This window comes from Oryza brachyantha, chromosome 6, assembly GCF_000231095.2.
Source record: "Oryza brachyantha chromosome 6, ObraRS2, whole genome shotgun sequence".
In the NCBI taxonomy this organism is placed as follows: domain Eukaryota; kingdom Viridiplantae; phylum Streptophyta; class Magnoliopsida; order Poales; family Poaceae; genus Oryza; species Oryza brachyantha.
This window is the reverse complement of record NC_023168.2, coordinates 3,321,862-3,392,546: the sequence shown is the minus strand read 5'-3', so window position 1 is coordinate 3,392,546 and position 70,685 is coordinate 3,321,862. Positions and strand designations below refer to the sequence as shown.

Below are 70,685 nucleotides of genomic sequence, written 5' to 3'. Positions count from 1 at the left end.
ATGACAGCAGCAGCGGGGCTCTCACCGTCTCCCAGGCACCCGGAACGAGGTAACCGGGCTTGCCGAGGTGGAGGCATGCACGACAACGCGCGGTGGCCCGCAGCGGAGGAGGCTGAAGGCGGCCTGGCGGTGCGCGGTTGAGGGGGTCAGAGCCCGGAGGCGGCATGGCTGCGGATGGCTGCTGAGACGACCTGAGGCACGTAACGCCCGGCAGCGCGCAGCGGAGGAGGCCGGAGGCGCCCGGCGGCTTGTAGGGGCTAGGTGACGTGCACGGCGGCAGCGGTGGCGATGCGTCGGCCAGCAACCGAGGAGCACATGCAGCGGTGGTGGCCGGAGGCAGATGGGGGCGAGGGTGTGCTTGGCCAGTGACAAATTTACACGACGACGACAACGCTCGGGGGACAAGCGAGGACGAATCGATGGTGACGGTGTGTGGACGAGGGATGCCGGAACGCGACAGCGGTCTGTGGCCGCTCTTCGCCGGTTTCAATGGTGATGACGTGTGAACGCGGGACGCCGGGACGTTGTGGGTGGCTAGTATTGACTGGGGGAGTGCAGGTAATTGTGTAGTGCTGGGTGGAACTCATTGGCAAAAGCCATGGTCGGCCTTAACCGACCTAACGACGACAATGCCTTAGGCGTCGTTTTTAGGTTCCTTTCCCCAGTCTATTCGTTAGGGGAAAACATTGTTCTCTTTGGATGAGCAGTGGCAGCGTTCACGTCGCGTCCTCCTTGGGTCATCGTTTTTGGAGAAACTTACCTGTGCACTGTCAGTCTTATGCCTCCCTTGCATTGTTTGGGTACCCTAGGTTGTTCGGTGAGGCTCTCACTACCCTAGCCCCTCCCTATCTCTAGCGAACGGCCAGCTCTCTTGTTTGGTTGTTGTTAGGTGAAGTCAGAGTTGTCTTGTTGTTTCGGGTGCGATGACGATAACGCATTGCAGTTTTTTTTAAAGTGTGCTGGTGCTTCCTACGTTTAGGCTTTGGTGCTTGGTAATTTGGGTTGAGGTCCACTGTCGGACGTTGTTATTGGTTTGGTTTGTCTTGGCAACTTCTTTGTCCTTGATGACACGATAGCCATGCAATCGGAGCTGCTGTGTCGCTTAGCGGCAAGCTCGACAACGATGACATGGGTATTACAAAATCAGAACCTTGATGTCACCTGCAACAAAACTAAACCACATTGTCTCGCTTTGGGCTCCACTTCCATCTTTAGTTGGTGGTGTAGAGTTGTGGTGTTGCTCGTGTGTTGTGAGGTGTTCCGGCCATGTGTTTTTTCTCCTATGATCAGCAACGTATTTTATACCACTGAAATGATCCAATTGCATGAGTGTGCAGGAGCGAATTGACGACTTGTTATTTTCTTGGGACTTAACGGTGACAACTTCGTTGTACATCTTCCATTGTAATTACTGAGAATATAAGGAAAGCATGACCCTATGGTTAGTGGTCTCTTTTTATTCCTAAAAAAATGCTTGAAGAAATTTGTAGCAAAACTGAATAGTCATCTATCAAACTTCCAAAAAAAAAAATCAACACTATAGCGCACAAACATGTTTTACTTATTCATCATTCTTCATATACAACAGATACAAATCATCTCCTTTAGATCAGACAGATTCCACCGGATATTACAGATTTTCTAAATTAGAAATTATCTTACCAATTACAGAGTTTACATATGTTAGAAATTATCTTTTCAATTAGGAACAAGTCATGCACTTTCTATATTTTAGAGACTATACATAACACAAATATATAAACTTTTTGATCATAAAGTTTCTACAAATATACACTGTGTATCTTTAGAATCAAAGTTTAATCATAATTTTTGAATCACACCGTTAGGACACCGCTAATGATACCAAGACAATAAAGTTCATGTTTAACACCATGCCACATTTGCGCTAATCATAAGATTGATCACGTCTCTAGACCAGTATTTTTGGACACTAAAGTAGTCAAATAACATATAATAATATCAAAGATAAATATTTGGTTAATAGAAATGAGTATTTGTTGTTCTAGAAATATTTTGTTAGCATCATGTTTTTATATGAAATAAGTAATTTCTTGATATGTCGAATGATGCGTCACTGTAGAACATTTTTCAAATCATTTAAAGATATGTGCATCTCCTAATAATAATGAAATGGAAACATAACTAATGAGAAATAACATTACTAATTTCACTTTGTTAAAAATTGCCATATGTGCTAGGTATTATATGATCATTTCATATTTGATTTAAATATATATTATGTAATATAGGAAGACATAAGATTTTTTTAAATCATAATAAATTCAGACTTTGAATTATATGTTATTTGAGAGTTGCACCTTTATTTTTTTTCCTTTGATATATACAAACATCAACAAAAATTCATTTATTATAAGATGACGGAAAGTTATATGTGATGCAAATCATGTCTGTATAGAGTAGTTTTCATTACATTTAGATTTATAGAGTTTAAATTTTATGTTAATATTACATAATGTGAATAAATTATTTAATTAACATTACCCTTGCAATGTGTGACCTGTGATTCTAAAGTACCAATTAGTTGTTGCAATGTTTCTGAAATTAGCATATAAACTTGGCCTTGCAAGTTCTGTAATTGCCGTCCAAACTTGAAAGCTTATAATTTATTATAATGTGATTTAACATACAGTTAATTATGCAAAGTTATATTGGTCACTGTTAACCGGTGGTTTACCGCTATTTTGTCTGAATCTATTTAAGTAATCAAATTAACAAATATTTGATAGATAAACAACTTTGAATGTTTGGTTTATATATGATTACATTTAAAAGAATTTATAATATCTTATTTACATTATTAGGTTGAGCCATAGCGTTGGCATGGGTATAGTACCAATAAAAAGTATATAACAAATTTGACTTTCAAGCTATCTTTCATGTTATATAAAAGAAGTAAAAAAAAAGGTATTACTCGTCTTATATATTCATGTTTCACACCTATTGATCCACATCTACGACATCATATGTGCAATATAGTTTAGGGAGTTGGTGGTGGCGCGGTGCTATAGAAACAATAATACCACTGTATCATTGTGCCATTGTAGGCTTTGGAGGCCTCAGGAGATGTAAGGAGCTCTGTTGCAACCATGTTTAGGATTGCCTCCATGATTGTCCTGTAAATGGTGGAATAACCGTGCTTCTCTGTGGATGCATCTCCAGTAACAAAATATGCAAGGTTATTTTCTCATTTTAAATCTTAGAACCAATATGTAAAACCCATTACAAATGAATTTACAGATATACTTGAGATTCATTGTTGGCTGTGTTGCACCCTGTCTAGAGGCCGGAGTAGTAAATTACTGCATGCATTGCTCTATTTCACCGCATGTCTCTTTTACAAACTAGTAATATACGTAATACCTATCTTCTTATGAAGCAGAAATTCATTTAGTGCTAATGACAATGATGTTGTGGCGTCACTGCTTTAAGAGGAGGTGTAGAATCAGGTTCATCTTTATGTGTGGATACATATACAGAGCAGGATGCAGATACAGCTAAACAAGCCTGCGGCCCAAAACAACAAGGAGATGGAAGGAGTGAAAGGGTGATCATACGAGAAGGACAAGAAAAAGAAATCAACGCACATCGATGAATGGCAAACGTAATCTCTAACGTTCCCTTTAAGTTAATCTCGTCCATGATAATATGTATTGTTTAACCCTTAAAATTATCGTGTGGCTTAATGTACTCGTTAGCTTACCCTTAAAACAACATATAGACATGTTATATCATCGTCCCTTGCAAAGTCAACATTTAAATGTCTATTTTGCTCTTAGATATACCACAGAAAAATAGAAGAAAAAACAACACCAGCTGCTACCCCTAATTCAAGGTTTACAGGAAATTCAATGAAGTGAACAAGCAAAAAATGAACCGGTATTGTGCAATACCTATACCTTGCAAGCAATGCAAATTTCAGAGCTAAAAATAGGAGGTATCTGGGAATTCATCAATTCAACTGTGCATTTGAGCTAGCAATGAAATGTTCATTGTGACTACATTCAACAGCAGTTTCATCCTCAGACTCCCTATTTGCTTCCATGAATCATTATATAACGATGTTGCGGTATTCAATTAATAAAAAGAGAATTAAAAATGTGTTAGTGGCAGTTTATAGGTTGCAAAAAAAAGCGAGGCCTGTGGCAGGATCATCAAGACAGTTAACAACACCACATGTTATTTTCAGGGCAATATGTCGTTCTTCAGGATGCAGATCGATACAGATACAGTGCATGTCTTTGCAAGCTCGTAGAGCGAAATTTCAGTTTATGTGCAAACTGCACGTGCATTTCATGGGATTTTTTTTAAAAAAAACTTTTTTTCATAAATAATTTTATTACTAGAACTCGAAGAAAAATATTTTTTACCGTATGAACATTTTAACCACGTCACCACCACACTAGAGTAGCAAGATAACGCTGCCACGCAAGTAGCGGTGGCGCCAACCAGCTTACATGGTAACTTTTTTTTTGTCATACCAATATTGGTGGCGTGGCCAAAAGGTTAATATGGTGAAAGTATTTTCTTTCGAAATTTAAAATAAAATTATTTATTAAAAGTGCTTAGAAAATAAAAAAATCACCCTTTTATGCACCATTGAATTTGAGTTACACAATGGTTGGTCGAATTCTTGCATCAAATTGACAGGGAACAATGTGCAGCACATGCACATTCTGTCAGAGACCAATATGCACATTCAGCACATGCACATGCACCCTTTTATGCACTTGCGTTGCGTCAGTTCTATTCCTTATAAATTGGGAGCAGTACTGCTGCCGCCTGAATGTCTGGTTCTAAGTTTCTGACTCTCAATTTGATACTTACTCTCGGCAAATTTCAGTCACACAACTCCTCAATTTGATACTTACTCTCGGCAATGGTCACATAGTAAAATTCACATATGAAATGGATCATGGCTTATTTACCTATATATGCATAGGACTTGATAGTTAGTTTTATATAAAAAAGTTACATGGTTTAAATTATGAGATTTTTTTAAGTCCCACATATTGTACTGGTACCTAGCGGTACCAAATTTGGGTCGTACACGTGTTCAGATCGGACAGACATGAGAGGGGTGGTACCGATCGGTACCGGTGTTTTGTGGAGGTGGCACCGCAACTTATCTGCCTCTTATAGGGGTAAATTTATCTTTTCACATTGGGATGGATCAATTGATCCTCTCGTCTAATCTCGTAGGCTCGCAGGCTCATCTTCTCCCCTTTTCTCTCCACTACCGGCGGAGCTGGCCATGGCACTGGCAGTGGCGGCTGTGGAGGAGGAAACCGTGGCAGGGCAGCGGCTGTGGAGGAGGAAGTCCCAGCAGCGGAGGAGGTGGTCGCGGCATGGCGATGGCAGAAGAGGAAGGCAGGGTCGTGGCTGGAGGCGACGGAGGTGTATGAGGTAGAAACGGGAGGGAGGAGTAGGCCGCGGGCTGTACTGGTCAGCAGCGGCGAGGAGTTGACTGCTGAGTAGGTCAATTAATGCTAGGCTAATTACCATCATACCCTTGCTAATTCTCCTATAATCTAACGGTTAGAGTTGAGGTTAGAGTTGAGTTAGTCCTGTCGATACTGGTACCGAGCTGTACCAGCCGGAGGACCGAAGTATAGATCTAGACTAACAAAAGTACTCCCTCCATTTTAGATTATAAGATGTTTTGGTTTTCTTATATATTTGTGCGTCCACTCTATATCATTAGTATCCATATGAATTTATGGAAAGTCAAAACATATTATAATGCAAAACAAAATAAATATAATAAAATGTAAAATAACCAAAAATCTAATACAATATAACACATCAACATTTTACGAGCCATTTAACTTAGGCCAGGTTTCTTTTCACTTAAGATTATTATAATCTAGATTATTGAGTTAGATTACTATAAACTAGATTGTTATAATCTGTAGTAGAATAAGTTGTGAGTTGTTTCTCCTAGATTATTAGATCTAGATTATTGGGTTTGCAAGTCTAAAGAGAGAGTGGGGTGGCATGGCGGGTAATTTTTCACCCAATAATATGGAAAAGCTCACCTAAATGAGCTTATCAGATTATAATAAGCTGGACTCCAGATTATAATAAGCTACTCCAATAAGTTATATGTTTCTTTTAGCTTACTTCTAATAATCTGGATTATAATAATTCCAAGGCGAAAGAAACGGAGCCTTAGGTTCACCAAAATCTTCTTATATATTTTTTAATATTAATAGTACCTAAAGAAATATTCAATTATTATGATAGGACATGTCTGGCCAGATTGCGCGTCTAGCGGGGTTTACGTTACGGTCGCACGCCAGACCGTAATTATCACGGCGTTGGACCGTTTCTCACCGGGATAATCGCCGTTTCTGCTTCGTAGTAAAACATGTTTGTAAAAACCCACTAAAAACTTCCAATAAATTATGTTTTCATGTACACCACACGTGATATGATGGTTAGAGTTACGTTAATACGTGACTTCATAAGCTAATTTTTTTGAGAGTAAGAAATCCTTAGCAGTTTTATCCATCTTGCTACAATCCATGTGCTTTTCGAGATGATATAACAAGCTACATACGTATTTGAAAATTTGCAGCCAAAAAGAGTCCATCTTGCAATTCTTTCAGAAATTCAGTGAATGGTATACAATTCACTACAGGTCTGACTTGTGGCAATGGCGATGTGATCCTTGCGCCCCCATGGCAGTAGTTGGACACACAAAATCAAACTTAGCGGTCTCATCTTGTCGCTTCTGTTTATGCTTGTAAGTCAAAATTCAAATTTTTAACCTTAAATTCGAAGTTAATTTTAGGTTTTTTCACTAAATTATATTTTCGAACCTTGGTTTTTAGATCACTTAAAATATGTATATAGAAGTTTTATTTCACAAATTATTTTTTGTTTATAGATATGCCCCTAGTTCCATCGCTCTCTTCCTTATAAATTGGGGAGAAGTGACAGCGCCTCATGCCTGCTTTAAGATTTTCGGAGAAAACCGAGTGACTTTTGATACCCAGAAGTGCATGAGATACTTGCCAAAGTCATGCCTCTATCACAAGTGGTAGAAGTAGGAGGTATCGGAGAATGCAGAAGCACATAAGAAATCCTGCCAACTCCATACTGCATAAATATAGTTGGCTAATGGGCAATTCCCAGTCACTTAATACTTTTCACCTCTCTTTTTTATGTTATAATCCATGATGATGATAGATAACCAATGTGCTAGGGACAAGTTATATCAGATGTTATGTTTCTTCTTGTTATATATGAACATGAGTGGTAATATAAACTTTATTATACTCAGCAGATAACAAGATGGAAGAGTAGAGTAAATCAGAGCACACTCCTAAGAAATTGAGCAGATTGATTGAAAGGGTGTGAATTAAGATTAACAATTTCTGAATACCGAAAACAGAAGAAAGACGTGCTGTAAGAACATGGCATTAGCTTGTACTGGTGCTTTGTCATACTTTTGCTTGAAAGGTCCTTCTGTGACGGTGTTTTTCAGAGTTTCCTATGTCATCTTGTATGTTCTCTCTGGGATTTACTGTAATTCTCTTCTTCTTAAATGAATTGCAGTGGTCATGCTCTTGTCATTGTTATAAAAAAAAGTCATAGTGGTCATGCTCTTGTCATTGTTATAAAAAAAAGTCATACAATAGATGGTATTTTTCTTAAGCTAGTCATTACAATTTGTTATATGCTGCTTAGCTCCCTGCAAAAAAAAAATGCTGCTTAGCTTTCTGAGATTTCGGAAGCGTAACGCTACTCATATAGTATCATTTATGCGTGCCTGTGTTGATTCTGCTTGTACACAACATCGAAAGCTAAAGCTAGATACCCAATAGTTTCAGCATTGTAGGGAAGATTAAAGAAATTAAGAGGCACCTACGGCACGCAGATGAGTGTTCCAATATCATGAATCATGATAGCTGTTTACTGTCGCACGTTGTTCAGAAAGACAGACAGAAGTTGTTTAGATGGGACTAAAGTTTTTAGCCTCATATCACATCGGATGTTTGGACACTAATTTGAAGTATTAAACATAGATTAATAAAAAAACTAATTTCATAAATGAGTGGTAATCCACGAGACAAATTTTTTAAGCCTAATTAATCCATAATTAGAACATGTTTACTATAGCATCACATAGGCTAATCGTGGATTAATTAGGCTCAATAGATTCATCTCACGAATTAGCCCAAGATTATAAATGGGTTTTATTAATAGTCAACGTTTACTATTTATAATAAATGTCCAAACATTCGATGGGACAAGGGACAAAAATAAGTCCCTTGTCCCAAACACCACCTAAGATGTAAGCACGTGCTAACAAAATTTCTGTCAAAAAGAAACAAAGACTACAGCACATATAGATATAGGGACCACCACAAGCGTTTTCTCACTATGCTAGTTGCTGTATCAACATAATCCTTCATCTAAGTTAATTTGGCAGCGCAGTTCCTGACAGAGAACTTGGTGACCTGAACCCCCCCCCCACACACACACAACAGCTCTACAACCAGACTAATTTTACCATACTTAAGAAAATATCAAGAGCTATCATATTTTCTAGTGTAAATTTGATGCATCAGTTACTTTATATTTTAAGATACTAAAATTTTAAGTGTAAATTTTAGTATACATAAAGTATTTTCTCAAAAATAGTAAATTGCCCCTGCAACAAATTTATTAGGGAAAAATCACCAAACAATGTCACACTCCACTATCAATTATGGGAGCAATGAGCAAGGCTCATATGGTTGTTGTACCGGATCAGACCAAGCACACTGCACACTTACGTTGCTCTTCTCTTCTTATATAAAGGAGAGAAGGGATACCACTCTTCAATTTTCAGACAAGCTAATTGACTTGACACACCCCTTTTCAATGCCATAGAAATAGGAGTATTTAACCATTGCATTGTTGGACACTACACTAGTGATGGGAGGCATGGAAGAAGAAAGTGACACCGAACCTTCTTGCCAACGTTATGACCCTTATAGTTTGAGTTAGAGTCATCTTTAAAATGGTGTCGTATCTTCTAGTGTTTCTAGATGAGGGCTTACACAATATCTCCCTACTGGGATTGATAGTAATGCAACGAGATTAAATCACACCAATGATTTTCATGGTCATTGTAACCATTTGCTTAATTGAAGTGGAAGGGTTGAGTTTGCATTGTTGGTCCAATCTTGTATTTCTCTCCATCCTGAGTTTCTTTTAGTAAAAAACTTCTTCTACAACTCACAGCTACCACTCCTTCTGGCACCCCTGGCTATCATATTTTGTGTCTCAGGGTGGGAATGATTTGGTTCAATCCGTTCATCTACTTGAGCATATCCACAATATGATATAAAATAGTGTATGTGAAATTTAATGGGCCAAATGGTTCTAACCCTAAGAACCTAGGATCCATGGATCCATCCTTCCAGTTGTCATACTCGTTTTATCTATTTTGTTCATAACCATTTAGTATATGTATAAATTTGGACATAAAATTTTTAAAAACTCGTGTTCACACTACAAAATTTTGGCAAATTTGACTAAAATTTAGTGAGATAGTTTATTATATAGAAGAACAACTTTGTATAAATTTTGATCCATTTCTACACTGGGACTCACACATGTCTCTTCTTTTACTAGTTGGGTTACCCATTTCGTTATCCATAAATAACCTATCCACACAATAAGCTCAGCATGAATTGAACCTTAGATTAATGAACTTAATGAAAAAAAATGTTGACATTGATCCATATCCTAACCATTCTCATCCTTATCTATGTCGGCCTCCCGTCCTTGCCAACTGCCAATGCACCTCTTACGGCAGCTGAAGACCTTTTGGTTGTCTGACACCTCCCAGATAATGGGGATTATTTGTATTAAATTAGTTATGTTGCACATCTATAGCTAAATTGTTGTAATTATCTTTCGATCCAATGTTTGTAGTGCTTTGTTTGATGTATTTTTGTTTCGATTTTTATCAACTAGGACGAATTGTGTGTCTTCTTGTCCTGGGTTTATGGGTTTTCTAGTTAACCTACCATCTGTCTACCGTTCCCCTTCTTTGTTCTGTATGATTGTAAGTTTCCTCGCATTGAAATTTGATAATATTCTTTGTGCCAGGTACGTGATGTTTTAGACAGTTTTTTGAATTTATTAGTAGATAGACAAAAAATTATTTTGCAATACATGGGGACAAATTTGATCGTATTGCCTTCTTTGTTGTCCCAGGTTCCTCCAGCATTAAGATCAATGATGAAAAGAACGGATCAACCTACATCATTAATGCTGATAACATCTCCCCATCCTGTGAATTTCAGTGGCCGAAATCCTTGATTTTGTCGCTAGCAGCAATAGTGAGCAGCTATTTACACCCCTGTTTTTTCACTTATACTTATAAACCAAAATTTAAATTTTCAATCTCATATTTGGAGTTTTTTTAGGGTTTTCATAGGTTTATCTTCCAGCTTTACCTTTTAGAGCACTAAGAATATATACATAAAAGTTTTATTCTTAACTTAATTTTTGTTCAAATATATTGTTTGGCTCAATCACATGTAACCTGCCTCTGTATCTTGGTGTAAAATACGTCTTCATTCTGCAATTATAAAATTCTGGGGGTTTTTGGGTTATAAAGGGAAGAAAAGAAGTATACTTTTTTTAGAGAAAAAAAAAGAAAAGAAGTATATTTCAGACAGAGCGCTGGTCTTGTCTTATTAGTAGAACCGGGGAAGGAAATGCACCTAGCGCTTGTCTTGTCTCGGTAGAACTGAGAAAGACAATAAGGTGATTAATGCCAATGGTAACCTCTCACCCTTATCTTTTTATATTTGTTTATGTTTATAAACCAAAATTTAAATTTTTTAACCTTAATTTAGAGTTGATTTTAGGTTGTTTTTTCACCGAATTTTATTTTTCAGCCTTGGCTTTTAGATCGCTAAGAATATGTTTATAAAGTTTTATCATAAATTATTTTTCATTTGCAAATATACTATTTGCGTTTTTACGATCACCCTTATCACTGATTGAAATTCAGATCAAATGATGCGAGTGAACACTTGCTGACAGCAGTTTAAATTGATATGGCACTCATGTTTTATTCAGACATGGAACAAACTTGGGGCAAAAGTAGATCCACAAAGATCATCAGACTCTACCACTACTAAAGCCATTTTGCAACTAATTCTACCATGTCACTTGGATGCAGCAAATTTGGGAGATGACCCCATAGCCTCCAAGAGGCAAACACAACGGCAGCCAGCACTATCATTTTCAGCAAGCCAGGATTTTGCTCTGTAACCTCTTTTAACTCTTGTAACTTCGTCCTCCAATTCATGGACATCATCAGAAAAATAGCCAACGGCCTTGAAGTCGGCATCCTGTAAACTCATTTCGAACAAATTTAAGCCAAATGTAAGAAGGCTTGACCTATTGATGACGGCATCAGGAAGAGGCAACAAGAACACGACGATTTGCACTGTTCGTCTGCTCCTCTCTTCTTATAGATGGAGACAAGGGATGCCCCGTTTATTGACGCGATACTATTCTTTGAATGTGATACCATTGAAATATATTGAACCATCGTAGGTGGTGATTGTTTAGCTTTTTATAAAAAGAATCAAATGACATATCATAAGCAGAAGCGAAAAGATGAAGGTGTTACACCGTCGATGGCCAGATGGGGGGCATTGAAGAAGTGGTACCAAAATTCCTCGACACTCTGCCACATTTTTATTGTTAGGAGTTAGAAGGGTAGGAGACATAGGAGGTTCGAATAAACTTATTTCAACAAGCAAATTAACCAAAACAGGTCATGACTCATGAAAAAGTGTACACCAGACAAAGAAGATCCAAAATTCATCGAACTTCATGCCCTGTTGACTACTTCAAAATTGAAGAGCGACCAATATTTCTTCGAGGAACCAGAAATTAAGTAAAGAAACTATATGTTAAAGACCAGATTTTTGACTCCAGAGTTAAGTGCAATTGATGATTCTCCCTTTAAAAAAAGCAAGCATGATTGGCACTCGCCACCTTCCCCTTGAACACAAGTTGTTGGCCTACAAATAAATGTTATAATAACACAGCCTGGTCCGGCAACTGTTTCCATAAGGCAACATTTTGCAACTTGTGCAAGAACATTATTGCAAGTTCAGCTTTACTCTATGGTATATTTTGCAAGTATATGCTAGTTTAATATGATGAACGATATTGCTTATCCCCATCCATAGCACGAACATTGACAGGGGTCCATTAAACCAGAGTTTATCAAACCAACCACAGTATATAGCAAACATTAATTGGCGCCACAGGGTTCACAGCCATCTATAGCAACTTAGCAAGTACAGATAAGGTAGAAACTAAATAGCTTGTTCCAGCCTCACAATAGCAGTTACATACAGATATAGTCCACTGCCAAAGAGTAATTGAGACTTCACCGTCTAAGCTAAAGACATAACACATACTAACATAGCTATAGCACAACTAGAGGCGCCCAGGTCCTGACAGATGCGCTTCTTGGATGTCTGGAATGTTTATTCCTGAAACAAGGTGAAGAGAGATCAAAGAAATGGAGATTTTAGTTTCATAAAGAGCTAGTTTTCACAATTGCCGATGCTTACCACTTGTTCTTATATACAGGCACCAGTTGCTACACCCCAAATCCCTCAGTAGAACTCGGCAGACACGGGCATGTCATCGAAGCTCCAAAGGTCCATGCTACTGGCTACATCCTGAGATCCATCAGAGCTCAGGAGGGTGTCAATCGACTCGTCCGAACCACCGTCAATCAGAAATTTCATGTACGGCTCCAGGTCAGCGAGATCAACGCTAGCATTCCCCATCACAGGAGGTACCATTGCACCACTGGCATTGTTCTGGAGGAATGCAGACTCATCAACCTCAGTCAAGGTCGGTGCAAGCATGGATGTTATGTCAGGGGTCTTGGTGTCATTCTCCTGGCTGAAGTCCGAGCAGCCGAAGGAGTTGCTCCCTTGATCAGAGGACAGATTCAGGAAAGAATCCCCAATCACATTCATTGTGGGAACAAATGAGACATTCTGAGTCTGCACAAATGGCTCCTCTAAGGTGTATTCAACAGCACGGTAGGCATAGGCATTTGTGTTGTACATGGTGTTGTTGCCTGCTGACATGACAGCCGGCTTCTCTTCCACACTGAAGGTGGGCATGTTCACAGAGGAAGGCTCAGTGTGCTGGCTCTGAGAAGCCACCGGAGCCCCGTCCGGGAAGTTGACCTTCGCCTTCTTGCCTCGAATCCTTCGTGCTTCCGCGTCATAAGCTCTAGCAGCTTCCTCGGGAGAGTTGAAGGTGCCAAGCCAGACGCGGACACCTTTGCGAGGATCTCTGATTTCAGCAGCCCATTTGCCCCATGGGCGCTGGCGGATACCCCTGAATTGGTTCTTTCTCTTCCTTTTCGCAGACCTTGCTGCAGGGCCATCAGCACCAGCAACAGTAGTGTTCAATCCACCTGAAGCAAGGAGTAAGATCAGAGTATTAAAACGTGCAACCTGTGAATCATTAGCATATATGAAGCACTAACGAACAATTAGAGAATACTAGAACATTTTAGCACAAGAACTGCCCACCAATTAAATAACTGAATAAGCATTAAGAGAAGAGAAGACATCAAAAACATTGAAGACAGATGATCAGTCCAATCACATGGCATGTAAAGCATCTATATCTTCAGAATAGGATCCTGCTACAGAGTCCAAAGTTTGTTCAGAAATTTCTAGATTCTATGTCAAATCCAAGGTTGTAAACATGAGATTACTTGAAGTAATTAACACGAATAAACACAGATCTGATACCATCCGGGCAATCTCTATAAATCTATCGTGTCCCAACCCGTGAATCATAAGCAGCACTCACAGGATACCGTAACAAAAGGCTGATTTCTACGGTACAAAGCAATAATTCACATGATATCAAACCCCTAACTGCAACAATAATTAGGTGGAATTCTTCGATTTGCAGAGATTAAATTTCCCTACTGAACAACAAAACAAGCCATCCTTCTCCTCACCCAATCTGCTCACTGAGCACCAAAATAAACTTTTTATATTAAAAAAAAGCATTTACGCCAACCAAAACCAAGAAAGGCCTCGTTTTTTATCACCCAATCCAGCCGCCAACTCACCTAAGAACAAAAATCGGTAAATCTACCTCGCAAATCCCCATCAGTGGCCCAAAAAAATCCGATCTTTCTACGACGAACCCAATCCCCCTTCCGCACTACAGAACCAAATCGAAGGCCGAGGCGCCGTCCTTTTACCTCTAGCCACGCCGCTCCTGGGCGGCGCGGCGAGCGGCGGCTTGGCCTCGTCGACGTCGGACTCCACCTCCACCTCCACCTCCGACTCCCCGGACTCCCCCTCGAACTCCTCGAAGTCGGCCTCGAAGTCCTCCTCCTCCTCCTCCTCCTCCTCGTCGCGTCGGGGCAGCCTCCGCGCCTTCTGCGTCTTCTTCTTCTTCTGCTGCTTCTCCAGCCAGAGGTCGCCGGCCGTCACCCGCCGTGGCGGCGGCGGGAGGATGTCGGAGAGGATGGCGCCGCCGCACATGGCTGGCTGCCGCCGCTGCTGCTGCTCGTGCTAGTGGCCGACCCGACCTGCGGCGGGGCCGCGGCTAGTGCTCGCGAAAAGCAGAGCGCTTGCGCTGCTGCGCGAAAAAATGCGTGCGCGAAGATTTCGTGGGTTTGCTTTTCTCGCTTCGTTTTACGGAGAAGAGAGCGAGGATTTGTGCTTAAATATTGAGGCTATTGTTATTAGCGAAGGTGACGAGCTGGCTGAGCGTGATTGGTCGGGGTGGAGGACCGTCTGATCGAGTGATCCTGTGGAAGGTAAGAAAGTGGATGCCACGTGGCACTGCTGAGCTTCGCATTTTCTAGAGCTCGGCTAGAAGACAACTAAACGGTGGTTCCACGGCGGATCCAATATGTGGACGCCGGGGGCTCGAGACATGCTATCTCCGATAAAGCTATTGAAGCCCTACGGAGACTTTTCTAAATTTTATGACAAAGATCAGTAGAAACGGGGACTGAAACTCTATCTAATTATCTAATTTGTTTAGATCTTACTAATCTTGTTGGCTAAATCTGTCACTGGGTGATTCTAAATTTACCTTAGTAATAGAATGAAAAGTTAGTAATCTAGAAAAATAAATTAGAAGAGTAAATTTTTTTAGATTGTAAATAGAGGAGTAAATTAGATTCCAGCAGCTCCATTACTCGAAACTTTGCCTATAGAGCTGAATTTAAGAGTTTAAACCCTACTAAGGTTGGATTCGAAAGCCAACTTTCTCAACCTTTACCCTTGTTTTCATGCGTGTGCTTCTCAAACTGATAAATATTATATTATTATAATATAAAAAATTATACATAAAAGTAGTTTTAAAAATTAATATTAATTTTTTAATGTTTTTAGCTAATACTTAAATAATCTTATGCTAAGTTGACGCTCTGTATGTGCCACGAAATCTTTTTCCACCCGAGCCTAAGCATGTCACGAATCTTTTTGTTTTAGTGCTATAGAAAAGGAGAGAGAACTCTGATTACTGACATGTGAAATGTGTTCAACACACGCAAACATAGTTGGTAAAGGCAACTCAAAGACTAAACTTGTGTCCCCAAGTCACGGCAACAATCGTTATAAAATGATCTATGGAGTGCCTTCCTCTTTTCCTTTTTCTCCTTTGAGTGTGTGTATATATTTGTTGTCTCCAAAATAAAATAAAAAATATCCCACTAGTCATTTTAGGCATCTAAATGAGATTAGCAAACTATTGTCTGCGTACCCTTCTTGCCTTTGCTTGAGTTTTAGCTCCTAATTAGGTAAGAATTTCAGGTAATTAAATAGGAAAGTTTTCCATGTGGTTACAGGTGAGAAATCTTAGGGAGTAAAGCTTGTAAAAAGATGAAGTTTATTTTAGCTGGACGCAAGTATATATCAGCTTGGAAAAGGTCTTTTTAAGAGCTGGCCCGGTTTGAAGAAAAACAAAGGATTTGGATTCCTAACGATGCTTTTATTCAGTTTTTAGAAATAAAGTTAGGAAAATAAACAAAGGAAATCATCTTTTTCCATAAGTTGTTGAGAGAAAATAAAGAAAGTTTTACATCAATTCTCTTGTAAAAAAAATTCTATATATTGATGTGTGTCTGTATTCCTATTCTTTCATTTTTTTTCAATTACTTAAAACACAACAAACCTTAAGGAATAGGATCCTACAAATATCATATCCTCCTTCATATGCTCATAATTTGTTTGTATGCCTCTTTATAAAGTCAGCAATTTCCTCAAGATGTCAGGAGGGCAAGAATGTGCCAAACATCAAACTTTTATGAGCATCTCTACCGTTCAAAATTCTCCTGAATTAGGTGAGTACCAGAGTTCCAGGCCTGAAACCATAATGTCAATGGGGTTAGTTTAGGATCCAATTTCAACACCTAAAACAGGCATAGACATGTATACTTTCTGAGCTTTTGACTGATAAATTGAATTTGGAATTCCCTTCTACTACATCACTGTAGTTTATTTCAGAATATAAGTTTTTAACATTATATGAGGGAGAAAATTAGTTTTAACAGAAACATGGGAATGGACAACTATGAAAATATGGCTGTTGAAATGGCATATTTCAGTTCAACTGCTTCGACAGAATGACGGTAACATGCACTGAAAATTAATTAGGTTAATGCATATATACACTACTACATCGAGAACCGCCAACAGTACATACAAACTGGAGTTAAGTAATGTGAATTTTTTGTTAGTTGCATCACCTTGTTTGACACATCAGCTGCACTTTGTCGTAGGACAACAACTTTTTTAGACGCTTTTTGTGATCTTTTTGCACACTCCAGAGTGGGGATGGTGAGGCGTGCCATCAACTCCTCCACCAATTTGCAACCATTTGGACGTGACATTTCTGCAAGAAACAATTCGTACAGATGCCAGCCATCAGCCGATCACACACCACTTGGTGCTCATCTGCTGGACCAGTTGCTACTGTGCTAGTACAAATAATTGATCAACTTGATTGAATAAGGTTCTGTCCTTTTGATGGATCAACTCCATCAAATATCCACCAGATATTTACAGGGTTATCATCTGGTTTTTCCAACAAAAAGCAAAACAGTATCTTTTTAAATAAAAATAATTTATGAAAAAAATTATACCGGTGTTCTTAGCGATTCAAAACCAAAGAATAAAAATAAACTATGATAAAAACCCCAAAATTAACTTTAAATTTAAGGCCGAAAAATCAAATTATAGCTTATAAGCAATAGAAAAAGAAGAAGCTTTATCTCCCACAATTGTATTGTTCCTAGTCTCCCAAGTTGATAGGCCATAGAAAATAATCTATGAATAAAACTTTTACATATATATTCTTAGTGATCTAAGAGCTAAAGATAGAAAATAAACTTCGGTAAAAAAACCTCAAAATTAACGTTAAATTTAAATTATAACTTATAAATATAGGGGAAAATTACAAAGTTACCATTATAATTTTATAAAATTAGAGATATGTCATCATGGCGCACGTATCATTGACTCATGTGGACTTCATATGTTATTGAGATACCGGTAATATATATCTAACTTTATAAAATTATAATGGTATGGTTGCAAATTTCTTAAATATAAGCTGAAGTGAAAAAATGATTCAAGCAGAAGTGAAAAGATCATTCGAGTGTTGCTTGTCAAATTTTCGGAAGCGCTTTCGAGTGGTCTGGTGAGCCAATTATAGCTGACGCAGCTAGTGGGCCGGTCGGAGCGAGCAACTCGGCAACAGCGACAAAACGTCAGCTGGTTACCCGATGCGATGCGACGCGCAACACCTCACTTTTTTTCAACCCAAGACAAACGATGACGGCACCATTATAGATTAGTTGGATCCATCCGCATATCTCTACTGTACCCAAGAAATTAGCAAATTAAATGACCATGATGCCAGCCATCATTCATTAACTAGACTTTGTATATAGAAATGTTTATAGGCAAAGACCTCATCTATTATTATCTTACATAATCGAATGCGCGTATATATACACATAATTTAAGAGATAAAATATAGAAAAATAATGATAATAACAGGCCGATGATAATTTTTTTAACTATAATTCAGTTACAGCGCACGAGAAATATGCTAACAGTAACTCGAAAAATTACTACAAGAGGACAGCAGGTTTATTATGTAACCAGTGACAATGACAGTGAGGCAGGCATTTGAGTTTGGAGTTTACACCACGAAGGAGTTCAGATCTTTGCAGTATAGTCATGTCCCTACAAGTGTTGTCATTGGAGTACTGCTTATAGAAAGGTTAATAGAAGAGCTAACTAATAGCTCTAAAATATTTTCATGTTGCTAAGAGCTAGCATAAATCTAATTTATATAATAGTTACACATAAACATATTCTACATCATCAATTTATTATTCATCTCTTATGCACATACCGTGTTTTGGAGCTTGTGTTGCAGCTGACCTTAAATTTATAGCCCGTTTTTTCTCTCTCTTCCACGTAAGTATAAATATAACATGAAAAATTTTAGAGGCTACTTACATCACCTGTTATACTACTCCTCCTACTCGTATACTACCTCCGTCCCGAAACAAGATTATTTTCCAATTTTTAGATATATTGCTTTGACTTTTTATCTTATTTGAAATTTTTTCAATTAATATTTTTATTGTTACTATATGAAAAAATATGAATAGTACTTTATGCGTGCCTAATTTTTAAGTTTTTTAATAATTTTTTAAATAAAACGAATGGTCAAATTTTAGACATATAAATTAAAAATAATCTTATTTCGGAACGACAAATGTAATATACCAGAAGCACTGCAGGTAACAGTACTGGATCACATTTGGACCACAAGAGCATTGCGTACGCCGCGGGAGATACAGGTACTCGTGCAGTAGGCAGCAGGTGCAGTGCACCGGGCGCGCCACTGGGGGACCGTGCCGACGACCGACGAGGACGACCACGAGCCAAAAAGAAAACGGAAAAAAAGGTCAGACGCTCACGGGTGTCCGGCGACGCATCGGCGTCGCGTGCCCACCACGTACCCCCGGCTCTCTCTCCCACCTCACCTCAGGTGGTGTTTAGTTTGAGAAAATTTTTAGAAAAAGTGTCACATTAAATGTTTAATTAGATGTTGGAAGGGGTTTTCGGACACGAATGAAAAAACGAATTTCATGGCTAGCCTAGAAACCGCGAGACTAATCTTTTGAGCATAATTAATCCGTTATTAGCACATGTTGGTTACTATAGCACTTATGGCTAATTATGGGCTAATTATGCTCAAAAGATTCGTGACAAGATCTTTTTCATAACTGTGCAATTAGTTTTTTGATTCATCTATGTTTAATGCTTTATTTAGGTGTCCAAAAATTCGATGTGAGGTTTTTGGAAAAAAATTGAAAACTAAACAAGGCCTTAGTTTAATGTTGCTGCTAACTACTCCCTACGTTTCATTGTACAAGTATTTTGTTAGGGCTTCAAATTTTATAGTTTTTTATTCTTACTAGCAAAATACCTATGCTTTGCTATGGAAACATATTACAAAATGTTATAAAAATTTTTTATCAACCATACTAATATCACTTGTTTGAACCAAATATGAACTATTCTATAATATCAGGAATACATGTGCTAATTTACAAAAGAACCATAGAAAAACCCTAGGGTGGCAGAGTACTAATATCACTTGTTTAAACCAAATATAGATTATTTCATAATATTAGAAAATACCATGAGCTAATTTATAAAAGAACTATAGAAAGCAGTGGAGTGGACCACTAAAGCAATTAAAATTTTAGCTGCGAATTATTTTAATTTTAGGGTAGATTATTTTGTAACAAAATTTCTACATATAAATATTTTATTTATGTATACTGTTTATGGACGGAAATATTTTATTTGTGTTTAAAATTTGTGACTAGAAATATTTTATTTATACATAAAGTTTATGTATATTTATGTAAACAGTTATGAACAAAAATATTTTATTTATTTCCGTTCTCACGTCGCACATCACCCCTCCCCTCGTATGTTGCACATGACAAAACTGAAAAAAAATCACACATCTATTAAAAAAACGCCCTCACGGAAAAAAAAAGCGGCATTATTCTCTTCTCCTCTCTCATGCGGGTCCTCGCCTCCTCGGTCTTCATCGTTGCCGCTCCTCCCCGATGTTGCCGGTCGGCGTCGTCGTCCTCGCTTCCCGTCAGACATCGCACCGTCGTCACCGCTACAGCCCACCAGTTGCTGCCACCGCGCCCTCTCCTCCTCCTCTCCCTCTCTCACGTAGGCACGTAACTGCATCACAAAGCTTCTCGCCGCCGCCGTCCCCTCGCCTCCGCCCCCTCGCCCGCGGCCACCGCCCCCTCACCGCATCTCGCCTCTGCCGCGATCAAATTTACTGGCCGCAAGTAGATGCCCCCCGTCGTGTTCTATGGCTCTCCACAAGGTGTTCCAGTGAAGAAGCCATTGAGTCTGTTGCGGTTGCCGAGGGAAATCCAAATTGATCTTAAGAAGCAGAGCAGACCGATTTGGTTCCTAGGTTGCTAATTGTCTGATCTGATCTGGTCTGATGTTGTATTTTGGTTCAAGCATATGGGCTACTTTTGTTCGGAATGTTGAATGTTGTTTGTTGGGCATGCAGTGCTGGTGTCTGGGCAACCTTACCTAGGCAAGATGAGGCAATCAGCTTCTGTAAAGCAAGTATACCAATGTCTTTAGCTATGAAGGTCATTTTAGCACATGAGTATTCTTTATTATATGTTTTACTTATTTTTTATAAGCTTATTTATTATGGTATACTGGAAATAAAATTTATGTTTTGAGCTAATTATTTTCTTGTCAAATATAATTTCGTTGGAAGCACGAACATATCACTAGTCTATAAATCAGAGTGACTTCACCTCTCACGTGAAAAGCTAACGCTTATTATTTTTCACGTTCCCTCCTCCACGTATACTTGTTCATAATTTAGAACCAGTTATTTTACTCGTCCCACTGTTTTTTTCGGTGCAACCTTATTACAGAGAATAATAAACTATTTATCATTCTTATATATGATATTGAACCAATATGCCTATCATATATATTATATATATTATATGATCCAGAACCTATACGTCGTAAACATATAAAATGATAAATATATAAACGTGTTACTTTGGAAAAAAAGTTAAATGCGTCTGTTACGGAGTACACAGAGAAAACAAAGGTCTTGTTTAGTTCCAAAAATTTTCACATAAAAATATCACATCGAATCTTTAGACATCTAAATAGAGTATTAAACATAGATAAATCGAAAAACTAATTGTACAATTATATGAGAAATCGTGAGACGAATCTTTTGAGCTTAATTAGTACATAATTAGTCATAAGTGCTACAGTAACCCACCTACGCTAATGACGGATTAATTAGGCGCAAAAGATTCGTCTCACGGTTTCCATGCCAGTCGTGAAATTCGTTTTTTCATTCTTATAAAAAAACCCTTTCGACATCCGATCAAACGTCTGATTTGACACACAAAAATTTTTATTTCACCGACTTAAACACCCACGAAGAATTCTGGGCAGCGGTAAATTTGGCGTACGCCGCCCTGCCGACATCTGCGCGATTCCCGAGCCACCTGCCGGCGGATCGCCACGCGCCGCCGGCGCTGGGCACGAGTAGAGGATGGCCGCGCGCGCGAGCGATCGATCGACACGACACGACACGACGGCGTGCGGCGTGCGTGCCTGCCTGCCTGACAGTCACAGGGGGCGCCGGGCGGGCCGCATGAACGCCACGGTTTTCGCCGAAAGCGTCGCCGATGCTGCCGCGGCTTTTTTTTTTTTGGGCCGATTTGCCCCTGGACTGGTGCCGCTTGCCGCTTGCTGATCCATGGCGCGTGGTGCACATGTCGGCATCGTCACAGGGGAGGACGACGTTGTTATCCTGCGGTAGCGGCTGAGACATCTTCATCATTCATTGTACTCCTCTTGTTACCGTCGATCGATTGATGGATGGATAAATGGATTAGCCACGGTGCCTCTACTATATTAATATGATATAGTTAACTTTTTGTCACATGTTTAATCGTTCTTTTATATGAAAACATATAAATATAACAAAGTCTAAGTACAATAAACTATATTTAGTAATATATCTAATTAAATTAAATTAAAAATAATTATTAAAATTAATAAATAAGATGAATGATTAAATCGTGTGATAAAAATTAATGGTGTTGTAGGGACGGCACGCACATGACTGTCATGACACCGAAAGATTCGTCTCAAACGGGAAGCTAGGTGGCTTTGATGGGATTGACACTGAATAAGGAACGAATGGAAAGAACGGTGGTGGGGGTGGTTCAAGGCAAAAGTCATATTTATAAATAAAATATATATACATATTTTTAGCAATAAAAACTAAGACTACGAAGTAATTTCGGTGAAAAAAAATCGTAAATCAACTTTAAATTTAAGGTTAAAAATTCAAATTATGTTAAATAAGTATAAGCAAAGATTAAAAGAGGTGTTAGTTGGTGAGACCATTCAATGATACATTGAGACCGCGTATGGCAGAAAACGCGGTAATAAATTAGTATATGATTAATTTATTATTAATTATTAAAAATCATAACATAGATTAATATGATTTTTAAAACAACTTTTCTATAGAAATTTTTTCTCAAAAAAATATTATTTAGTTCGGAAGACATACGCGTGAAAATGGGGTTAGTAAGGGGAGAGCCGAACTTGATTAAACCCATTTTCATAGAGTTAAATGCATTACCAAATAAATAGATAAAATATGATACGTTAATAAGTAAATGACAAGAGAATATACAAAGGTGTGGTTTGTACATAACATCTAAGAAAAAGATGAGTGCACCAAATTAAATTTAAATATAAATTATTAGAGTAATATATTGTACTACTAATTTTTTATTTGTTTATGCTGTATATATACAAAAATTATGATTAGTGTTATGTAATTATTTCATAGCATTAAATTAATGTTATTTGGGTTTAAGTGCGCTTAAGGGTCTCACTTGTCACAATAATGACTCATCTTTTTCTTTTGTAAGCCAAAATTTAAATTTAACTTATACTTAGAGTTGATTTTAAGGTTTTTTTATTATATTATATTTTTTATTTTTGACTTTTAAATCGCTGAATATATATATATATACATATATATATATTTGCAAATATATAATTTATTTTTTCCTTAGAAAAGCTGAACAATCACTCCTTTAAATTTCAATATGTGCGATTTCTATTATCGCTGATGATAATCGTTTCTTCGCCCGCACACGGTTGGAAGGAGAAAACGGTAAGGAAAACCTGTGCAGATAATTGCGATCTCAGCCGCAAACTTTACGTCCGCCACGCTCCAACCTCAGGTGGCACTGTACATGACACTGTAACTGATGAATATATCGTGAAAAATATCTCTCCTGGCTTATTATGGAGTTTGATTAGTTTCGTCGTCGTAAACAAGCTGCATTTGAGAACGAACGAACGTACCTTCTTGCCTGTACTCCAGTCTATCCACAACCCATCACCATTTCGTGTGGTGCAGAGCATTTGCTGTCGATCGTTTGTCTGTTACTGAACAAAAACGCCTTTCTTTAGGTCACCGAAAGGAACACTCGATTGCATTTAGATGTAGTAGCCCACTTTGATTCATGTTTCTCTCCTCGCCAAAGAAGAAAAAATTAAGAAAATGATTCAGGGTTCCTTTGGAACAAAGCAAGAGTGCATGAGTTTTGAAGGCTTGTTTTGCATCCTACCTATGGGAAGTTTTTGTCTATTAGGTCCTTTAGAACAAAGAACTCAACCACACAAATCTGATTGAAATTCCTATGGAACAAGGTCAGTTTATTGAGAATTTTAGAGAAAAATAAACATGTTCCAAGTTATGTTGTCAATTTTTTCTTTTGTGTTATACAAACGGTAGATTTAGAATTTATTTTGTGTTTATAGTTCCTGGGGCCATCTATTAGTCAATCGATTGAAAAAATTGAATCCATCAATTGATCTTGTGAGATGTTGGATTGAAATCGAGCGTAACAAAGAGAACAAACAAATTAGCATGTAGAACAAGCATAGATCTTCAATCAAACCTAATGGACAAAACATTCGATTGATAGATTAAAAATTTTCAAACGATTGACAAATAACAAACATGAGAAACTAAATATGTAGTTCAACCTAACGTTTATTTATTTTCTTCCTTTCTTCACCGTTTCAGCACACAGCGAAGCAGAAAGGCAATGCATGCAGGCTTCATGGGCCCAGTTGGAGGCCCTGGAAGCCCATAATCTTGCTCCTAAAGCCCACGGTACTTGGCGTTGTTGGGGATCCAACGGTGCACAGTGCACATGATATATGGGCTGGAGGCCCAGAATTGATCATCCAAAGTTGGAATAAGTTCACCAAGGTCCCTTAACTTAAAAACCGAGTCTGTTTGAGATCTCTTACTAAAACCAGAAATATGTACTCCTAAACTCATATAAAACGTTTAAAAAAAATCCCTCAGCAGTATTCACTTAGTTTTTGACCAGTTTTGTTGACGTGGCGACGGGTGGGTCCCACATATGAGGTTTTTTTGTTTTTTCTTTTCTCTCCCATGTAGTGAATAATCTGAGCGACCAGGCAGGCGGAGGGCGGCAGCGGGATGGCGAATCTGCGCGAGGGCCGCTGTGGCACTCGGCTCAGCTCGACAGGCTCATCGACGGCGAGGGGCTTAATCAGGCGACGAGGAATTCAAGCAACAAGTCATATCTTCTGTTCTACTCAGAGGACCAGCGCGTCTGCTACTTCGTGAGCAAAGGCAGAATCAACGGCAAGATCGTGCTTTGCCATTTGCCAATGAAGGGAGAGCCCGGAGAACGATCGTGCAGAATCGACCTGACAGCATGTCGGCGTGGTGCTGATCAACAGCGACATCAACGGCTACACGACCTTTCTCAAGCATTTCTGCTCCGGCGTGGTGCAGGTGTCCGCCACCGACGGCAACAGCATCACGGAGTACGCCACGTCGGGAGCGCTTGCCCGGACTGGTCGTCGGCCGCCATCAAGTCGGCCATCATGACGAGAAGCATTCCAAGGCCGGAGCGTTCCGAACCAGCGTCGGCCACGTGAAGCCGACGAGGGCCGCCGACCTGTCCCGCTGCCTCGTTCGCTGTACGCCGCCGCCCCCGGCCTAGCTGTCCCCTTAGGTCGTCGTCCCCACCCGGCTCTGCCCCCGTGCGCGCCAGCCACCACCGTCGTTGTCCTCGCGCGGCTGCGCCGTCTACCTGCCTCGGCCGCCACCAACCCAGCCATCTAGTCATCTCTGCTTCTACTGGGCCAGAAGAAGAGAGAAAAACTTCTCTTGTACTCCTTATATATGGGCTGGAGAAGGCCCAGGCTGTTTGGAAACAAAGACCAGATGAGCATTGGATTATGCATGAATGTTATTTTTGTGTTTTATCTACCCCTATAAAGAGGAGTAGTAACGATGGTGAACCTGTCACTTACCCTACCATCAATTTTTTCCTATATTTTAAAATAAAAACAACTAAGACATATATATCAAATGTTTTCATTACTTTATTTTAATAACATGCTAATGATATTTTTTTAATAAAATTTTATTGCAATGCACGGGTGATATGCTAGTGAAACGGTAATATTGTTTGATCTGAGCTCTGAAAAAGCAGCACAAAACTAGAAGCATACTCCCTCGGTTTCTGAAATATACAAATTTTAATATAATAATTGCATCATACTACCTAAAGTATCTTTAAAATTTAACAAGTCACAACAAAATAAAAAATAACACCTTTTTATGGGAGTGATAACTTGAGAGGCAAAATAGCACTAATTAATTCTGAAATTAAGCTTTGTCATTCAAAATATATTCCATCATTGTATTGTGTTGATGCAATTCTTTTGCTTCGTAAAACATGCGGACATTTTGCTGATATTTAAAAAACGAGGGTAGTATTATGTGTAGTCCAACCTCTGCATCTTCATACAAAGCAAAACCTCTGTACTGTAGCGGACATATGTTTTTTTTTTCTGTTTCTATCCTAGTTTGAGGTGGATCCACTTTTTATTATTGGGAGTTAACTTTTTGATAAATCTTTAAGAGACTAACCTATTATTAACACCTCAAAGTCTTATTAGTGATCCAAAAACAGAATTTGGGAATATTTTTTTAGCATCTGTTGGTGATGATCTTAACATGTTAAAGTCTCATTAGAAATCCTAAAAGTGTAATTTTGAGATAAAATTTTAAGCATCCTACACCAATTTTTGTGGTTAGGCAAAAGAGGCATAGGGGCATTTTACCCTGCAATCCTGCATGCGAAATTGTGAATGATGAGGACGAGAGAGGCAAGCATACTGAATTAGTGATGAACTTTTCATGAAGTTGCTGCAGACTTTGCTTGTAAGCTAGTGCTAGATTTGTAACCGGTTCCGGACCACCGGATGATTAGTTGACCTGCTACAGCCGCCGTGTTGCTTTTTGACGGATTATTTTTCGCTCTTTTCGTACTTTTATACGCATATTTTCTGAACTAATAAACATAGTATATTTTAAGAATAATTTTTACATATAAATTCACAATCTTATATCTTTAAAGCGGATTTTCAAATTTATCGTTTATATATTTTGTCTTTCATCTTTTACCTACGAAAGAACATATAGTTTGATGTAGTATCTTACTACTCCCTCCAGTTATTAGGGATTGGTTTGGACAATGACATTGTCTTGTGAATCTATCAATGTGTTTTTCTATTAAAATACGTAGTACTTTTATTAAAATATTCATAGTACTAAATTTTTAAAAGTTATCAATATATAATTGCTAAAAGTTTGATCAACCAAAACGACAAAAAGAATATAGAAGGGATTATATCGATAGGAGCTTATTATTCTTGACGTTGGCTGTGGATTCATGCAACGAAACCTCTTCTTTATGGAATGGTTGACGACTAACACAATACTAATATTATATTACAGATACAGATCAATCAATTAACAATTTTGTCATCGTCGATGAAACCAAGCCACAACCACCAATTCATTTCATTATCTAAAAAAGCAACTACGAATTAAACACAAACCCCGACCGCAATCCATCAGTGGTTGGATCCGCCTCGAGATGCGTGCGTGCATCTTCGATCCGGCCGTCAATTACCTGATTAGTCAAAGGGGTTAATTAGCCGCGTGGTTAGTTAGCATCCGGATTAACTAGTTAGCCCGAGTTAATCCCAAAAGCCAACACGATTAGCGGCGAAACTACCGCCTCGCGGCCGCCGGACGACGTGGTCAGTCCGGCGAGAAATTTGGCGCGAAACGCACGCCCACGGCGCCGGTGCATGCATGCAGCAACAGCCGCTAATTAACTAATTAGTCTGTTCAAAGCCGCGTGGAATTGGCACTGGCACGTCGCCGTTACAGCCAGCTCACAGTTAGCCCTCTCCCTAGCTAGCACCGTGCTTAATCTTAATTAGTTAATGAGTTGAAATTAATCTAGCTTAATTCTACTCGATTAATTATATTACTGCTTCTGCTTTAGCCTTTCTGCTTCTTGGATACGATGAGACTGAGAGTGAGCTGAAGTTGGCGATAGCTAGAGGGGTTTAGCCAAAAATTGTTTCTCCCTTTGATTCCATAATTCTTCACATTTCAAACAAAGTTAAAGTCAAAAACTTGGACTAAATTATTTTTTAAAATATGTGGTTCAGAGACAAGTTTCATAAAATTAAAAATTATAAATAGTCAACGATATTGGAGGTCGTATGGTTACCAAACCATCAAAATTTATGGCCAGAAAGCACTTTCTCCGTCCTAAAATATAGCTATATAAGAGCAAGGCTAATAATATAACCAACAAGCTAGTTATAAGAATTCTTATAACTTTTTTTAGCCCACACATATACTAGTTAGCTCTTCATCATTAATGCAGGACCCACGTGTCACTCTCACAGAGTTTCTTGGTTCCTGTGCCCAAGCTGGCTACAAGCTAACAGCCTGCTTACACTCTCTCATCCACTCTCTTCTCCACATAAACATATAACCAGATTATAGCCTGTTATTATACTTGCTCTAAGTACCTGTATCTGCTCCATCTGGACACAATTTGTGTGGTGTTGATTTAGTTAGATTAATGAGTTGATTGATCACCGGTAGGCATGCATGCATGCATGATGATTAGGTCAATCACGCGGTTGCTGATAATCTAGTGTAGCTGATTACTAATTGCGTGCACCCGAAAACAATCAAAAGCTAAGCCCGGGATTACGCATGAATTAATGATAGCCTGGGTATTATATATATGCATGCGTCACTAGAGACAGAAAATTCGGTTGAAAAGGGGGCCAGCCATGGCGTGATGCAGTGAGACATGGCTCTAAAATGGTAGTAATTAACTAGTCGAAACTGCAACTTTAAAGAGCCCTGTCTGCTTCACTAAAACTAATTAAACAGAGTTTAATTATTTACTTTTGTTTTTCTTAATTAATTGATTAATCAGCTGCCCACCCTGATTATTGACATCTTCTGGCCCTCCCTCCAAACAAGATACAGGACTGAATCTTGGTAGGCCGTACTACTCCACTTAATTTGCACTGATTAGCTGGTCAGTGATTAATTTGCATCTGATTATAGATCATTCTGTTGAATTCTGGTAGAAAATTATATAGCTGGTGAGAATGCTAATTTCATTCATGATAAAGGATTAAAATGCAATTAAGGTCGTGTTCTTTTCTTAGGTTAACTAAAACAGATTTTTCATTTTTCGTACGCACACTTTCCAAACTATTAAAGTATATATATTTTTTAAAATGTCGTTTTAATAAATCATATTAATCTAGTTTTAATTTTTTTATAATTAATAATTAATTAATCATATAGTAATATATGGCTGCGTTTTTTACGTGAGTTAATTGACCCTCTGCCAAGCGTGGGACGAATATAATTTGGTAGTATTACAGAATCGTTGCTTTGACTAAGGGAGAGACTAAATTAACGACGTCGTATCGATCGTAGGTGACAACAAATCAACAATCCTGTTGGGCTCCAACTTTTAGGTTTTGCCAAATGTGGGCCCAGTGAACCGAAGAGCACTAAATGGGGCCCACCTGCACAGCCACGTCATCACAAAACCTAAACCTGGTCTCAGGACTCGAGCTACGTGACATAATCTGGAAAAGCCTTTTTCTTATTCTTAATCTCACTCTGGCCCTCGATGTTTTGGTGAATTTTGTCAATGAATTTAGGGGCTGTTTAGTTCCAAAAATTTTCATCCAAAAACATCACATCAAATCTTTGGACATCTAAATAACATAGATAAAATGAAAAACTAATTACACAGTTACGTGAAAAATCATGAGACGAATCTTTTGAGTCTAATTAGTACGTGATTAGCCATAAGTGCTACAGTAACCCACATACGCTAATAACAGATTAATTACGCTCAAAAGATTCGTCTCACGGTTTACAGGCCAACCGTGAAATTCATTTTTTTCATTCCTGTCTGAAAACTCCTTTCAACATTCTGTCAAACGTCTGATATGACATACAAAAATTTTCATTTCATCAACTAAACACCCCTTATATCCCCCGACAAACCTCACAGGTAGATGTTGGTACTACAGAATGTGTACTGGTTTGATTTTTTTTTACTTTACCGGATTATTGTCGTGGATTATTTGTTCTATATAGTGGATTGAAAATTTAAAATTGATAGAAATATTATTGACAAAAGAAGTAAAAATTTTTAGAACGACAAGAATACGTCCGTTAATAAAGAAATCAATCATAGGCTCTCATAATAATATCATAGCAAAGTAGAGCTAATTTCCATATTTAGCCTTTACTAATATAGTCACTGAACCGATTGCATACTTGTTGCGTGTCTCATTTTCTTCGTCGTGCCAATATATTTCCTCATGTTCAATTAAATATGGTGACGGTTTAATATCTATAAGATACAAATGACTCAGCTTGACGTTCTTTTTTTTTTGTTTGTTTCATGCGCATGTCAGTAGCTAGTTCCAAAATACAATACGGGTGCCACCGAATAAAACTTTTAACGCACGTCTAACTACAGTACTACACAAAAAGCTATAGAGGGTCGTCTTTTTCTCCGAAAAAAATCAAACAACATATTTATAAATAAAAAATAATTTATAAATAGAACGTTTATATATTTATTATTAGTGATCATTGAGTTAAGATTGAAAAATAAACTATGATAAAAAAATTCTAAAATCAATTGTAAATTTAAGGTTAAAGATTTAATTTTTTTTCTTCTATGCATAAGAAAAATCACGGATGTTCCAAAAGAAAATTGACCCGTTGATACTAAACCCAACATTTACTTAAAAAAGAGATGCATGGTAAGAAAAAAGAGCAACTAAGAAACTTATTACTCTTCACTAGTCGTGGTAATGGATTTAATTTTTTTTATAAAAATTAGAGTTAGATCCAAAATACAGTGAACTGAATTTTTATAGACTTTTTAGTTTAAAATTTTAAGAATTCAGAACCCAAACACTTTGAACACAAACCTTGCCCATTTCCTCCCTTATTCTCGATTACCATAGTCGAGAATAAAAGACGCTAATATACGTGAAAAGAAAAGAAACAACAAAATGTCTTAGGTCCTATTCAAAAAGATGAAAAGCAATGCAGAAAAAAAAGAGAGAGACGAGGTTAGGATTATTTGTTCTGTTCCACCCAACCCATCACCCAAACAACCCAAAAAAAAACCTATAAACACCACTGCAAAAAATAGAAAAAAAAATGTACACAAGCAAACAAAAAGGCTCACATTTTCAGAAAAATCCAGCACAAACCAACCACTGCTCCTTTCACGCGCGCCCAGGTGCCTCGTTCACCGACACGTGGGCCCAAGTCTCTACGGGCCCCGCACGTCAGTGGCAGGGTCACGTGGCCCTGGCTCGCCTCTGCATCAGCAGCAGCCGTCCCGTCCAACGCGTCTTCAGTCCTCCCCTCCGCCGCAGCCAAGAAAAGCCGCCCCCTTTTTCTCTCCTCTCCTCCTCTTCTTCTCCTCCTCCTCTCCGCCTCCGCCCAGCGCGAGCGTCTCCTCCTCCGGTGGCCGGCTTTTGGTGCGCGGCGTTGGCGGCGCCGCTCTCCTTGTCGGTGAGTCTTAGGTTTGGTTCTCTCCTCTTCTTTTTTCTGTTTTTTTTTTTTTTGTGCTGGGTATGGTTGCATGATGTGGATAATTTGTACCGCGGATTGGGAGGTCTAGAGGGGATTTCTTTCTCTTCTTGCTTCTTTTTTTTCCTCTCTCTCTCCCCTTTCCAGCTCTGTTTTCCGGCGATGGCGGCGGCGGCGGCATGGTGATTACCGTTTCTTGATGGGGGGTTTAGTTTTGCGAGGGGGAAGGGAAGGGAAGGGAAGATGCGGCAATGTATAATTGTGGGCGATCGTGTGGGTTCGGTGATTCGGCTGGTGTGCATGTAATGTTTTTTTTCTTTTCCTTCAAAATTTTCTGTTCCGGAATTGATGAAGAAGGATTTTTGTTGATCGTGTCATTAGGTAAAAAAAAATAGTTCTATTATCGAATTTGTAGTTGCGTGGTTTACCAAGAAGGGTTATGGACTTATAGGATGGTTCTAAGTACAAGCATGCCGGAATTTTCATGGGGATGATATCATTTGTTTGTAGAGCTCAAATTATCAAGAACCTTTTTTGCGCATTATTGGGCTTTTTAATTTTTTTTACGATGGTAAATTCAGGAGTATCGGCTAGGCTTTGTAGTGCTAGCAGATGGAGTACTAAGATAGTTGTATATTTCCTGGAACTGACTGTAAAAGTGTAGTAGATAGTATAACTGACTACCTAGATATATATCACCCCATCTTATTTTAGCAAACATTGTCGCCGATTTTTAACACCATTTGACCATTTATTTTATTTAAAAACTTTATACAGTCACAAATCTAATAGTTAAAAGAAATTTAGTCATAAATCTAATTATAATAAATAAATAATAATTACATGAGTTTTTAGTCATGCGTCACCAAATCACGTCATGTTTGGGACTTTTTGTTTACTGCATCATATGAACTCCCTCCACGCCAAAATCATACAGTACATGATTGGTTAAATGTAAAACTAATATTCTGCGTAAGCACATTTCCGTAAAATCCACTGGTCTGATATTAATTGTTGGTCAATATATTCAAAGTTCGACTTATATACAAAATTAACACCATTTATCATCATGTCGATTTTGTCCGTAGTAAAAAGCACAAGGGTTTTTTCGAGTATATCAAAAAACTTTCCAGTCATCTGAAAAGAGTGAAATGCCCCCAGCCTTTTCTATTAAACGCAACGATATCAATCTCCTCACATTCATCAGTCATCACCCTAAAGTACGTATCTTTCTTTTCTCCGGCCACTCTCCCTCCCGTACACGGCAGGGATGGCCGGCCGGCCGGCTGGTGAGCTCCCCCTTGCGGCGGCCCAGGATTGGCTTCTTCTCCTTCCGCCGCCTGGGCTGATCTCCCTTGAGCAGGGTCGCTGTCGCCCTTCATCCTCACCGGTGAGCATCCGTCCGTCCGACCGACCATCCACGTCCTCTTTTCTCGTTTTGCTCTAATCCACGCACTTTTTTTTTCTCTTGTGGAATATGCGTCATGAACCCTGGATAGGTGCTCTTCTGGATCTGGCTTGATTTGCTAATAATAACCTTAAAAGAGAGGAAGATATTGAGCTGGTTTAATTAGAATGGATGATGGTTTCATGGTAAAGTTACAAAGAGGTTGCTTTCGTCCAAAGGTGGATGGATTCTAATTTACATGGCTGGTTGTAGGAGAGAGTTGCTTCATTTTCGCAAAGAAAATGTGTTGCTAATCTGACTGTAGAACAAAACAGAAAATCAGTCATAATAGTCTGCAGCCCATCAATGAGAATCGTCTTACTAGTCGTTTCTCTTTTGGTTTTGTCATCACTGTTTATCACAGACAATAATCAAATATGCTAGTTGACCTGTTTGTCACATCTCTGCAGTTTATAAGGAAAATAAATAATTGTACACCATTGAAGAATTCAAAATCACTTTAGGAAATTCTTGTATTACACTGAAAAGAATATGCCAACAATGTATTTTAGCTGAGTGTATTGTTTTAACTACATGCATTAAAAAAGGATCACCCTAGAAATATTTTAATACTGGCTTCTTAAAGTGGTTAACGCGTGCTACATCCCTGACTTTATAAGTAGCTATTTTAGTTTTGTGTGTATATATACCATTAATTCCATTTTTTTCCATCAGACGTGAATAGATGACAACTTTTCTTTCCACAGGGTTGACAATTTTCAGCACCAGAGAGAGTACAGCCTTTGCTATTGGTACAGGATTATCAGTTGTGAACACTTTCTGTTTCTAGTGGTCACTCTCTGTATCACTTTTGAGCAGAGGTTGTGAAATCAATCTTGCAGGGTGCTAGCATGGACTACTCTAATGGTTACATGTGGTCTGACAATTCAGCTTCTGAAAACTATAGTTTTGTTGACGGTTCAGCAGAACCATATGCAGAAGAAGGAAGCCTACAACCTTCAGGCTATTTTATGGGAACGGGATCAGATCGCAGTCTCAAAATCACAGAGCATGAAAGGATCCCCACTATGCTTGCCAATGGATGCTTGCCATACAACACCCAGGCTCATGCATTATCTAGCCATGTTCTATCTAAGGATGAGCTCCCTAACAATCTTCTGGAGCTTCGACAGTTACAGAACAACAGCAATCTGCAAGGCAATTCAATTCCGCCAAGAGTTCTCCAGTGCAATTCGACACCTGGATTATTTGATGCAAAACTGGATACACCTGGTCTTGCAGAACTGCCACATGCTTTGTCCAGTTCAATTGATAGCAATGGTAGTGAAATTTCTACTTTTCTTGCTGATGTGCATACTGTTTCTTCGGCGCCGACTTTGTGTTCAACATTCCAAAATGTTTCCTCCTTCATGGAACCAGTAAACCTAGAAGCTTTCGGTTTTCAAGGGACACACAATACTGCTATGTTGAACAAAACAAGCCATCCAAATGGGAGTCCCTCTCTGTTTGATAATGCTGCCATGACATCACTACATGTAATGATCACCAATTGTCCATATAGAGATAGCTGCCATATTACCTGCTTTGTTGAAATTTTTTTTTGTTACTTTTGCAATACAGGATAGCAAAGAGTTTATCAATGGTGGTTCTATCTCCTCGTTTGGTACTGTCCTGCAAGCTTTAGGAGCTGGTGGGTTGAAGGCTCAACAACAGGTTTCAATTTCAAGCTTTACCACTAAACATCAATTTCCACAACTGCACCTTATTATCCACTCGATTCTAACTGTACTGATGAATCAACTTTCATACTGCAGGAGCAAAATGTCCGGAATATACCTCTCCCTACTTTCACATCTGGTAGCCGTTTGGCAGTCACCGATGCACAAGGGCCACCACTCCCTTCATCAAAGGTTCTATTTGCATCTCTTGCAGTGTTTCACTTTCTTTCTCTTTAAATTTATAACTCAGTTGAATTTTATGCATGAAAATGTCCAGATACCACCATTGATCCATGACCATAAAAGTGAGTACCCTATTAACCATTCTTCTGATGTGGAACCCCAATCAAATTCAGCTCCTGGAAATAGTGCTAGTGTGAAGCCACGTACAAGGGCTCGCCGTGGACAAGCAACTGATCCTCATAGTATTGCTGAACGGGTGAGTTCTTTTATAAGATCAGTTCACTTTGAAACAAATCAAACTGTTGCATGATATATTTGATATTTTCATTTGTGTGCATCCATAGCATGGTTTTAAATAGAATTTCACCCTGTGCTGCAGCTTCGTAGGGAAAAAATTTCAGAAAGGATGAAAAATCTCCAAGACCTTGTCCCAAACTCCAATAAGGTACCTTTTTGTGTTCTGTGTCACCACAAAAATTCAATTTGCTTTTCTCCCCTTGTAGTATGCTGTTGCAATCATATTCACAATTATTGGTTGATAACAACTAAGATCTTACAAGGGGATGAAATGTGCTTGGTGGGAATTGACCAAATGGGACAGCAGAATCAAGTCACTTTTTAGATCAGCAGATAGGGCATGTCCAAATATTGATCATTTGGTGGAGCCAACACATAGGCATTAGATGTTATGGCATTATCTTTGTTTCAGTGAGATGCAATTTAGAAATTGCAATTGTTTTTTATTTATTGGCATCTATAGAATAAAAAGTATAAAAATTTTAGTTTAAAACTCCTAACGGTATGCTGTTTTTTATATGAGCAGGCAGACAAGTCATCAATGCTAGATGAAATAATTGATTATGTGAAATTTCTTCAGCTTCAAGTCAAGGTAGGTTTATGTGGTGGTGGCAAGGGGTGTGTGTGTTGGGGTGGGGTGGGGGGTGTGGATGGTAGCTTTGCTGGTCACTGACATCCTTCTTGAATTGCATATTTCAGGTGTTGAGCATGAGCAGGCTAGGAGCTCCTGGGGCAGTTCTTCCCCTTCTCAGGGAATCTCAAACCGAGGTGTGCAACTTTTCCTGTTTCTTTATGTTCTTGAACTGAATCCATGTTAGAAAGATTCATTAAATGTAGGATGTTCCATGTTAAAATTTATAGAGCTTTGTAAACAAGTCATATCATTTCAACCTCAGTTATTTTTTTCTTAAATCACAATTGAAAACAAACAAATCATACCCGTCCAAATACTCATGGTCATTCCATGATTTTATACAACAATTGCCTTTATTAATTTATTTGCTTTGCCAGATTACTTTTGAATTGCCCATTATTGCGACCATTGACATCAAGACAGGACACATGAAGACATACCTTTGCACTTACGTGTGAGGGGAACAAACCTTCTGTGATCAAAACTGCTTTTGTATTGTGCCATTATGCTTCAATAATCAACACTCTGAATTAATAAATATAACTAACCAAAACTTGTGCTTTCTTACGTTGGCATCTTAATTTAGCTACACTGAAATTAATCTATTATTTATTTGTAGTGCCCCATATGTATATCCAATTTTGAGTTCTCAACATCCTAGATCAGTTCTACTGTAGTCCATAATATAGTATTCTAATGGAAATGGAAAGATCTTTATGTGCCATTTGCATTGTAGTCCTAATTTCTATCTGAGATTTGCTTGGATCTCCTCTGGCTTTCATTGAGCTGGCTCTAATTTAACTTAATTTGAGTGTCCAACTGATGAGGCCATGATTCACCTGGGTCTTGTTATATCTAAAATAATCATATACTCATTGTTATACTGTTGACCTTCTGCAGTGCCACAATAATCCATCTCTGTCAGCTTCAACCATTTCACAAGGACTACCAGAAATGACAGACTCAGAAGATAGCTCTGCCTTTGAGCAAGAGGTAGTGAAGCTGATGGAAACAAGCATCACCAGCGCAATGCAGTATCTTCAGAACAAGGGCCTCTGCCTGATGCCTATTGCTCTTGCTTCGGCCATATCCAACCAGAAAGGCATGGCTGCTGCTGCAATCCCCCCTGAAAAATGAAAACCGAAAACGTAAACGTATGCTACATCCATTGTCATGGGGGAACAACTGCAGAAGACATAACTCCAGAGATTTTGTGGGTGAACTGAAATCCTGGGGGAATAAAACATAGGAAGTTATCTGACTAACTCAGGCTTATGACAATCTACTCTATAGCTGCTGTGTGCCTGTTGCACATCAGTTGATGTTTTTTTTTTTTTTGTATTGCATCCGGATGCTAATTAGTTAGGAGTGTTTCCTTGATGTAAATTGAGTCTTATCTATATGTTTTTTTATTGTGCATACAAAAGCACAACTTGTTCTGATTCACCTTTTGCTTTCTCAGGCCTAGTTAGTTCCCAAAAAATTCATGTTTACCTGTCACATCAAAGGACAAATTAATATAGCATTAAATATAGTTAAAAGAATAACTAATCGCACAGTTTGGAAGGAATTTGTGAGATGAATTATTTGAGCATAATTAGTCCATGATTAGTCGTAACTGCTATAGTAACTCACATGTGTTAATGATGGATTAATTAGGCTTAAACATTTATCTCGTGGTTTCAGGACACCCTATGTAATTAATGTTTTAATTAGTCACTAAAATTTGATCGAACATCTGATATGACACTCTACCCAAAAAAAATTCATAAACATAAACAAGCCCTAAGTTATGGCTGATTCACCTACACAGGAGGGATACGGATTCTTTGTGGTTGTTATTGTAACTAGAAAAGTGATGTTCCGATTGTACTGCAGTGATCCTCTCGAGTCTCGAGTTAGTTGGATTGCATGCGAAACGGATGGCTGCGATTGCCTGCAATCACAATAGCAGCTCCACTGATGCAATAGGAGAGTAGCGAGATCTGCTTGTTTCTGCATCTGATGTGCACTATGCGAGACTCGATGCAAATGGCTGACCGGGTCGATTTGCCATCTAAATTCTGCTTTTGTTTTAATAATTGTGTTCTCAATCTATCTTCTCTTTTTGGTTTTTTTTTTCCTTTTTTAGTTTCTGTAAAGGTCGCCTTGTTGAGACAGCGAGCCATCTGCAAGTCTCTGTCACCTCTCAGCTCTCAGACCTTGAAATTATTAGGATTTCACAATCACAAGTAACCTATAGTAGTAAATCATTTTTGCAAAAGCAGCATGACGCTTGAAGTGTACTCCATCTTAAAGTTAAGTAAGCTGGCTAGGATAAGATTTACTATATTCTATAACCATGAATCTAGACCGATATACAGAATGAGATTTGACATATCATAAGAACATAAATTTGAACAAGGGTTATGTCTAGATTTATAGTTCTAAGATGATTCAAATAGTAGATAGCTATATTTTAGTACGAAGATGGTCTGCCCGATACCATAAAACATGCCGAAGTGTCAAGAGATCAGCATAACTGACATAGGCCTCATTCTTTACTGCCCAATAACACTAGCCGCTTCTTCGATATCCGTTAGCATACTTTTCAAACTATTAAATAGTGTGTTTCGTGCAAAAATTTTATATAAGAAATTTCTTTAAAAATCAAATAAATCAATTTTCAATTTTTTACTATTTAATTCTCAATTAATCATAATCGTATTTCTAATTTTGTGTGGGCTAATAAAAAAAAGTTGAAAAGAGCGGGGCCATAGTGTGAAAGATCGCCGACGAAATCAATTTGTGGAAACCATATGGAGCGAACGATCTTGGGAGAATATCATTTTAAGAATCGTTGATCGCACTTAGCGCGCGCTGGAGTCTTCTTTTTGTAAATCCGTCGTAAATATTCTTCTGAACTATTCTTGATATAACACCTGCACACGCTGGCTTAGGTTTTAGAAAAAAGCCTTGTCGTTACACCCTAAATCCTGATACGAACTTCTTGCAAAATAATTTACAAAAGGATACTAACTAGTAAACACATCCATAGTAGTAGGTTTTACTGTTTTGAGTCGGGGAAGAATAGCTAGGAAAAGGAGTAACGAACGACATCATGGATTTGGATAGATTACCATGTTTATAACTAAATTCTGCTGCAACATATCACAAGTAGTAAAAATACGTGAACAATTGGAACATATAACAATGATTGGGGCTTTTCTTAACATTACTAAAAAATTTTAGTATAAAATTCTGGTATATTGGACTTCAAGATATTAAATTTTTACGCTAAAAATATAGTTACTGTATCTCAGTATACTTTTTAAAAGAATGGTAAAAAAAACTCAAATGATAAGGATAGTACTAGGGCTTGGGCTGACAAGGGATCATGACCATGTAGAACCTTGAAAGGTACTCCGTACGTAAGTACTGCAGACAAACTACGTTCAACACTTCAATCATTCATGCGGTTGCGAGCCTCTTCAGGCAGTTAAAATGCGCCAAAGAGAAGTCCCTATGCATATTGTCTTGGCATGCATAAGTACTACTACTGTCTATGCATGTTGTATGATTTTTGTTCATGTCTCCATCATCATTCAAACGTAGCATATACTGCCAATTGAGCTTGTCAATTCTATTCCGATATAAGTTGAGATGGGTAGAATGTGATATTTTACCATCCAAAATTGCACGCACCAAGCGGTACCATGCATTTCAGTCAATTCTAGCTGTTCAAAGGCCATTCGAATGAGATGGCAGCGGGTCGGGTAAATACTATAACCGTAACTTTTACCGGTCCATGAGTATATCTGTGGATATAGTTTTGTATCCACGAACACGTCCACTAGGTACCCGTCGGGTCATGGGTCCTATTAGGCAGAGACAAATATCACATCATAGTGATCACAACAGCAAGAATAATTTAAATCTAACACGTATTTTCACCATACCAATAACAAACGGCATATATCAACTAATTAAAACAAATAACAATGTCACATCTCACACGCATATTATTGTCCACCATGTATTTTTTACCATGCACATGCATATTATTAGAAGTATGGAATTCACGAGCCACAACAATATTATTATTGTTGTTCGTAGTAATATTTGCATTAGGGTTATTTTTATCAAGATGTGTTTACAAAGTGCAATTGTGGGATTCTTCTCTTAACTTTTGAATATAAATTGTAGCTTAAGTCTAAACACTTTTTGCTCTCAAAAGTGATACAACTGGCCTAAACCTAGATCGATCATCATTTATACCCGTGTTACACAAAAGATGTGAACCCTACGAGAAATTGACTCCTATCCAATCTCTACGCAAATTCTTACTCAATATCTTCAATCTTGTGCTCCATCAAAATTCAACTCCTCTTTCCATATTCATACAAATCCTTTTGATATGTCATATGGAATCCTCATCTTCATGTGCATTGTTCTATAGTTTGAGTCTCTCGCATGTTCTTCTTGATCATTGGACTCCAACTTCTCCGAAATTAACTCTAGATCCGTCACCATTATTGCTCCCACGGCCTAAGATACACCACATGAACAAATAATGAATGCATATGAGTTCTTTCACAACTTAACACATGCTTCCTCCATCCTATAATATACGGCGTAACTAGCACTAACTCAAACACAAAGAGTTATAATCATCTTCTCGTTTAAATTACCTAAATATATGTATGTATACATGTAATGCGGTTGGACGTTTTGTTGTTGAAGAATGTGGTAGTTAATGCATGTTTGCATCCACGTTTTATATTATGGGACAAAGAAAAAATAGTTATATCTTATATTATGAGATGGAGGAGCATATGAACGGTATATCACACGCATACAGAACATCTAGAAACCATAATCATTAAGCAATCACCGTGAAACATAAATTATCTCAAAAACCGATTATGCTCTGGAGTCTGCCGTTCCGACCGTCAGGCTGCCCAGTCGAACCGGTACTCATGGTTGATTGACATTGTTTATAATTTTATAAATTCAATTCAAACACATAACTTTTTCGTGTTAAACTTAGGGGCTGTTTAGTTCCCAAAAAATTTTATCCAAAAATATCACATCGAATCTTTAGACATCTAAATAGAGTATTAAACACAGATAAAATGAAAAACTAATTGTACAGTTATGTAAGAAATTATGAGACGAATCTTTAGTACGTGATTAGCCATAAGTGCTACCGCAATCCACATGCGCTTATGACAGATTAGTTAGCCTCAAAAGATTTGTCTCGCGGTTTATATGTCAGTCGTGAAATTCGTTTTTTCATTCGTGTCTAAAAATCTATTTTAACATTCGGTCAAACGTCTGATGTGACGTAAAAAAATTTTCACCCGCTGAACACCCCCTCAATACAACGCATCAAATCAACTGTCCAGAACAAACTAAATCATCCACGATTTCACGAGTTTTACTACACAGATTAACCATTGACCCAATAGATAATAATTAAGATGACTAAACACTTGTTTAGTAATTATGTTTTGCACGTCACAGGATAAGGGTTAGCAATTGGACTGTCTGGCTGATTAAGAAACATTATCAACAACTGCAATGATAACGTTTTCATGACAGTGGGGTAATGACCTGGGGTCCAGCCAACCCAATGAGGAGATTCATGGAGCGCAGCGACAAAACCATCAGCTGCACCATTGCTTCTTCCATGCATCGATCAAATTTCAAAACAACAAAACAAGGAAGAAGACAAATATGTGAGAATTTTTCTTTGATGGTGAAGCGATACCTTATATTAATGATAATAAGAGGGATTATACGTTCCTGGTTCAATAAAGTCGTTGATTTTTGTGAAAACACATCGAACTTATTGCCAGCTGAAATATAAACTCCTAATTAATATCCGGACCAACTAACCGCTCTGTCTTTTCACTAATTATTATACTTACATGCCAAAATTTGAATTTTTATTCTTAAATTTAGAGTTAATTTTAAGGTTTTTCACTGATGTTTATTTTCTAACCTTAGATCGCTAAGAATATATATAAGTTTTATCTTTAGATTTTTTTTTATTTGCGAATATGTTGTTTGGCTTTTTTCAAACAATCACTCGTATACAACTATATATTTATGGACTATGCAAAAAAGTAAAAATTATCGGTACATATAAGCCGAAAGTGATACAGCAGAATATAGTTTTTGTACAAAATTTTTACCCATCTACTTTTAACAGTTTAAAGACCTGAGAGTTAAGAAAAAACTAAATTATTTAAATCAGGATGAGTGTCAGCAAAAAGAAAACTAAATTAATCGTAAAATAAAGTTCTAAAATTTAAATCTGGCTACAGTTCAAGCAACCACAACTCCACAAGTAGTACGACTTTACGAGCTTTTTAACACCAAAAAATATGGCTCATAAATGAAGTTTCTCAGCGACAAGCAAGCAACACTTTAAATAATTAACACAGTGGAGGGAATGCGACGAATCGGGGCTCTAATCTGCAATTAAATAACCCTTCTGCTCCTTCCTAAGTTCTTATGATTAGCACACCCCACCCCACTTTTTTTCTTCCACTATATTAACCTCTTCAGAAAGATGAACACCAAACCTTCTCACCAGAAACCAAAATGGCAACCAGGAGCTGCTCCTTCCTCCATCACCAGCTCCATCCTTCCTCCATGGAGGCCAGCAGCCCAAGATTTGGCACCAGGAAGGCAGCAGCCCTAAGGTTCAGAGCTGCTTCCTCCCATGGCTGCAGCAGCAGCAGCAGCTCACCACCACAGCTCTCCTTTGCTGCAACCGCTAGCAAGAAGGCAAGCCTGTCCTGTCCATGATCAAGAAAAGTAGTTGTGTGTGTGTGTGGGTGAGTGATCTTTTCCCAATTAATTAACTTTTGCTCTGAACTTTTCTTGTCTGAAATTGCAGGTGTTCGAGGACCAGTTGAGAGGGATTGTGTGCTACAGAGATGAGAAGGGGGAGCTGGTCTGCGAAGGGTATGATGAAGGCCCCAGGCTTGGAATGAGGTTGCCGGAGAAGGCCTGCTTCCCATGGCAAGATGCAGCATTTGAAATGTTCTGTTCAAAAGTTTTTGTTGTTTTGATGAAATTTTGGTTGGGGTTGTCTGATCATGCTTCCTTCTGTTCCTCTGAAAAAAAAAAGCAGGCCTGTGGGTGTTCAGATCACTGATTTCATCGAGCTGGCGACGTTCCGGGTCTTCGAAGATGCTGATGTTCTTCAGCTCGAGAATGATCAGAAGTGGCAGATCTGAGAAAGAATTTATCAATAATCATGTATTGTAAGATAGATACTCGAGATACTTTTTATCGAACCGGAGCAAATCTCTAAGAATAATTTCGAGGTCTGAAGTTGAAGGATACTGAAGATGCAGTACTGTAATAGTTATGTACTATGTAATCTGTATATAGTTTGGCTAATTTATCAGCAGTAGAGCTTTGGTTTTGCCTGCTCAGTGCACCATATAAGCCATTAAAAGCAGTAAATTGGTTTATGGAGAACTTGATCAAAATTCAGAAAGAGATCCTCTCGCCTGTTTTTTTTTTTCATTCTGCTGGGAAGAACACACTTTTGTGCATGATCATTTCAATCATTGACAACATAGCCAGTTGGTGAGTTCGATTAACAAAAAAACAAGAGATCAATAGATTAGCGCCCACTGGTGATAAATTAGTGAGACCCTCATTGCCCATGTAAGAGTCTGAGCTCTGAAGTTGGTAGTTCAGACTTCAGAGTTATCTGCCTGTCGACATCGTTGGAGCCATTCAGAGTGTCCCCCCTTAACCTCTCTTTTACACCGTGTCATCATCAATAATCAGCTTCAAGAACAACCATTATTATGCTCCAGATTCTTTAGAAAGAACTAGTATGAAATACAACCATTATCACCGAAATTTGTCAGGATTTTTTTTGAAACACTATGGAGCTATTTAATAGTAGTGATATGCACCGTCTGTTTATAAGGATATTTTAGTATTTTACTGACTCAATAACTAGGGGTAATTTTTGGTATTTATGATTTTTATCAATTCTTCATTACGAGGTTTTATCCATCCATCAGATCTCATCACTACCTAGCACGTATTCGATGTTGCATCGTTCTGCATGCGTGCAAATATATAATTTTACTACTCTAAGCTCATATTTTTTTAGCAATTATACCATTCTATGTTTCTACTATAGTCAAGTGAGATAGCTGTAGAAATAGATCTAAATCATCTGATAAAAATAAATCAAATCAGAATTATTTTTACTAGTAGTAGAGAGTACCATAAAGGCACTCTCTTTTTTGTGTGTGTTGTAAACAAAAAAGAGGAAATCTGCAGTGTACAGTGCAAAGATTACTCTGGAGTCTGGTAACATGGTGATTAAACTAACCGCAGCATTGTTGAGATTTACTCGTGGTAATTAATTAACACAGGTGTAGAGTACAACAATGCATGGGTCGGGTTGAACAATGGATTTTCTCCGGTGAGATGGATGGAGTACGTGTGGTCAGACGTCGTCGTCGTAGGGGAAGGAGGTGGCGGCGAGCCACTCGTCGCCGGAGATGAGGTTGTCGACGGAGAACTGGGCCGCCTCGTCGTAGCCCATGTCGTGGAATCCGGTCCACCCGACGCGGCCGTCCGTGGCGGCGCCCGGGCCGCCGTTGCCGTACTCGCCGAAGTACACCGTGTCGGCACGGCCGGGCTCGGCGCCGGGCCAGTCGACCCACCCGGCCCGGTCGACGAGCGGGCCGAGGTAGGAGTCCATGACGACGGCGCGCGCGTAGGGGCGCCATGGCCGGCCGAGGAAGGTGCGCGTGCCGGCGACCAGCTCCGGCGAGGCGGACACCGTGCAGTTGTGCACGGAGAAGCCGGTGTCCTCGTTGGGGTCCCCCCTCGCCTGCGCCGTCAGCACGTTGGACTGGCCGGCGACGGGGTTCCTGGCGACGAGCGCGCACGCCTGGAGCACCGCCGCGGCGTTGCCGAACACGAGGTCGACGGTGCCGGAGAGCGCGCACTCGCGGTAGAACTGCCGGAACGAGTGCGCGTACAGCGCGTCCTGGTGCCCGTCGACGCCGCACCGGTACGCCGCCGCCATGTCGGCGCTCACCCGCAGCGCCACCGCCTGCCCCTTCGCCGCCCCGGCCGTGTTCCGGAACGTCACGTCCCTCGCCATGAATCCCTCGCCCGACACCCCTGCGCGTCAAAGACACAATCTTGTCAGTGCACTCGTCGTCGTCGAATCCTTCTTGGACGCTAGCTAGCTAGGGTTTTCAGACATTCTGACAAAAGTGACAGCGATATCTAAGCTCAAATCTGCGTAGATCCATGGCGAGATCGCCGTGTCATGGTGCACGTGATCGGTTTGGCCAAACATCCGCGTCACACCCACTGCGGAGTGGGGCCCACGTAGGCATCGTCTTCGTCCCCATGCATGCGTTCGGACCGGCCAAGACGGATCGCACGTTCCCAATCCGAGCATCTGCCGGACTGACACGGCGCATGCATGGCGACGAAGAAGGTGGCGAGCCGCGAGCGAGCTCACGGGATGCGTTTGCTGTTTACGAGGTGTGGATGGATGTGGATGATGGCGTGCTGCTTACCGAAGGTGGCGGAGCGGAAGGTGGTCCAGCCGTCGGCGGCGCTGCGGCTGCCGGTGATGACGGTGGTGTCGCGGCCGTCGCCGATGAGGGCGATGTTCGTCTTGTAAGGGGGGACCTCCACGTTCTCCTCGTACGTGCCGGCCTTCACGCGGATCACCGTCCTCGCCGCGCTGTTGTTCGGCGCCGCCGCCACCGCCTCCCCCACCGTGCGGTAGTTGCCGCTCCCGTCCTTCGCCACCGTGATCACCACCGTGCTGTCGTCGCCGGAGTTGTTGTCGTCGTCCCCGCCGTTGTCGCTGTAGTCGGCGTCGTCGTCGAGCAGGCGGCGGTTGTGGTGGATGATCTTGGCCACGGCGGCCGCGAAGCTCGCCGCCGATCCGCCGGGGCCGCTGTCGCCGCGGCTCGCGACGAGGGAGAGCGAGTTGGTGACGTGGGCGTAGGCGTCGTCGAGGGAGGCTTGGAGGCCGTCCATCTCCGGGCCGGACGCGCCGGCGAGCCCGTCGAGGCACGTGGCCTTGTTGGTGAGCGCCGCCGCGAGGTGGGCGCGCACGGCGGGGAGGCCCTCGCCGGGTGACGCGAGCAGCGAGGCGGACAGCGAGAGGGAGGCGAGCGTCGCCGAGTGGAGCTCCAGGCAGTCCTGCGCCGCGCCGCGGCGGAGCGGCGACGCGCCCGACGGCAAGGACGGCGGCGGTGCCGAGAGCGCGGAGGAGAGCACGGGGGAGAGCGACGACACGGCGGAGACCGCGCCCCGGAGCGACGCGAGCGCGACGGACAGGATGTTCGGCGGGAGCAGCTGCACCGAGATGGCCGACGCCGACGCCGACGCCGCCGAAGCGGTGGAGACGGCGTCGAGGTGCGCGGCGGTCGACGCGAGGCAGGAGTCCGGGTGCGGGGTGGTGCGGCAGATGGCATCGACGTCCACCGCACCCGCCGGCGTAGCCTTCGCCGCGGCGCCGGCCTTTGATTCATGGCGGTGGCGCCTGCCGTGACCGTGACGGTGGCATTCCGTGGTGGTCGCCGTGGCCAGCAGCAGGACGCCGAGGAGGAAGACGACGAGCACCGGCGGCGGCGAGAGCGTCGCCATGGCGGCGACCAAACAGCCCGGAAAATCTAGCTCGAGCCACTCGATCTCGACCGAGAGTGAGCTCGAGCTCCACCAGTGTGTGTTTGTTACTGCATGTGGCAGTTGCTGATGGTACTAGATAGACTAGTGTCAGTTGCCATTTTTGTACTCGTGGATAGAGGTGTCGGCTTGTTGCTACTTGCACGAGTACGCTCAAAGCTAGCTCCAAACTGTTGCTGAAATTCTTGACGGGGAAAAAAGATCATCCCATTAGACAGCTAATGACAATGTGATACGCACATGAACTACACGCCATTGGCTCGTCTGTGAATATAGATGGCCATATAGGACGGCACGGCCCAGCACAAATCGGACTGGGACGAAATCTGTTGGGGCCCAACCAACACGGTGGGCCGGGCCCATCCATGGGCTGCACCAAAAGCATAGACATGACCCAATAAGACTCGGGCTACGTCGGGTTGGCCAGCCCATCGTGCTTCTCAAGTAAATAAGTCTATTTGTACTCTCTCAACTCTTTGGGCTGTCTTTATATGGCTAGAAAAGTTTATTTACGTTGTGTTTCATATGGCTAGAATAAGTCTATTTTGCATAACTTTCTCTTTAAACTAAGCCTTATATGGCTAATTAGCTAATTTAAGTCCCTTGACTAATTTCTTTCATACTCTTTGGACTGGACCGTGTCGGGCCGACCCATCGTACCAAGATATCGCCCAGGCACAACCCTGACACCCATCATGTCATGTTGTGTTTGGGCCAGGCCGTTGAGCCTCTGGCCATCTATATTTGTGAAGAGTGTGAGACAACTTGTAGGCTGAGAGGAAGGAAAACGTATATTGTGGCTTAGAGAAATGCATAGTAATTCATCCATCTCATACTTCATTAATAAAATAAATTGATGAACACTAAAAAATGTTCCAACGGTTCCTCCAACATCTCCTCTATGGTTAGCTACCATCCATATGGAGTGAGAAACTTTAAATTTGGAGTTTCTTTCTGCTCACTCTAAATGGATATATAACATAATCTCGGATAGTATATGCTAGAGAGGAAGTGAATGATTTGTTATAGTACAAAGATGGAGAAAAGAGGGCTTAACAAAAAAAAAGAAAACTTTAATTTAGTAAAAAGGGCGCTTGCCTTGCTTGGTTTTTTTGTTAGGTTACTATCAAAATCCGCTTTTGGGGTCTAAAGATGAGAGCGGATTTTTAAAGTACGAATTCTAATTATATTAAATTCACTGTCTAACTAACAATAAACAAATACGATTTATGTATGGATTCCAGTAAAATACCAGTATTCTATTCCATAAGAGTGGAAAAGGAACTTAAGAGAAGGATGGTATCATTATAAGGGTAGAGTAATATCCTAAATTATACTAATCCACGTATGATATGTATGTCTTTCCCTATCATACAGAAGTAGTGATAAAAAAAATTCCTAACCTAGACGATAAATTATTTTTAATAGTTATTTAAATAGATATATAGATGATTAAATTTGAATGAGTCGTTGGACACACTTCTATATATTATCCTCTAATTTCAACTAACTGGTACGAGAACCGTATATCAATGTGGTGGGTTAGTGACTGTTTTTCTTTTGAAAGAAGTGGGTTAGTGACTGTGAGTCTCGTTCAGGAGGAAGACGATGCATCGTTAACCTTCGAAACGCATTGGGCAGAGATTGGATTTGGACGATCCAGCGGCTTAAAATCGTGTGGTTGTAACGGCGAAAGGCATCATGATCGCTTGTAACCACCTTGGGTACTTGATATGGTTGCAGCAGGGCCATGACAATACTCATAACCACATTCCGTAGTATGGTTGCAAGTCCTAAACACCCCAGTTGGGCTGGGCTGGGCTCTATTCAGCCCAGTACCGTTACCCAGGGTATATATGTTTCTCTCAGGCCTGGATCAGTTTGCAAAATATTTTTACAAAAACATCATATATTGGATATACAGACACACATATTTAAAGTATTAAATGTAGTCTAATTATAAAATAAATTACAAATTCTGCCAAGAAACTGCGAGACGGATCTTTTGAGCCTAATTAATCTGTCATTAGCACATATAAGTTATTGTAGCACTTATGGCTAATCACATACTAATTAGGTTCAAAAGATTCGTCTCACGATTTACCCCATAACTGTGTAATTAGTTTTAATGTTTATATATATTTAATGCTCCATTTAGATGTCCAAAAATTTGACGTTATGTTTATGAGAAAACTTTTTGGGAACTAAACATGGTCTTTGTTTATTGGACAAAGTATTTTCCGTAGCTCATTAAATATCAACATTTTTCTTACATAATATCTAAATAGTCATTAATATTTTTTAAAAAAATAAAAATATATATTAATATAGGATATATCGCTTCATAAATATACAAGTAATTTGACTTCTACAGGTATGTGCTACTAATAGGGGGCCAAAAACCATGGGTCAATAGCACCCAATAAACCGAACATGTTTATGTCCAAACTTTTATATTACAAGAAAAAAAAGAAAAAAAATGATTGAGGGTGCTTACTCACAGTTGCATAATTAATTTATCATAATTTATGATAAAATTTCTATCGTCATGTTAGTTTATTATGATTTTGTAACAAAGTTATTGTTTCAAACTAAAACTAATCAGTGTATCTCAATATGTAATCATGTTTAACAAACAGTGAGTCTGAACTCGTGAATTAATAGGCTAGCGAATGTACAAAGATCCTCCGATTCGGTCCGCTCAATTGCTACTAGAAAGACAACAAGAACTTTGACATTATCTTATGCCTTCCATGCGCCACTCGACCAATGGTTATTTAGGATTGTATTTGTTTGTGATTCAATTTCACTGGATAAAATCTGTACACATGGACATATCTTTGTGTCTCACGGTGTCGATAACATAATTGATAAAAATAATTTCTAGACACAATAGGTAAAAAAAAAACAAAATCTGGCGATACGTTCCTGTGTAGCAGGAACAAAAGCGCACATTAGGAATTTCAAAAGAAAAAAATATAAAAGATAAAAAAGGAAAACAAACCCTCCTCGAGTCCAAAACGTGCTGAAAAAGATAAAGCCCAAGCAAACACGTCACCTCCCCTACATCTCACCGCACACGACCAACCCCGCACGAATCTCAAAGCACAGCCCCCACCCCAATAAATCCCAACGACCAAATCCCAACCATGTTTATTCCTATTTCCGTCGACAAGCAAAAAAAAACACAAAAACGAAAAAGAAAAAAAAAATCCCCCATCCGATTCTCTCTCTCTCTCTTTTTTTTTCTCTCTCCTCCTCCTCTTCCGCCGCGAGTTTCCCCTCTTCTTCTCTCCCCCTCCTCCCCGGGGACGACGCGCGGCCGCCGATCCCGATCCGCCGCCGCCCGATCCGACGAAGCCCCGCCCGAATCCCCAGCCCGCGTCCCGATTCGGGGCCAATTCGATCCCCGGAGCCCCCCATCTACCCCCCCACGCCGATCGGCTCGATTCGGGGGGGAGGGCTTAATTGGATCCCCAATCTAGCGGCGCGGGCGCGGGGCGCGGGAGGCGGGGAGGGATTGAGCTAGGGTTTTGGGCGGTCTTCGTCGGCGTGTCGTGTCTGGGTCTTGTGTGCGATGGCGGAGAGGGGATGCCTCAAGCGCCTCCAGAAGGAGTACCACTCGCTCTGCAAGGTGAGCTTCCGCCGCGGCCGCGATTGGTGGTGTGTGGGGGGGTTGCGATTGGTTCCGATGCGGTTCTGTTCTGATGAGGGTTTGTTTCGGTTTGGATGGGGTTGCAGGAGCCGCCGCCGCAGATCGTTGCTCGCCCTTTGCCCAACGACATATTGGAGTGGCGTAAGTATCCTGCGCTGACTACACTCGTAGTAGATTCGTTTCGTTTATTGACTGGTTAATGTGGTTAATATGATGAGTAAACGGCTAATTGCATTTGTTATTGTGTTCATCGACCCCACGTAGGATACACTTGCGTTTATGCAGCATAAACTGTCTAGTAGATGCGTTTTTTATGTTTTCAGATTCATGTGGCGATTTTAGCCTGCGTGATGTGCTCAATCTAGTTTTGCTCGGTCTAGCACAGAAATATAAGGTTTAGGCTGTTGGGGCTTAATGTGTGTAGTGTTGACTTGAATATGAACATCTGTTTTTTTATTTTTCTTGCTAGAGTTAACTTGTTCTGCTGAATTAGTGAAATATTTGCTTGTTCTTTGGTTTTTGCATGGTATAAGTCCACCTTTTCTTAGCTTTCGGGAGACAAACTCGAGTGCATGCTTCGCTTAATGGCTCCTTCATGTTGCTTTAGGAAAATCTCTGGGAGATTATAGCTTCCACATGACTTCCTATTCGTTGTTGTGAACTAGCTTCAGATTACTACGCATTTTGTAGAGCCTTTGCTCATGTGGTGGGGAGGGTCAATAATCACTCATCAGCATGTATTTTTGAAGAAACATGGCGGAAGCAGGCTGTACCTCTTTTTTCAAAAAATGGAACATATTTTTCTTCGGGAGATGGGAGGAAAGTGAATGTTGGCAGTCTGGCGCCAAGGATTCACGACAGAATCATAAAGGATTATTGATATAGAGAGTTCGGTTTAAGAAACCTTCAAATAGAAGGCAACATATGCTAATGCCAGAACGTTTTGTGTGGTTGATTAGTTTCCAGAACGTTTGTGTGATTGACTGGTTGTTTTTGTATTTAAGGGCATGGGCTGGAGATATTGGACAAGTTTCACTTGTGGTCCAAGAAATGTTTGATACATTTGTTGGATATGTTCTTTCAGCAATCATGCAATAGCTCATACAGTTGTGCCACTGTATCACCTCATTACCTGAGGCATTGCTCTATGGCCCATTCTGATTATGGAGTAGGCTCCAATGATCCATAACCCCTCATCTTCCATATGTTTATTGACGATGCATTCTTTGGTGACCTGTTGGTTCTGAATTGGTTATAAGTACTGTAGGAGCGACTATGATGACTTTACCATAACATTGACATTACATGTTTAGTAATATGATGCCATACGTTTTGTACTAGCATGGTTATTAGTTGTCATTAAATATGGTAAATATAGTTTGCAGTTTCATATATACTGTGGCCTCCTGCTAATTTTATGGATCAATTTTCTTAAAAGGCTAATACATATCAAACAACTTCAAGTCATATAAGCTTATGCTTGCTTATAAATGCATTTCCTATCAAGCTTGTATCAAGTACTAATTGTGCATTTTTCTTTATATACCAGATTTTGTACTTGAAGGTAGTGCCGGCACACCATTTGAAGGTAAAAGTTATATGAAATCTAAACCATCCTCTTTACATTATGTTATACTTCAGCGAGTGCTTTGCTGATTAATTTATCTTTAACAATATTTCACGTTTTATTTCCTCTCTGAAGGTGGATATTATTACGGGAAGCTCAAATTTCCACCTGATTATCCTTTTAAGCCTCCAAGCATCAGGTACTGGAACATCTTTTTATAGTACTGAACTACTTTTATTAAAGCTATGCTTCTGCTCTTATAGAATGCTAGAAGATTTTATTAGATTTGGGATTAACGAGCACTTTAAAACTCAAACTTCAGTTTTGGCATCTTACTTATTTTATTGTTCAGCATGACAACCCCTAGCGGAAGGTTTGCCCCTCACAAAAGAATATGCTTATCAATGAGTGATTGTAAGTTTTTTTTTACTATCATCAGATTTTGATTGCCTTTTTATTTGTGAAATAATTTCTATGTTATTAATTTATTATGCTTTTGCAGTTCACCCAGAATCTTGGAATCCTATGTGGTCTGTAGCAAGGTATGAACTAAATTCAGTATGTGAGCATAATGTATCTCACATCGTTCTCTTAGGAAGTTTTTCGGCTGAGCCGTATTCAATCTATATAGAATCTAGTCCAGTTCCATGTCTTTTCATTGTATAAACTAAATTACCCTTGACTGAATTGGCTAAGCCTAAATCTTCCTCCCACACTACTACTTTCTCATAGCTACAGCTACTAATTCAGCAACTCCCAAAGCTATAGCTTCTATTCATACTTATGTGGTTCCTTTGAGTCAACGCTATTTTTTAGTTAACAGTGAGATGTGTGTTCTCACCACTGTTCTAGTGATCATGCGGTGTGTATTTTTACCATACAAGTCTTCTCTGCTTATCTCTTCATAATCTGACATATACTCTTGTTCTGCAGCATTCTCACTGGTCTCCTTTCATTTATGGTAAGTTCTTACATTTGCATCTGCTTAGACTTAGCAAAAAGGGCTCCCATCTGGTTTTATTTGCTGGCCGTCCTGCCCACATATTAGAAGATGGAACTTTTATTCTGACCTATTAATTGCTACTAACCCCCAAGCAACACTATTTATTTTCCCTTGCAAAAATGCAGTTCTTAATCTAGCGTAACTCTGGCAGATTCCCTCTTTATTGATAATCTAATACTCTCTCCAGTCAAAAAAATTCGTAGTTTAGGACAAGATTTGGTCAAACTTCAAAAATTCCCACAACCAATTTTATGTTAGAATACATTTATAAAATCTAATTAGTTTATGATATCATGATAGTACTTTTCAGGGGAAATATATGTATATCATCTGTTTTGTATTTAAACTAAATATTTAAGAAATTATTGATGGTTGGAATTTTAAAAGTTTGACCAGATCTTGTCCTAAATTACATATTTTTCACCTAAGGGGGTATATTTTTCATGCGAGTAATTTCAGTAGTGCTTAAACAATTTTCTAGTTGGGACAAAACCATTTCCCACATTGCCTTCAGCCCTTCACAAGTATGAACTGTGAAATAAATGCAAATTTTTGATTACTTGTATGGTTGAAGGTGTGGTCTTATTTCTCAATGTGTGTTATTCTTGTGCGCAGATGGATGATGCTCTGACAACTGGAAGCATAAGGAGTACAGAGGGGGAAAAGAGACGTTTAGCAAAGGCTTCCCTTGCCTACAATTGTGAGAGGTAATTGCTCTGTTATGTGAAGGATTTTATCATATACTTGTAATAGTGATAAGATAATAGTATGACCAACACAAATGAGGTGCTTGCATATATTGTTATGTGTAAGATACTTGGCATAAAGACAACTCAATTTCAGTCGGAATGCACTTCTTCCCAAATGCTGCGTTTATCTAGGGCCATTTTTTATTAGAAGCCAAATTGTGCCCTACAAAGTTATTGGAACTTAGAATAGTGCTTTCTTGATGTTTGGTTTGCTACCAAAATGTGCCAAGAACACATATAAGTTTTGGCATTGCCAATATTTTTGGAGCAAACCAAAACAGCCCTTAGTACTATTTGATGAAGGCTAACAAACTTTGCTCTTGTTCCACAGCAAAAATTGCCCTCACTTCAAGAAAATGTTCCCCGAGTATGTTGAGAAATACAACCAACAGAAACAGATGGAGCAAACCGTGGCAGAACCAGAAACTCAGGAAAACCCTGCCCCAGCACCATCTCCTGCAGTCCAACAACTGGCCGCAACAATAGCCAACAAAGCAAAACCTGTGGTGGAGGCCGCAGGCGAGCGGAAACAGAAGAAGCGAGTGCCTATCTGGATGATGCTGGTTATGTTTTCAGTTTTTGGTGCGGTGATGGCATTGCCCCTGATGCAACTTTGACAAATAAAATAAAAGACTATGAAAGTGTGATACCGGGGCGTAATTTTGTATAGTTTTCCAAGGTTTGCGTAACTCGATTCTTCTCTGGACTCTACTCTGGTGATGGTAAATCTGTAGAACCATATCCTCCCTTGACAGAATCTACAGAACATCTTTGTTTGTGTTTCCCTCTCTGTTCTGAGTTCTCACTCCAGGTCCTTTCTCCTAGCCCGCTTCCGCACCGACAGCATGTGTGACTGGAATGCTTCCTTTTTCTTTTCATTTTCTGTTCTGAGTTGCGTTACAACCCCAATAGATTCTGATTCTGTTTGAATGTGTTAATTCTTCTGGGTGAGGGATGGGGTGTCTGGGTATACTGTGTTATAGTAATTCTGATAGCCCTTATAACCTCTCTTCTACTTGTCTTAGCTGCTTTGATGCTCTGAATTGTACATGCGTTCTCTGCTTATTATGGATATTTTAATGCTCCGTAGTGTACCAAGTTGTACATGTGTTTCTTCACGGTGTCTTTTTCAAACCTCGTGTCTTCACAATGTGTTTTTTGCAAACCTCGTTTCTTCCCAACGTGTTTCTCGATCGATCCGTGCTCCACAATGTGTTTTTGAATCGATCCGAGTCTTCATATTGACATTGACTAGTATGTGTCTTGATAGTCTTAAGGGTCTGAATGAACCCTTGTAACATCTCTTCTGCTTGTCACAAGGTTCTGTTTGTATTTGGCATATCTATGCTAGTGGTTCGGATACTCGTATTTCTTATAGACTGACAACTAATGTTGGCTGATCAGCGGATCGGACTTTGATCGCCGTGGCACCGATCGGCCTATTTCTGATACATTGACATCCAAGGTTTTCTTATCGGTCGATCAGGCTTGGTGGGTCTGATCGCCATGGCACCGGTCAGGCTGATTAATCATTGATTAGCCCGATTAGTCAAGGCGATTGGTACTGTAGTGCAGTATATTTACCATTTAGTGTGCAACATAAAATACAATAGTAGAGGTAAGATTAGTCAAGGCTGATTGGTACAGCAGTGTAGTACATTTTATCATTTAGTGTGCATCATAAAATACAATAGTAGAGGTATTATTTGATGATCAGATGGTATTTGCCTTTGAGCTCATCTGGAGATCATCCTGCTTGAGGGGGCGATACCTGAGAGAGGCAGAGGCAAGCCCGACTGCCCAGCTGCCTAGGAAGGTGACAGAGTCAGTCAAACACTCCGTAGAAGCTGGAGGCAGAGAAAGAGAGGGGCGAGGCCGAATAGGATGGGGGCGAGAAGCGATGGAGGAGAGAAGCAGAGAGTGTTGTGAAAACGATGACGGCAAGATGCAAAACAGCAAAAGCAAAAACACGAATACGCGATGGCGGTGTAGGGGAATGAATTGGTGACACAGGGGAGACGAGAGAGAAGTGATGGCGTCAACATGTATCATGAAACCCTATATATAAAATTCTAAGGGACAAAAGACCGTCTAGGCTAGCCCAAAACTCCAATCATATTCTGATCGGCTTGATTGTTAGAGCTTCTGATTATCTGATTGATCGGACCAAATCGTTCGATTCGACGATTATGTTTCTGATCGGCCTAATTGTTTAGAATGACCTAATCGAGGTCAGATGACCAATAAATCTGATTAATCGTCATCAGATAACATTGCTAGAATCTCCTTTGTTTGTTATAATTGCTTTTGATGCTACGTGGGGCATCATCTTTTAGGTTTTCAAAAAGAAAAACCAAATGGTATATTTTGCAAAAGAAAACCTCAATTTTCACTTATCCCAAACACAAAAACAAAATACTAGAATACCCTTCACTTTTATCAAATTCCAATGCAACTATTATCCACTTTGTCTGTTTACAGTGTATTTATTACATACTTTTATAACTCAACTCCAATGCAGTGATTGCTCAAAAATAAACTTATTTTAGTACAACGAAAATAGAGAAAAAATAATCTTATTTTGAGACAAATGTATTACATTGTAAGTTACTCTCTCTGTCCTATTAATAACTTTATTTTCACTCCTTATACACATACCTATGCAAAATCAAAAAAGACTAAAATAACCTCAACTTTATTAAATCTTAATACAATTATTTCCTACTTTATCTACTTCTAATGTATTTATTTATTAATTTCACAAACTCTAGTGCAATTATTACTTCCAAATAAATTTATTTTGGCATAAACTAGAATAAACAAAAATAATTTTATTTGTGGATGGAGGAATGATGTGTTCTTTGCTTGTTATAGGATTTTTCAATGCTCTGTAGTGTGCAAGTGTACTTGTGTTCCCCGTTCCTTTTGGCATGGACTAGCTGTCGAATATGATTTAATGCTATGTGGTTCATTAAAGGTGAGTTGTTTTGAGCAAAATAACAACTCACTCGTCTTTTCCTTTCTACTTATATTTATTATATTTATAAGATAAATTCTAAATATCCAACCTTAAATTTGGAGTTGACGAGGTTTTTTCATCGTAATTTATTTTCTAGCCTTAACTTTTAAATTGCTAAAACCACATATATAAAAGTTTTATTCATAAACTATTTTCAGTTTGAAAATATACTGGACCAACAGTCACCCCAAAAATATAGAAATTTTTTTAAAAAACCACAAATAAGCTCATATATCAAGTTTAAAATAATTAATACATAACCAAGTATGTATTAATAACTTATCTTGTTTGCGCGAGTAAATCGGCCTGTCCTTTTTTTTAAAAAAAAATGTCGCTCTAAGAGCATGCCCAATGGATCCCCTAAACCACCCGAATTAGCAGGAATAGGAGGTTTTGTGCAAAAAATCAGCTCCAACCGTATCGCTACCATTCCTCCGTAAACTAGCGCTCCCCTTCTCCGCGGTTTTCAGTACGTACTTCTGGGGAGGTCACGGGAGCCCCCGAAATTGGTCGCGCGCGCAAGGGGAAAAGTCTTCGCGCGTGCTAGAAGTTTTCCGCGCGGAAGAAAGGCGGCGATGGGCGGTGGACAGCCAGCGAGACGCGGCAGCCGGCCGACAAAATCAGCGTCGTCGCTCCCGCAATCTGGCGCAACTCAACAGGGGGCCGGACAAGTTCGTTTGTCAGCTGCGACAGTGACCATGGCAGCAGGTCGAGGTCGTCCGCCAACTCCCCCATCTCCCATGGTGTCTAGTAAGTGCACCATCATCCATTTTGCTTACCTTGTACCCCTAGATCTGAATGCAGGGCATGGTCGTTTCCCATCAGTGCATCGAGTTTATGGGATGCCTTCATCTCCCATGATGGTAGGGTTAAGAATGCCGTCGCCGGTGCCAATACATGCCACGCCATCCCTATCTTTGTCTCTGCAAGTTGGATTTAGGCCCCCTGTCCATCGAGTAGGGTTGGCTCCTCCCCGTCCTGGAGCTTCGACTGTGTGGAGATGTTTAGGAGACAAAATCAAGAGCCGACGAGGTGACGAACATAGCTGATGCCATGAGCGGAACCGCAGCCACCGACGAGTTGTATCCATCACCTTGTACATGAGACAAGGTGATGGATTCTAACAATTTCTTGTTGTTGTGCATTTGCAATGAATGGATTGCACTGGTGTTGTGAAATTGAGATGAATGGACTGAACTTTACGTGTTGCAGTGAAACTAGTGAAATATGTTATACGCACGTACCTTATCTGAATTTAATTGAATTATATACGATGGATATAGAAACTGAACTATATACTAGTTAACTGTGGTGGCACCACCCATAGTGAGTTGTTAGTTGCAATACTAGCTTGATCTGTACAGCATCACTTTTTTCTAGATTGAGTTAAGATACTAAAAAACTAAAATATATGTAGGAGAGTATAAATGATATATATATATATATATATATATATATATATATATATATATATATATATATATATATATATATATATATAATGGTGTGTGTGGAGGGGGGGTTTACACCGGTCAGAACAGTATGGGCATGAATTTTGAGCTAGTTGTACACTGTGTCATTTTATGTGATATTATTAGCATTGATACAAGACCCCAACTAGCATATGAACCAAGAACCTGGATGTAGTTTAAATTGGTAATAACATACCTTTATGTTCTTAAAGTTATGTTTTTTCCTGTGTTTCATATTCAAAAGATATGGCAGGCATGGGGTATTACATGAATTTGGTCAATGAAGATATCAACCATTATGATTTGGGTGGCATAGGAAGCCAGCCAGAAGATGAACAACCGCCGGCTGTTGATTGTACATCTGTTAAACCTAAGCAAAAGAGGTCGAAGAATTTCAGCGATGAGGAGGATGAACTACTTGTGTCGGCATGGTTGAATGTTTCATTGGATCCTGTCTCTGGATCTGATCAACCAAAATCCACGTACTGGAATAGAATCTACGATTATTACCATTCTAACAAGACTTTTATTTCAGAACGCAATGAAAATTCACTAATGCACCGTTGGTCTGCTATTCAAGAAGCCGTGAACAAGTATTGTGGATATGTTAGTAAGATTCAAGAAAGAAATGAAAGTGGTGTCCGACTTGACCAGGTTAGACTTCTTGTTGAACAATATTATATGATTGTTAATATGAGTAGTAAACTAAAGTTTTATTTCATTATTTGCAGGAAATGCAGGCCAGAATATGGTACAAGAAAGATGATGAACATCAGAGGACATTTAACTGCATGAACTGTTACCACCTATTGAAGAACCAACAAAAATGGATGGTTTAGATGGCCAAACGCGCTCAGTTGGTGGAACAACAGAAGAATCCGAACAAAAGGCAGAAGAGTATTTTACCAGTTCTGATTCTCTATATTGTTTGTACTTGACTGGTTTTCAAATATTTTACCAGTTCTGATTCTCTGTATTGTTTGTACTAGGGTCTATTTAGTTACCAAAAATTTTTCCCAAAACATCACATCAAATATTTAGACATCTAAATAATGCACTAAAAATATATGAACATTAAAACCAATTACACAGTTATGGGGAAAATCGTGAGACGAATCTTTTGAGCCTAATTAGGATGTGATTAGTCATAAGTGCTACAGTAACCAACATGTGCTAATGATGGATTAATTAGACTCAAAAGATTCGTCTCACTGTTTTCAGGCAGAATCTGAAATTTATTTTGACTTGATAGGATGTTTTTGCAAAACAAATCAATAAAGTATACCTAGGTTTCGATCTGTCATCACAGTGACATTGACGCTGACGAACTTAGTATGTTAGGGGTTGTTTTGACGAACTTAGCATGTTAGGGGTTGTTTAGATTGAGAAAATTTTTAGGAGAAGTGTCACGTTAAATGTTTGGTCGAATGTCGAAAGGGGTTTTCGGACATGAATGAAAAAACGAATTTCACGGCTAGTCTGGAAACAGTGAGACAAATTTTTTAAGTCTAATTAATCCGTCATTAGCACATGTTGATTACTGTAGCACTTATGGCTAATCATAGACTAATTAAGCTCAAAAGATCCGTCTCATAACTGTGCAATTAGTTTTTTGGTTCATTAATGTTTAATGCTTTATTTAGGTATCTAAAAATTCGATGTGATGTTCTTAGCAAATTTTTTTGGAAACTTAACAAGACCTTGCTTGCGGTGGCAACGACTTTTTGAGTCCAAACTCCAGCGTCAATTGTTCAGTACTGGATTAGTGGCCGCATACAACTACTTCAAATACTGGATTTATTGGAATCGCCTATGTACAGCGATTAAAAAAAATACATTTCATCGTCCTTCGGAAAAGAATTCCTCATCAGCCGAGAAAGTGAATGATATAACACGCTCCCATGGTCACATGAGTTTTCAACCAGTCCATATATATACACCCAACACAGGGTAAAAGAACTGAAGATGTTTTCAGTCTTCGACACTGTAAATTTGTCTGGAATCATTTGGGACATACTGAAGTCTATAACTTGAGCCTTACAGGCCCTCATCCAGCCTGTGGCAATGAAGGAACCTTTCAATTGGGAATTTTTGGCTAGAGATGTTGTCGATCCTATTCAGCTCGCATCGCACTAGAAATCTGGAAACTGGAATGGCTTGAACATGTTTCTTCAGAAATCAATGTCCAAAGAGGCATCTGCTTGTCTCAGAATGGTGCATCTCATGATGAATCGAGTATGTCAGCACTCGGGCAATACCCAAGAATGAAGCTTTTCCTCAACTTCTTGCCAATTTTGAACCTTGGTCACTAGAGGATGTGACTCATCAACACCAGTTTTGCACCAAGGGTAAGAATTGTGGTAATCAAAGAGCAGGACCCTCATGCCTTCCTCAGCACACTCTAAAGCATATCTTGGGTTGTCATCTATCAAAACCTGAGCACCAAAAGATCTAGAGGTACCATTGTCAACAGAGAACGAGTTATTAGCATTACAACAACTGAAATATATTATTGCTGACAGTAATTGTTATCAGACAATGTGCGATATAGGGGAAAGATCAGTAAAGGGGCACTATGTCCAACATGTTCGAAAACAAAAGCACAAAAAATAAGGTAATTTTACTGAAGTATTCACATGCTATATGTGAAAATTTAAGATGGTACACATGATTGGAAAGATTAGTTCCCATTTACAATCTTACCTGCAAATTTCTGATTTGGGCCTTGATTGACCTTGCAAAGCAAAATGATTCCCAAAATGGATCTGCTCAAATAACCCTGGATAATACTTCTCGATCCAGTCTAATGTGTGATTTTTAATTGCATCCTGCCGAGATCTTCAAAATGGAATTACATGATTAGCCAAAGTGAAAATATTTTTTAAAAGACTAAAATTACACGATAAATACTAAAATCAGAAAGATACTTACGTTACAACAGATAAGCTACAGAAAGAAGAGAGATTTTGGAGAGCATCTCGAGCACCAGGGATAGGATGTATACCATCTTGGAAGTAATGAGTTGTAAAGAACTCATGGACAAGAAAATTAGCTGCAACATTTTGGAGAGGTTTTTGATTTTATATGGAGTTATTATATTCACAACAAAAAGATTTAAAAGTTCTAAAATGAAATGAAGACATAGGATCAAGACAAACCTCTTTCTCGAGAACAGTTCCATATCTGCATAGAGTTACACAAAAAGATATAACTACCTGATGGAGAAAATTTCTTAACAGAAAGATGATCAAAGATGGAAAATTTAAGGGCTTCAAAAAGTTTTGGATTCCAAAATCACCTTGAAGAACTCATACACATGGTATTCAGATACCGAGTGATTCAAAGAATAACGGTCTGCAATAAATCTGTTGAGCGCAGCAAGAAAGCTTCCAAGAACTGCATGTAAGATGTGCAGCAGATGATATAATGAGAAAAGATCAACATCAAGAACAGAGGGGTGATCAAACGCCATGAAATCGGAAATTACAGGCATCACAAGATATATTCTTCTATTGGTATTCTTTTGGAATGATATTCAGATCATAATATGGATCATGGAAGCGACTACTAAAAGGTAGTAACAAATGAAACAGTAACTCAATAAGAACACAAGATCAGGCCTGCACAATTGAGATATTGATATTAACAACTGCAACCGTAATGATTTCACAACACCTTCATCCACATCGACGGCGACCACCATCTTAGCCGGCGCGCCATGCTCGGGGAAACCCAGAGGCTTCCCACGCCGGCACGCGCCGTTCCCGTTCAAGCTCTTCGCGCCCACCTCCTCCAATGGCAGAACCTCCGAATCATGGAGCAGCTGCCGCTGCGGGGCCAAAACCTGCGCCTTGATCCTCAGGGCCTCGCCGCCATCCACCCTCTTGGATCTGCCGCGATCCTGCCAATTCAGGCACCCCCTGGAGCTCAATGCGCCGCCCGGCGCAAACCTCCTGCCAATCCCCAGATCAAGAAAGCCCTTCCTCTGAAACCCACCACTCTCCCCGCGCAGATTCGAGCAGCTATGGCTGCAGAAGCAGCCACGGTGGGCGGCGGCCGCCAGTGGCGGCATGGCGGCGGGGGCCCTCCTCCCCACCAGACGACGCGGCGGCGGCCGGAGACGATCGAGCAGCGACCGCGCGGCTCCGCGGGCTAGCATATCGACAGCAGCATTCCCCTCCCCAATCCAAGAAACCTGCAAAAAGAAGAAAAAAAAAAGGCACGCACTTGTCCCACTCAAAATCAGATTTTTGTCACCCCCAGAACAAGAACTCCATCAAATCAACAACCCTCACCAGATCAAGAAAGAGCCGAATCCCTCACCTCACCACGCAAGATCAGGCCGGCCAAGAACCGGATCCCCACCCCACGCGACAACAACGCCGCCGCCGCCCGCCCTGCACTCCACCACCACCACCACCACCACTCACGTCGTCCCGGTGATCCGCGCAACCGATGACGCCGCGCGCGCCGCCGCTTTGAAACCCAGATCGCGGGACAAGGCGAGGGGGGAAAAACTAGGGGAAATTCCGCGGGCGCATATGCGGGAAACTCGGAGAAGGCGAGGCGAGGTGGGGGAATTTCTTGGCGGCCGCTGGTATTTTGCTTTCTCGCGGTTTTATTTTCCTATTTCTCTTAGGGTTTTGCTATTTTAGAAAAAATGAAAAGAGGAAAAAGAAAATAAAAAGGGATGTGAAATTTGTGCGGTTCTGATTGTGTACGTGGAGCGGCGGTGTGTGGTGGGCTACTTGCCTTTTTTGGGGAAAAGGAGCCTCTCTTGCTCATGATATTGTCTTTTTTTAGCTTATTCCATGGGATTATGAATATACTGCCCTTCTACTCCATTTTCTTACATGTTATTTTATCCTCCGGGCTCATTCGGAAAATAGGAAAACATAATTTTGATAGGAATACAAGTGTAAAATAGAGAATTACTCCCTAAGATGCTTAGTCTATGCCTAGATTTATTATATATCAATATTCATTACTATATATATATATACACATCTAGTCAATACTAAAAAGTCTTATATTGTAAAAAGGAGACGGTAATAACATCGAAAAAAATACAGAAATGATAGATTGGGGTTATATAAAGGCATTCTATATGACTCAAAAAAGAAAACTTTTCATGACATTTGACCTCTCCAAAACTCACATGAAATAAGACATTCTATAATAATTTCATAAGATTCAATAGGATCCAATCCTTTGTTTAGAGGACCATATAATACTATATTACATATGTTTCAGATTATAAGATATTTTGACTTTTTATATATCCATATGTATACATGGCATCAATGACCAATAACAGGAGTATAGAAATAAAATTGGAGTCCTATAAAAATTCTTTTTTCGTCAAATCAAAGGGGCCCTTAAAGTTTAAACCCATCATGTTAGGGGAATAAAATTGAAATATGTTCATGGTATTTCTAAGATTATGTACCCAACCTTCTAAAAACTTTAAAAAATTATCTTTAAAAGGAGCTCTATAGCATTAGCCAAAGAAAATTGTTATGCGTACGACTCAACCATCCGACTTACGTACGACTCAACCATTCATTGCAATGTCACTTACTTGACACCTTTACCTAATCAATGATTATAATGTTTCAGTCGTACGTTAGTAGTATAATTAAGTCGTACGTATAGCGGGACTATTAGCCAAATTGTAGTATATAAATACAAGGTACTATAACACACTGGGGACATATCTACTGTTAAAAATTCTTAAGGACTGTAGCTTTTAAAATAAAAAAATGTTTAGAGTATGCTAAGATTATGTACTGAACTCATAAAAGTTCTTTTGAAAATCATCTCTAAAATCATTTTGGGTGGTCATCAAACCTTTCAAGGACTGCAGTGTCAAAAGTGACCATTTTATGGCAGACACGTTGGGATTGTTGTCTGCATCTGTAGGGATCGCGTGTACAGTGACACCTAGGAGGAGTAATTCCCAATTCATTTTTAAATGCTGTGCCTTGGAATGCGAGATCCTTGTCGGAATCCCTGGAATTATTCATGGCTCTCGCAGCTCGATCAGCGTATGGAGTGACGCAGCGTTGTGTGGACTGTAGAGCGTGGGATCATGGAGAATATTTTCTTGTCGTGGACACATATTCTATAAACCGTCAAGATAGAGAAGAGATACGAGTATAGAGACGAGAAATAAGTTATAAGTTTACAATTGATTCGGTGGTTCGGATATAGAAAAAATTTTATAAAAAAATAATTGCATCATGTATTAATAATAAATAACAGCTAATATATATGTGACTTAAAAAAAGACTATAAAGAGTCGTACGGTCGGTTTGCTATCAATATTATTGTCTTTCTCTTATTACTTATCAGGAATCGTCGGGAAAGTAAAAGAGATGTCATTTTTTTGCAAATCTATGTGAACAAAGCATAATGATGCCATCCTTCTTCCCACGCAACTGCGCAAGTTAGCATCCATACACCGTATATCTCCTTCCAAAATCCTCGTTTGGAATATGAAGGTTTTTATTCTTGAGACGCGCATGATTTTTGCAGTGTTTTGGAAGGGATCTGTCTAATTTACAAAAAGAAATGCAAAATCAATGAAGGGAGCCTTGTGCTCGTACTTCAGTAAGTCGGCAAATTCATGAACAGTACTCGCCGGCAGTTCGATTAAATAAATTAAGGATTTATTTATTTTAAAGGAAAAACTAAGAATTTGAATTCATAAGGAATATTTTACATGAGTATCATTTGGTTAGTAGATATGACATATAGAAAAAATGAAAGACATTACATGTTTTTACTTAGAAAGAGCTAGCTCTTGTATGAGAGTCAACTTTACTTATTTTTATTCTTTCTCCTCGATATAAGCTTATAGTCTATTATTATAATTGCTCTAGGGTAAATTCATTAAATACAATTGTGAGATAAAGAGATAGCTGAAAAAAATTAGAGTCAACCTTACGGCCAGGGGCGGAGCTACTCATATTGAGGGCTCCACAAAAATTTTAGCTAGAGTTTATTAATTTTCATCATATGCATTCCCTCGATCCAAATTTAGACAACCAGTACAATTTATTCTTAGTTCAAAACACTGAAAAACAAATAAATAGAACCCTTCTATTTTGCTCTAGCTCTGTCTCTACTTACGATTAATGTATATTATACATGCTAGCTCTAATACGATCTTATAACTTGCTCTTAATGTTTAAAATTTATCTATGAATATAAGCATTTTTGGAGAAATGTTTTTCTTTCAGTCCTATCCACTCGTCATAATTCATTATATTTATTGATGCATCGTCTTTTCCAATAAGATAGAACTCTCAGTAGAATTAAAGTAATAATCATATTTGTCCAAGGGGGAGTACTTGCCTGATTATTGCCCCGTTAGTCCATTACTACTCACGTGTCACATCTAAACAGGAACATCCCTTTAGCCCCGTTTGGAATACAGTAATTTTAGAGGATATCATAAGAACTTGGCCAAAACAAAAATCATACGGTAGTATGGTCATGTTATTTTTATTTTTCAGATTTTCTCCGTGGATCATGTATTCATGTGCTCCACGCTTCTTAAAAAATACAGTTCCACCAAAAATATCATTTCTCCGTATTGTTTAAACCACTTGTTCCAAACCATTTATACTGTCTACTTTTCAAAACATTAACTTATCAGGTCAATCTAGCAAACAATCTGTCACAATAATTCGAGCAAAATATGTTCCAAACAGAGGCTTCCATCTCGACAAGGCCTTTTGAAGGCCACGACGATACACATTCACACGGCCCACCGGGAAAGCACACGCGCGCGGTGGCCAAATTCCTCAAATCCTGTCGCCTCAGCTCAGCCCCCATGCAACAGAGATTTTTTTTATTTTTTAAACATTTTTAATAAATAATTTTATTTTTACCGTATGAACCTTTGCACGTGAGTATTGATGGCATGACAAAAAAAAGTAATCACGCAAGCTAGTTAGCGAGCAGTGTTGCCATGCGGGACCAAAAAAACGTCAGTATCACTAGCGTGGCAAACATTCTGCGTGATAGTGTTGTGTTGGTTATGGGACCAAAATTTTCTTATACTGAAAATATTTTACTTTGAGGATTAATAGTAAAATTAGTTATAAAAAATAAAAAAAAATCCGCGCAACGCAACGATCCTCTCATTCACGTACGCTCTCTGCTGCCACACCCACCCAAAACAACCACCACATGACCACAGCTTGCAATACCGTACCAACGCGCGCTGCTCTCCGCCTCTCCACGACGATGATTTTGCCTTTTGGCCGGCGTTTCTCCGTCGACTCGCCGGCCTAACCAGCCAGTTTCGAGAAATTTAACTTTTGCCACTCGACCAAAACAGATTTGTCACTGAGTCTATGACATGTGGACCCTCATGAGTCTATGACATATGAGTCCAGTGACAAATCTGTTACGAAAATCCGTAACAGTGGCAAAAAGTTAAAAGTCTCGCTAGCTCCACGACAATTTATTCATTAAGATGTTCTTTAAAATACTACTTATCTCACTTATCATACTAACTTCTAATACTTTTGTACAAAAATTATGCTCCATGAAACTATTTCACTTACTATGTTATCTAAATGGCTAAATATAGTTCATCAACGATCAAATCTATTAATTCATTTTTCCACTGGACAAGATTGCTATTCATGGGTCTCACGTAGATAGAGCCACCAGCCACCTCCTCTTACAAAATTTAGAGAGTGTACATGGAAAATTTGTACAACAGATTTGAAGTTATCAAACCTGGAATGAATAGCTAAACTTAGAGTTGGAGATTAAATTTAATTATTCTATTGAAGAAGCTCTGATACACCTGCCCACTCGCGTACCTAGGTGGATTACACAAGCTAGATATTGCTCTAGCTGCTGATGCATAGTCCCTCCAATTCGATACTCTCTCAAATTTAATTATTATTATCGTTTCAGAGAACAACTCGATCTTTTAAATTTATCATTACGACTTTTTATTAAAATATATACAAACAAAAAATATTATTTTAAATATTTTTTAAAATATTCTCTATGACTCATATTATATATATATATATATATATATATATATATATATATATATATATAATGTCTTCTTGTTTTCAAACAAAATATTATAACAGTTATTAATAGTCAAATCATATATTTAACTATGGTTTTCTTTTATAATATATAAAATAAGTAAATATTTTTTTCCTTTTCAAATATTATATATTCATGTGACGCCCATGTCTTTTAAACTAAATACTTTTGAAGTTATTAATACTCAAACTTTTTAAATGTTTGTTTCAAATGGAGTCCTATTAGCCTCATCTTTTCGCTTCTGCTTATACTTACAAGACAAAATTTAAATTTTATAACATTAAATTTAGAGTAGACTTTGGGGGTTTTCCATCGTAATTTATTTTTTCAGCCTTAGTGACTGTTTGGATCCAAGGACATTTTTGTAGTCCCTTATCACATCAGATGTTTGTATGTTAATTAAGAGTATTAAATATAAATTGATAACAAAACTAATTGCATAAATAAAGGGTATTTCATTAGACAAACTTTTTAAGCCTAATTAATCAATGATTAGCAAATGTTTACTGTAGCATCACGTTCACTAATTATGGACTAATTAGGCTCAATAGAATCGTCTCGCGAAATAGTCCAGAGTATGGGGTGAGTTTTATTAATAGTCTATATTTAATACTTCTAATTAGTGTCCAAACATTCGATGTGATATGGACTAAAAAAAAGTAAGAGGGAAACAAACACCCCGATCGTCAAAAACACGTATATAAAATTTTTACTCATAAAATATTTTTTATTTCCAATTATACCGTTTGACTTTTTCTCGCGACAAGGCAAAACAATCCCTATCCCTATGTCTCTGATGTGATGCAACCCTACTGCCATGCCATTACACGGTCCCAACCTGCCTGCCGGCTTTCGTGTAGGCAACTCCCTCATATGACATATCTAACCGGTTGTTTCCATCCGACTCCGACCCCTGGATCTTCAGCACGTAAACCATCTCAACTCAAGCCAACCAGGCTACTTATATCTAATGTGCCAATTGATCGGGTCAATCTGCATAGAAAACACAATGCTAATACTATACTATACTGCACTTAACTACTACTACTAATAGATCTTGTCACGAGGATTCGATCATTCCACACGCTCACGTATCGCACGTCGAGTGATGAGTTCATAGATAAGCTAGAGAGAACCACAAGGCAAGAAAGTGACGCCTGACCAAACATCTTAAAAATTCCTTTCCCCTGTTTCTTCTCAATTCAACCGGCCCTGACTCTGACCTCGTCTCCAGCCATGCAGCCGATCGTTGCTTGCATCCAAGAAACTTCCCCTAATTTTTTCATTTCAGTCTGTAATCAATCTCTACTCACATCCTAATCGTGCAGACGATTCGCATGCACGACTTTAATCTTCATGCAGCTAAAGCTAATTATATTATAAATTATAAAAATGCATAAATATATATATATATATATATATATATATATATATATATATATATATATATATATATATATATATATATATATATATATATATATAGAGTCTAGCTACGGTGAGTTGCAACTCACGGGCTCCTCCGTGAGTCGGGGTCCAAAAACATATCAAATCATCTCTAAATTTTGATTTATATGGCTCACTAGATTCTTCGTATCAAAATCTGGTACCACGCAAAAAATTTTCATTTTTAGAGTTTTTTAAGTATTTTTTTGAGATTTTTAAAAGTGACCGTACTATATTAATAAAATAATCAATGTGTTATGTATCACTTTTAAAAATCTCAAAAAAAATACTTAAAAAACTTCAAAAATGAAAATTTTTTGCGTGGTACCAGATTTTGATACGAAGAATCTAGTGAGCCATATAAATCAAAATTTAGAGATGATTTGATATGTTTTTGGACCCCGACTCACGGAGGAGCCCGTGAGTTGCAACTCACCGTAGCTAGACTCTATATATATATATTATATTTTTTATATATAGGAAAATTTAGGAAAATTAGATCCTACAACTAGATGTAGCTACTTCCTTCACGTCCAAAATAAAAAATACTTTCATAACTGTTTCTGCTTCCACCCAACAGAAAGTATTGACACTGTTAAATCTCATATTAATGATACAACTATATGTATATATGTATATGTATAGAGTTTGTTCCCATGTCGTTGACTGACCTGATAACCTGACAGAGAGAGAGGCTGCTACGAGGGTCGTTTGCTTGGAAATTCAGTGGCAAGCAGAGGAGAGAAAAACGAATGGAGCAATTAGTCAAGTGCAACTTGTGTCAGAAAGAGGGAAAGAAATTTATTAAGGCAAATCAGCGTGAGGAAGGGTCAAAGTTTTGCATCGAATCGCATCGACTTTTATTTTTTGTGGCAAGCACACGGCGAGACGTACTGAGACTGACCGTGTCGTGTTTGATCAGCAAATATATATCCATATCGCACGCACACGCGCTGAAGAATCGCTTCACGGAATGAATCGTTGCTGGCACTGTGAGAGCATCATCGTATTTTGGATGCCAGAGTGGTAGAAGAATTTGTGTTATCCAGGGAGAATCCATGAAGGCATGCAGCAGCTGGTATATCTGAAGCAACTGGATATTTTCTGAACTGAAAACCGTGATGGCATGAGGTGAGGCTTGAAGCGACTGAATACTAGGAGATGCTACACTGTGAAAGAGCATGTCGTCTACTGGATACAATGACCTGATAGCGTCTTAAGTTTCTGAGTTAAAATCTTCAGTTTCTGAGTTAAAATCTTCGTGGTGCGAGTTTCAAATTAGATTATTTGAATGACTAAATTCCCAATTTAAAAAGACTACGTATATCCGACCAGATAATAATTTTTATTCTCTAAAAAAATATGAAAGTTTTTTAAGCCAATGACAAGTGTTCGTGCTCGTTTCTTGATGCATTGTGAATAGCTATAAAAGTTTGGGGGAAAGATTGATACTTAATTGCTGATACAGTGCCGATAATTGTATCATTTTTCAAACATAGTTGGGGAATTGGGGCCTACAGGAGGACGTTTTCATCAGCAAAAACCAACTCTTTTGCCTAAAAAGCGCAGAGCTTGTCGCCTACACACTTCATATTTCTCGCCGGTGTACAGTTGATGTACTTTTGTTAGGCATAATTCCATTTGGTGCCTTCTTTTCTCCTCTCTCTTGCTGATGTATTCAGGAATCGTCCTTTGAATTTGGGGTCCAAATCAAATACTTCAACACCTAATCATTTCCTAATCCTGGGGCTGGGACAACGTGTCAGTAACAGTAGTGGCTTTTGTTTCACAGGAATTCAGACATGTTCCTTTGGAAAAAAGAGAGAAGAATTCAAACATAGTGTGCTGACTTCTGAAGAAGAATGAGAAGCAGAGTTTAACTGAAACACATATGCCTCCGTAGGAAATATCACATCAAGGCCAAGATAAGTAAGAACAAATCAACAATTTCATGGACATATGAACAAATTCATTAACTTTATCCTCCAATCACCAATAATGAACTTACAACAATGCTGTCATCTTCTTTTTACATCAGAGTTTTTGATCAAAATTTCTTCTTTGTTTTCTTAAATGCAAAAGAAAGGATCAGAAAAGAATAGGAAAAAAAAAGAATGAACACATGTGTACTCTCCGGTGATCGGCGAGGCGAGCCAATGCATCTCGGAGCTTCGGAAAGAAGGATCAGTTCGCCGCCGGCGGCGTCTTGGGAGTCTTGGGCGGGCACGCGGCGTCAGCGCCGGCGAGCCCCTGCTCGATGTCTCCGCTGCCGCCGCCGCGCGGGCTGAAGGACGGGCCGACCACGGCCTGCTTGCCCCTGCTCAGAAGCCGGCGCAGCGACCGGAGCCGCGCGGACACCGGCGACCTCATGTCCTCCGACATCCTGCTCGCCGGCAGCGGCGTCGAGGCGGACGACGACGTGACAGAGTCCGCCGCGACGGAGCGCGTCGGGATGTCGATCACGAGATTCTCCTTCCGGCGTCCGGAGGCCGAGGAGCTCGTGGAGGGGGCGGTCGCGAGAG

The 70,685-nt window shown here is 39.5% G+C and overlaps 7 protein-coding genes across 10 annotated transcripts in view; 3 read left to right on the top strand and 4 right to left on the bottom strand.

The window, feature by feature from the left end:
* Positions 1-12,243: 12,243 nt before the first annotated feature.
* Positions 12,244-14,776, bottom strand: LOC102705636 (ethylene-responsive transcription factor 1-like). The gene is made up of 3 exons (XM_040524941.1): positions 14,321-14,776; positions 12,648-13,513; positions 12,244-12,566 (listed from the first exon to the last, which is right to left on the bottom strand). The coding sequence occupies exons 1-2, from the start codon at positions 14,604-14,606 to the stop codon at positions 12,693-12,695; spliced, it is 1,107 nt and encodes a 368-aa protein (XP_040380875.1). The 5' UTR covers positions 14,607-14,776; the 3' UTR covers positions 12,244-12,566; positions 12,648-12,692.
* A 16,362-nt stretch (positions 14,777-31,138) lies between these two features.
* Positions 31,139-36,616, top strand: LOC102704984 (transcription factor LRL1-like). Of its 2 annotated transcripts, none has more exons than XM_006655811.3 (10): positions 31,139-31,218; positions 33,391-33,435; positions 33,526-34,179; positions 34,265-34,357; positions 34,459-34,554; positions 34,640-34,801; positions 34,925-34,990; positions 35,369-35,434; positions 35,542-35,610; positions 36,377-36,616. In XM_006655811.3, the coding sequence occupies exons 3-10, from the start codon at positions 33,535-33,537 to the stop codon at positions 36,611-36,613; spliced, it is 1,434 nt and encodes a 477-aa protein (XP_006655874.1). In that variant the 5' UTR covers positions 31,139-31,218; positions 33,391-33,435; positions 33,526-33,534; the 3' UTR covers positions 36,614-36,616. The 2 variants fall into 2 exon arrangements, with proteins under 2 accessions (XP_006655874.1, XP_006655876.1); XM_006655813.3 differs by having other exon boundaries at positions 33,391-33,964; positions 34,064-34,179.
* Positions 36,617-41,947: 5,331 nt separating this feature from the next.
* On the top strand, positions 41,948-42,909 carry LOC102704708. 2 transcript variants are annotated; one of them, XM_015838447.2, is made up of 3 exons: positions 41,948-42,253; positions 42,366-42,511; positions 42,603-42,909. In XM_015838447.2, the coding sequence occupies exons 1-3, from the start codon at positions 42,068-42,070 to the stop codon at positions 42,706-42,708; spliced, it is 438 nt and encodes a 145-aa protein (XP_015693933.1). In that variant the 5' UTR covers positions 41,948-42,067; the 3' UTR covers positions 42,709-42,909. The 2 variants fall into 2 exon arrangements, with proteins under 2 accessions (XP_015693933.1, XP_006655873.1); XM_006655810.3 differs by having other exon boundaries at positions 41,967-42,253; positions 42,366-42,490.
* A 750-nt stretch (positions 42,910-43,659) lies between these two features.
* On the bottom strand, positions 43,660-46,300 carry LOC102705169 (pectinesterase-like). The gene is made up of 2 exons (XM_040524801.1): positions 45,043-46,300; positions 43,660-44,635 (listed from the first exon to the last, which is right to left on the bottom strand). Exons 1-2 carry the CDS (start codon positions 46,124-46,126, stop codon positions 43,950-43,952), a joined length of 1,770 nt encoding a protein of 589 aa, XP_040380735.1. The 5' UTR covers positions 46,127-46,300; the 3' UTR covers positions 43,660-43,949.
* A 3,101-nt stretch (positions 46,301-49,401) lies between these two features.
* LOC102704426 (ubiquitin-conjugating enzyme E2 34-like) lies at positions 49,402-53,925 on the top strand. The gene is made up of 9 exons (XM_006655809.3): positions 49,402-49,799; positions 49,907-49,961; positions 51,370-51,408; positions 51,523-51,586; positions 51,740-51,801; positions 51,890-51,929; positions 52,321-52,348; positions 53,006-53,097; positions 53,471-53,925. Exons 1-9 carry the CDS (start codon positions 49,743-49,745, stop codon positions 53,754-53,756), a joined length of 723 nt encoding a protein of 240 aa, XP_006655872.1. The 5' UTR covers positions 49,402-49,742; the 3' UTR covers positions 53,757-53,925.
* A 5,403-nt stretch (positions 53,926-59,328) lies between these two features.
* On the bottom strand, positions 59,329-62,255 carry LOC102704151. Of its 2 annotated transcripts, none has more exons than XM_015837922.2 (7): positions 61,926-62,255; positions 61,306-61,825; positions 60,929-61,026; positions 60,789-60,813; positions 60,562-60,682; positions 60,334-60,468; positions 59,329-60,081 (listed from the first exon to the last, which is right to left on the bottom strand). In XM_015837922.2, exons 2-7 carry the CDS (start codon positions 61,787-61,789, stop codon positions 59,871-59,873), a joined length of 1,074 nt encoding a protein of 357 aa, XP_015693408.2. In that variant the 5' UTR covers positions 61,790-61,825; positions 61,926-62,255; the 3' UTR covers positions 59,329-59,870. The 2 variants fall into 2 exon arrangements, with proteins under 2 accessions (XP_015693408.2, XP_006655871.2); XM_006655808.3 differs by having other exon boundaries at positions 61,954-62,255.
* Positions 62,256-70,117: 7,862 nt separating this feature from the next.
* Positions 70,118-70,685, bottom strand: part of LOC121054755 (RING-H2 finger protein ATL3-like) — a 1,257-nt gene continuing 689 nt past the window's right edge. The window contains exon 1 of the mRNA XM_040525350.1: positions 70,118-70,685. This exon is cut by the window's right edge and continues 689 nt beyond it. Within this exon, the coding sequence (XP_040381284.1) occupies positions 70,348-70,685 (338 nt within the window). The 3' untranslated portion in view covers positions 70,118-70,347.

Bases quoted from the DNA above. Each gene is read 5' to 3' on its own strand.
- LOC102705636 (XM_040524941.1), bottom strand. From the start codon at position 14,606: ATGTGCGGCGGCGCCATCCTCTCCGACATCCTCCCGCCGCCGCCACGG. The intron at 13,514-14,320 runs GTAAAAGGACGG...TCCTTGCTTCAG, and splicing joins CAGGAGCGGCGTGGCTAGAG to GTGGATTGAACACTACTGTT.
- LOC102704984 (XM_006655811.3), top strand. From the start codon at position 33,535: ATGGACTACTCTAATGGTTACATGTGGTCTGACAATTCAGCTTCTGAA. The intron at 34,358-34,458 runs GTTTCAATTTCA...TTCATACTGCAG, and splicing joins GGTTGAAGGCTCAACAACAG to GAGCAAAATGTCCGGAATAT. The intron at 35,435-35,541 runs GTAGGTTTATGT...TGCATATTTCAG, and splicing joins TTCTTCAGCTTCAAGTCAAG to GTGTTGAGCATGAGCAGGCT.
- LOC102704708 (XM_015838447.2), top strand. From the start codon at position 42,068: ATGGCAACCAGGAGCTGCTCCTTCCTCCATCACCAGCTCCATCCTTCC. The intron at 42,254-42,365 runs GCAAGCCTGTCC...CTGAAATTGCAG, and splicing joins CTGCAACCGCTAGCAAGAAG to GTGTTCGAGGACCAGTTGAG. The intron at 42,512-42,602 runs GTTCTGTTCAAA...AAAAAAAAGCAG, and splicing joins CAAGATGCAGCATTTGAAAT to GCCTGTGGGTGTTCAGATCA.
- LOC102705169 (XM_040524801.1), bottom strand. From the start codon at position 46,126: ATGGCGACGCTCTCGCCGCCGCCGGTGCTCGTCGTCTTCCTCCTCGGC. The intron at 44,636-45,042 runs GTAAGCAGCACG...TTTGACGCGCAG, and splicing joins CTTCCGCTCCGCCACCTTCG to GGGTGTCGGGCGAGGGATTC.
- LOC102704426 (XM_006655809.3), top strand. From the start codon at position 49,743: ATGGCGGAGAGGGGATGCCTCAAGCGCCTCCAGAAGGAGTACCACTCG. The intron at 49,962-51,369 runs GTAAGTATCCTG...TTTATATACCAG, and splicing joins CAACGACATATTGGAGTGGC to ATTTTGTACTTGAAGGTAGT. The intron at 52,349-53,005 runs GTAAGTTCTTAC...TCTTGTGCGCAG, and splicing joins CTGGTCTCCTTTCATTTATG to ATGGATGATGCTCTGACAAC.
- LOC102704151 (XM_015837922.2), bottom strand. From the start codon at position 61,789: ATGCTAGCCCGCGGAGCCGCGCGGTCGCTGCTCGATCGTCTCCGGCCG. The intron at 60,683-60,788 runs GTTTGTCTTGAT...AAAATGTTGCAG, and splicing joins GAACTGTTCTCGAGAAAGAG to CTAATTTTCTTGTCCATGAG. The intron at 60,082-60,333 runs GTAAGATTGTAA...TGGTACCTCTAG, and splicing joins CCCAAATCAGAAATTTGCAG to ATCTTTTGGTGCTCAGGTTT.